Source organism: Cervus elaphus, chromosome 21, assembly GCF_910594005.1.
Source record: "Cervus elaphus chromosome 21, mCerEla1.1, whole genome shotgun sequence".
Classification (NCBI taxonomy): Eukaryota; Metazoa; Chordata; class Mammalia; order Artiodactyla; family Cervidae; genus Cervus; species Cervus elaphus.
In genome coordinates this window covers 22824642-22896730 of record NC_057835.1, presented here as the reverse complement: position 1 = coordinate 22896730, position 72089 = coordinate 22824642, and the positions used below count along the sequence as shown (strand labels likewise).

The 72089-nt window shown below is 41.6% G+C and overlaps 1 protein-coding gene across 1 annotated transcript; it reads right to left on the bottom strand.

Moving 5' to 3' along the window:
• Window positions 1-16203: 16203 nt before the first annotated feature.
• Window positions 16204-26897, bottom strand: LOC122679082 (serine protease 40-like). Its single transcript, XM_043879341.1, has 5 exons — window positions 26690-26897; window positions 25747-25909; window positions 23238-23512; window positions 21514-21680; window positions 16204-16588 (listed from the first exon to the last, which is right to left on the bottom strand). The coding sequence occupies exons 1-5, from the start codon at window positions 26895-26897 to the stop codon at window positions 16283-16285; spliced, it is 1119 nt and encodes a 372-aa protein (XP_043735276.1). The 3' UTR covers window positions 16204-16282.
• Between the last annotated feature and the right edge of the window lie 45192 nt (window positions 26898-72089).

The following is a 72089-nucleotide window of genomic DNA, read 5'->3' as shown; positions in this document are numbered from 1 at the left end:
CTGTCTTAAAACTCAACTTTCAAAAATCTAAGATCATGGCATCTGGGTCCATCACTTCACGGCAAATAGATGGGAAAAAGGTGTAAACACTGATAGATTTTATTTTCTTGGACTCCAAAATCATTGTGGGCAGTGACTACAGCATGAAATTAAAAGACACTTGCTCCTTGAAAGAAAAGCCAAGACAAACCTAGACAGCATATTAAAAGACAGAGACATCACTTTGCCGACAAAGGTCTGTATACTCAAAGCTATAGTTTTTCCAGTAGTCACCTACAGATGTGCGAATTGGTCCATAAAGTAGGCTGAGCCCCAATGCTTTTGAATTGTGGCATTGGAGGAGACTCTCGAGAGTCCCTTGGGCAGCAAGGAGATCAAACCAGCCAAACCTAAAGGAAATCAACCCTGGATATTCATTGGAAGGACTGATGCTGAAGCTCCAATACTTTGGCCACTGGATGGGAAAGGCTGACTCATTGGAAAAGGTCCTGATGCTGGGCAAGATTGAGGGTAGGAGGCGAAGGGGATGGCAGAGGATGAGACGGTTGGATGGTATCACCAACTCAATGGACATGAGTGTGAGTAAATTCTGGGAGACAGTGGAGGACAGGGGAAGCCTGGCGTGCTGCAGTCCATGGGTCACAAAGAGTTGGACACGATTTAGTGACTTAACAACAACAGTGAATACTTTAGTACTTTAGAGCTCTACAAAGCAAGCAGGCATGCGTGCATGTGCGCACGTGCACACACACACACACATACACACAGCAAAATATCTTCTTAGGCCCACTATAAGTTGGGGTTGGTGATCCCACCCTTCAGGCTTGAGTAGGAGACAGAAGTGAAACAGTGCCAAAGTCAGTGACTATGAAAGTCTCCCAGGATTCTTCAGAACACAAAGGAGCCAGGCAGACTGAGAAAGGCCCCATGCGCATGAAACTGCACACTTTAGAATGTTCAATTTGAAAGCTCACAAGTAGGTGATACTTCCATTGAATTTTTCAGCTTTTTAAATACTCCTTAGTTCCTAAGCCTATGAAACGCAGTTGTTTTAAAAATGTATGTTACAAATTAGTTTCTGGGCATTTTCAAATTTTTCCACCACTGGCTATGGAAATATGAATTTGATGTAATATTCAAATGAGAGTTAAAGAAAAAAGTTGAGTTCAGCCAGTTTTGACTGAGACTATGGTTTGGGAAAAAATAATTATTAAACTTTTGAGACATAAATATTTCTGGGTAATAATGTCTTCTGATAGCAATACTGTCTTTACATAATTTCAAGTATGTTCTGAATAGTACTATCTGTTGTAGCTTAATTTTCTAGAAATAAACAAGTGATGAACTTTGCAAATTTATCCTAAGAACCTGATGAGTGTGTTTATATTATGTGTAAAATGTTTACAAAATGCATATCTTCTACACTTTTATACCAATATGAAGTTTGCTAAAAAACAAAACAAAAAAAAGACAAAAAGATACATTGTCTCGTTGTCAATAGCTCCACTTAAGGAAATTGAACTAAGAGGCTGTTCCACACTTGAGAGGTTATAATTGTAAAAAAAAGAAAAAGCAAGACATGTTCATTTTTAGTAAGAATATGCAGGATATAAATGCTCATCTACATTTTAAATAGAAAATTAGGAATCCAGACTATGGATTCTCTTAAGAGAATAATTCATGATTTTAAGCAAGAAAACCAACTTAACCATTTTCTCTATCCATCCATTTATACATCCACTTAACTAACCAATTGAGAAACCTTGATTTACCTAGCTCTGAAAAGAACAGAAATTGTGAAAAGTAAGCTGCCAGCTTTTTCTATAGTGCATGAAGAATTTGAGTGTAAAAGGTATTTGCCCTGTAAATGGTTCCCCAGATATTCAGAAAGATCATTAAAAAGTAGAAACTTCCCAGGAGACAAATGACAATCCTGGACTCCTGGTTGGAAGCTTCATTCACATAAATGTGTCGTGGATCTTACCTATCTCCTGCTGTTGAAGAATGTAGATAAAGACAGTCTTCCTGGACCGTTATCTCAGAGCTGCCCCCACCACAGGAAAGAGCTTTTTCACACCCTGGTTTTTCTCACTCTGACAGAGGGTGAGGAGTCCTCCCTTTGGAGAAAGCAATAACAAGCTCTCTCCAATTCTGGATCGTTTATAGAAGCCCACTCTTTCCTTTGCAGCTTTTGTTCTCACTCAGTCTACCCTTGCATAGCCTAGAAAACTAGGATCTGCCACAATGTCATGTGTCTTCTCACTAAGGACACACAGAGACACTGAAAGAAGGAACAGAAAAAGCCACAGGAATTTATACTAGTCACATGATTTCAATTCCCTGGCTGTTCAAACCTTTCAACCCATCCCTGTGTTAGAGTTTACTTCAGAGCCAAAGCAAGAGTCTGGTGGGGAGGTGCCCTCTTGTACTTCTCCGCCACATCACAGTTACCCCTTTCTAGCATGAGAACAACTGACTCTAATCTTGGCTGAGAGCATTGAAAACCAGCTTCTGAATGTATTAATTTCTGCTGTCTTCAAAAACCCACTCTGGCACATGTAGCTTTATATCACACCAGTCATAGGTCCTGTGACAGATCCATTAAATTTAGCTTTGAATAGCTAAAAGTAAGCTTCATAAGCACAGCCTTTTCCATTTCACCTGGACTGTCTGCTCTTGGGAAAGGAAAATGAGGGGCTGTGTTTCTTCTACTTAGAACTGTTGGCTGACTGCTGACCTGACCAGCAACTGGATCCCTGCAGGACCCCAACTAGGTACAGTGGAAATCTGTAGTCACAGAGATGGCTGAATGCCCAGCAGTTGAACACTGCCAAGCTGAGTGAAGGTGCTGTGCTTGGAAATGTCTGCACACTTCCAATGGAGTTTGTAGAATGATGAGCAAGTAAATGTTTAATAACTAGCTCTCCAGAAAAAATTACATATATATCAGTTTATTACAAGTAAAGTGGTTTATTACACATAGAGTATAAAACAAGAGGGAAGCGGGCAGGGCACAATTTTTGAAAGAATGACATAGCTCAAGGACATAAAATAAACTGATTAGAATCAAATGGGCCCAAGATGGTAGACAAGTCAACTTCAACTAGACCTTGATCCTCAATCAGCAAGCTAAATGACACACCCAGAGGTGCCATGACAATTTCAAGGCACTGTCTAAAGACAAAAAGTGAGTGGTGGCCCAATTCCTGGAAATCTCCACCCCTTCCCCCAAAATAGTTGGAATAATCCTCCCAGTCATTAGCCTATGAAATTACCCAGTCCATAAAAACTCACCACACCACACTTTGCGGCCACCACACTCACTGTCTGCAATGGCCCACACTCTGTCTGTGGAATGTATTTCTGAATAAATTCACTACTTACCTATCACTTTGTCTTTTACTAAATTCTTTCTGTGATGAGACATCAAGAATCTGAGCTTCATTAGGTCCTGAAACCAGGTTTTGTGGGTTTTGGCCGGGTTCAAGTCCCAGCACATGCGTTCAAGTCCCATCTGAGGTAAATGGTTTCATATACAGCACAGAATTTGCAAATAGTAATAAACATTTATAATGTTCTATGTTGTCAATTCCAATGTAGTGGTAAACTTTTGTAGATTTTTACCAAAATCTACAACGTATGTCCAACCTATAGTTGTGATTCAACCATAATTTGACAAATGGTACCACGTCCTATCAAAGGAAATAATCACTAAATAATCTATAACAGGAATAGACAAAAGTTTTATCTGAGTCAAACTGAAGACTATAGCCTAGGAGACAGCCTCTCAAATAACTCTGAGGTACTGCTCCAGAGAAGCACAGTTTTCCACACAGTTTTATATCTTTTCAGAACTAAGAACATCAAACAAGTCAGGGATAGATTTCTTCAAGGTTTTAAAAAAAAGTAGATCAACATGTACACAGCAAGTCAGTGTAGACTTGGCACCTGGGAAGGGAGTCTTTATCATCAAATAAGTGCCATCATTGGCACAAGGGAAGCTAATCTTTATTTTTGATTTTTAATCTTTATTTTTTAATTTAATCTTTATTTTTAACATGGACAGTCTTCATTTCTGGTCAATGTCTCCTTTTCTTTAATAATTAGGCAGATGTACAATGTATGTTTGACAGGCCACAAACAGGCTGTTTTAGTTAGCAAAACATTCAGTTTAACTCATGTATTAGCCAGAATGACTTCCCTTGATATGTGAAAATTGCTTTGCACCAATCTTAATTCACTGACTCTTCTCTTAATAAATGTACTGTCATTAAATCTGGCAGGGACCTAATATGAAACTATTTCTAATCCTCATTTTGTTAATTAACCAAACTCTCTGAATTTTGGCATTTCAGTATTTTTGCCAACATGAATAACTTCTTTGCTGTGTTAAAATTAGGCTTGGTAAAACACACAGACCCAGAAATGAGTGTCATGAAGGAAGTTCTCTTTCTCATTTCCTTTTTGGAAAAAAGCACATTATAATACCTGAAGTATGTCAAGAAGATGCACTTTAATTTTCTGCAGTGATGTTATTCTGATGTTACGCCGTTTTGCCCCCTGCAACTGCTGCCTGGAATTCAACATCCATAGTTTATGTCACTAAACTTTATATGAAATTTGTTTTCTTGACTTTGTAGAAAGCCGCATAATTTAAATAGCTTTTCTCTCCTGTTGTTATGAAATGCTAGCAAATATACGGTATCTTGCTTCTGGAGTGTTCTCAGCTCTGTTCTTCTGCTTCTCCTCCATGGGTGCCTGTCTGTTCTCTTATTTCTGTCACCACAGCTGCCCTTCTCTGTTCCAGTTTTGCTCTTTGATATAGGGAGCAGCTTGTATAGTTTATGAGAGAACAATGGCAAAATCTTCCCCAAAGCTCAAGCTATTCCTTTTAACTGGTTTTCAGAGTCAGCTTTAAAGTTATTTTCAACTACACACATATTTTAAAATGATTTAATGTCTGAGTTATTTTACCTTATTTTTAATACATATTTCATTTGTATAATTATGAATTTTTGGTTTCTTATTTGTTTTAATCATGGGTTTAAAATAATTTTTAAAGTTTATGTTAGTCATTTGATTTTAGAGTTGTTCATTTTAGTTTTATTTATTTAATGAAAAATTATAATAGATTTATTTATTTAGCAAGCACAATCTTCCCTGTGCTAGGTTTTGGGGAAAAAAATTGGTAAGATTAGGATCCCAGCGCAAAGAAGCTTACAGTCTTAGACTACCTCAAACACATTGCAATGTCATAAGTGCTGTTAAAAAGTATACAAATGAAGATGTATGTAAAATGAAAATATACACAAAATGAAAAAAAATATATACAGAAGAATAAAAATTTTAAACAAATTGTATTTCTGATAGCCTTTAGGTAATGCTACCGAACTAAGTGACTAAATCCAAACTCTAATGAGAAAATCTGATTATTTTATGTGGATCAACAGGAATCAACTACATGGGATCGAATGAACTCATAAATATGATTTATAACTTTGACTTTGAAAAATATTCTAGCTTGAATCTGTTTCCCTCTTAACCTTTTTTTCTCTTTTGCTGGGAACTACAACTGGTTAATGAAGTATATGTCTTTGTAAATGGAGATGGGACATTTGTCTTTTTCTCTCTACCTGGCCCTATCAGGATTTGGCTTCTCCAGCTGCCTACCCTGTGGACTTGATAGTTTATTGCAACTAGAGTACAACTTAGTTATACTAATCATTGTTTTAATGTGTTCTTTGTTTCCAAACAGTTTATACTTGTATCTCTGCTACACTATGACCTTGTCAAGGTTACTAGCTACATTCAGTCAGTTCAGTTCGGTTTCTCAGTCATGTCTGGCTCTTTGCGACCCTATGGACTGCAGCATGCCAGGCTTCCCTGTCCATCATCAACTCCCGGAGCTTACTCAAACTCATGTCCATTGAGTCGATGATGCCATCCAACCATCTCATCCTCTGTCGTTCCATTCTCCTCTGCCTTCAGTCTTTCCCAGCATCAGGGTCTTCTATTTTATAATACTGTTGTCTCTTATAATGTGTAAACAGGCCTCCAACAAATGTAGTGGTGAGTAGGTGACTTGAAGCAATTTATGAAAAATATAGTTCTGCATCCCACCAAAAATTGTAATAGCGTAATTCTTGGCATGGGAAGAAGCAACAGGGAAATATCTCCTGAATCTTAATAGATTAGAAGATAGAGGATCCAGAGAACATTTTACTATCTGTCAATGGGCCTAAGCCAGAATTAATGTCTGAAGTGACATATTGATGAGAACTTCCACCTGATCTGAGTTTTCCAGCACCGTGGGACAAAAATTGTCATGAAATGTCTCCCAAATATTGGTCGAATTTTCAACCACAGGGAGGGACTGTGAAATGGAGTATTTCCTGCCATATCAGTAAACAAGAATGTCACAGTCATTAGCAATTTGGGACCTCCAAATGTGAATTTCTGAGCTCAGAGGGCACCCAAAAGGGAGAATAAGCCTGCAAAACAGCAGCTGTTGGCTGCTGCCACATGCTACAATGAGCAAGGAACTAAGGTTGTGAAAAATCAGGAAGCAGGATGCTAGCCCCAGGTAGCTGAGATGCATATGAAAGGAATGATTTCAGTGAGCCCAAATGCTTGTATCTTTCCATACATAGAAGAGTGCTAAATTCCTTGACTTGAGAAATCTGGTTTTCCTTACTTAAGAACAATCTTTTGATGTTCAGACTACACATCCCTTGTTGCAAACTCATATATAACCAAACTCCTCAACCCACATTCTGGGAGCAATTTCAGAGTCTGTCTCCTGAACTTGAAGTCCTAACAATTCCCACCAAATAAAACATATGTGTGTGTGTGTGCATGCACTTAGTTGCTCAGTCATGTCCAAATCTTTGCAGCCCCACTGACTGTAGCTCACCAGGCTCCTCTGTCTGTGGAGATTCTCCAGGCAAGAATACTGAAGTGAGTTGCTATGCCCTCATCCAGGAGATCCTCCCAGCCCCAGGATCAAACCCAGGTTTTCTGTATTGCAAGTGAATTCTTTACCATCTGAGTCACCACTTTTAGGCTGTGACTACCTTTTTTTAGTTGACACAGGTCAACTTGCCTAAAGTCACAGTGACCAGATATTTGGTTAAACATTATTCTGGATTTTTCTATGAAGGTGTTTTGTTGAGATTAATGTTTAAATCAATGGACTTTGAGGAAAGGAGATTGCCTTCCATAATGCGGGTGGGCCTCATCCAATCAGCTGAAGATCTGAATAGAAGAAAAGAGAAACTGTCCTGGAGTAAGAAGGCATTTTGCAAGCAGACTGCCATCAAACTTGAGCTGCAACATTGTCGCTTCCTAGGTGGTCAACATGGCAGCCTTTTTGGATTTTCTATTAAAATGTACCTGTGGGATTTTAGCTTACGGGGTGTTAAAGAAAGTAAATGGAAGTAGTCGTGTTCAAGCTTCAGAGGGAAGAAAGCAGAGCAGGCCTCTGACCTTGCTTCTGACCGCTCTGGACACTGCCCTGACTCCGTGCCTGCTGTGAGTGCAGGACTAGCAGCACGACAGATAAGACAGGGTGCGGATCTTGGAGTTGTTGAGCCCTTGGAGGCGGTCTGGCCAACCGTGGCTAAGGGTTTACTAACGTTCCAAGATTTGCAAAACAAAACAAACAGCATTGTAAAAAAGATTAACATAATTCAGTGCTGCAATTTACTGGCAAACTGATGGTGGTATCAGTTTGTGGCCTGGGATTATAAGTGGGAGCACCCAGACTGCAATTTTGAAATCTTCCCCATGGAGCAAACATGCTGCCCTGGACCTTTCCCCAACTGAGACACCAGATTGCTATTACACAGGACTTCCCAGCACTGTTTGAGTCTGGATATTGATCAGTGCAATTTGTTGACCTATGTACTGTTACTCTCCTTTTGTGGTTGTTGTTTAATCACAGAGTAGTATCCAACTCTTTTGCGACCCCACGGACTGTAGCCCATCAGGCTCCCCTGTTCATGGGCTCTCCTAGGCAAAAACACTAGAGTTTGTTGCCATTTTCTCCTTTAGGGGAACTTCCTGATCCAGAGTTGACCTCAATTTCCCTACATTGGCAAGTGGATTCTTTACCAGTGATCTACAAGGAAAGCCCCCATCCGAAGGATATCCATACAAATTCCAGGGGCAAGATTCCATCAATTTCCAAATAATTTATAGCCTGTTTCAACCAGTGTTTCTCCACCTTTTTTCATTAGTACTCCACTAAGGAGCTGTTTTTAGTCTTTTTAATCCTAGTCAACACTCAATTAAATTAAATATTACAGATATAATGTATATCTGTTTACATATTATGTATATCCATACCTTATACATAGAAAGAATAAGATTTTTGCCACCAAGGACAAATTTTCACCAAAAACACAGCCTAAGCAATGAATGGTTTATAATATTAAAACTTTTTAAAAATGAATAAATATGGAGAAGAAATGATGTATTTCAGCACTTAGTTATGTAGATTATTTCCAAAATAATTCAACTAGTCAGTTGTATCAAAATTAATTTTTCCTGAAGTGGGTACTATTCTCAACTATAGGTAGTTTTTGCCTTGCCTGGGTGTTAGGGAGGGACCATAAAAATGGCAATGAAAGCAATTTTAATAAGGAATAAGGAAAATTATTATTGTTCTGTGACCTGGAAAAAAATTTGTCAAAATATTTTAAAAAATGTCGGCTATAAACATAAAAGAAAATGAAAAAAATTTAAAAATAAAAAAAGGGAAAATTTTGCTTTTTCTTTTACTCTACTGTTTCTATTTCCTTTTGTATATTGAAAGTAAGATAATTCTTCATTAAATATGGAAATTCTTTACTTGTGTATAACAAGTGGTTTCTTTTATGAAGGAACCCTTCGAACCTAGAACAAAAGTTAAAACTTTCACCAAAGCCAGGTGATGGCACAGAGACAAATTGCCACTGAGAGAAGACTTTGTTTACTTACACTCCCCAAAAGGAGGGGCCCTCTGCCCCCTCGAAGGGCCACATGATGAAGCAGCAGTCTGGTCAAGAGACAGAAGCAAGGGTGAGAGGAAAGCATGGCCCAGAGCCTTTATTGTGTTTTCCATGGAAAAAGCAAGGCAGGCAGGAAAATAGCTTAGGAATGGCAAATGTGAATAAAGTTAGTGGGCTCTAGGCTACATTGGTGTTCTCCAGTTTTCTGCAGTGGTTTAGGGCAGGGGATATATTGGCTTGAAGTGTGAGAGTTGGATAAATTTAGCTGTTGTGGGTATGTACTTGGGATTGGTTGTTTGCATATAAAAGATATGTTCACAGTTGATTATTATTTCTCCCTGGCCAGGAAGGGCTCCCAGCATGTGAAACCATAATGAAATGTAGGACATTTAAAATATGATTCATATGGACTTGAGCTGCTGTATCAGTTCTTTTTGAGTCTCCAGACTGCTGGCACATCCTGCAGATTTTGGATTTTCAGTCTCTATAATGAGTCAATTCCTTAAAACTAATCTCTCTATGTATATAGATAGATATATAGATATAGATATATAAACATGCAGCTGGTTCTCTGGAGAGCCCTGACTTCCTGTTGCAGATGTTTGCTGAGGCCCAGTTTTGACCTGCATATTAGAATACTCTTGCAGCAAAAACAACTTTGGATCTCACATATTCTGATTATTTTCTGATTGTAAGCTTTCTTCCAGAATTTTGTCTGGAAGATCCCAACTTTTTTTCTACCTCTTTCAGTTCAGTTCAGTTCAGTCGCTCAGTTGTATCCGACTCTTTGCGACCCCATGAACCGCAGCACACCAGGCCTCCCTGTCCATCACCAACTCCCGGAGTCCAACCAAACCCATGTCCATTGAGTTGATGATGCCATCCAACCATCTCATCCTCTGTGGTCCCCTTCTCCTCCTGCCTTCAATCTTTCCCAGCATCAGGGCCTTTTCCAATGAGTTAGCTCTTCGCATCAGGTGGCCAAAGTATTGGAGTTTCAGCTTCAACATCAGTCCTTCCAATGAACACCCAGAACTGATCTACCTCTTTATAAAGATTTTATTTTAAATAAATTGATTCAAACTTTTAATTTCTTCCTTTTATTTTTTGGCAGAAGAGGCAATCCAAATACCGTAGACCATCTGTGGCAGTTGTTTCTCCAGAGGCCCTCTCACCCCTCCCACTGATCTTGGGGTGGGGCGTCCCTCCAGTTGAACTCTTATACCGTCTTTCTTGTCTGTGGGGTGGGCTGGGAAGGTGTAAACAGGCTCCTGTTTCCTCTGGCTGCACTTGGGGTCAGCTAATTGGAAGCCTTAGCTGAAGATTTGAGGAAGGAAATAAAATGGTCAGGGCATTTACTCTACGAAAACCCCGCTTGTGTGGTTTCCTAGGCTTGCTATGTCCCTCAACTGCAGGTCTTCCCTTCTCTCAAGGCAGCTTCTCTGTGACCTTCCCATCAAGACCCATAGGGCCTTGAGGTGGCAAAGTCTCTATTGCTGCTGCTTAGGGCAGGATCCTGAACTAGGCTTCACTTTTCCTTGTACCCCAACCATACTATGGTAATTAGTTCTTTTGTAAATAAACACTCTACAGTTTACCCTCCCTTAGTGTGTGCCAGCTCCAAAGCCCATACTTTGTAATGTCCATTCAAGGTAATGATCACATTTTTCTCTCATCTGTGTTTATCCTTTTATTCACTCAATCTAGTGTGCTCTTTAATTCAACTATTATATTATTCCTTGCTTTTTTGCTTGCTTCCGGGAAGAAAAGCAATGACAAACCTAGAGAATGTATTAAAGCAGAGACATCATTTTGCCAAAAAAGATCTCTCTAGTCAAAGCTATGGTTTTTCCAGTAGTCATGTACAGATGTGAGGATCATAAAGAGCTGGACCATAAAGAAGGTTGAGAGTTAAAGAATTGATGCTTTTGATTTGTGGTACTGGAGAAGACTCTTGAGAGTCCCTTGGGCAGCAAGGAGATCAAACCAGCAAATCCTTAAAGAAATTAACCCTGAATATCTATTGGAAGGACTGATGCTGAAGCTGAAGCTCCGATACTTTGGTCACATATAGGAAGAGTTGACTTACTGGAAAAGACCTTGATGCTGGGAAAGATTGAGGGCAGGAGGATAAGGGGGCAACAGAGAATGAGGTGGTTGGATGGCATCACCAACTCAATGGATATGAGCTTGAGCAAATTCTGGGTGACAGTGAAGGACAGGGAAGCCTGGTGTTCAGAAGTCCATGGGGTCACAAAGATTCGGACATGACTTAGCAACTGAACAACAATAAAAGTTATTCCTATGAATTATTTTGACTTTGTTCTTTTCTGTGTTTCCTTTGTCTTGGGTCTTATTGTTAATAGTATTTTCCTATATCCATAAGGATATTCATTATGCCTATTAAACATTTTTTATATGTCTTTTCCAACAAGTCTATTTCAAATACAGTAAGGCCCCTATGTATGAATGAGCTACATTCTGAGAGCATGTTCATAAGTCCAATTTGTTTGTAAGTACAACAAAGCCTAGGTACCCAACTGACACAATCAGCTATATATAACTGTACCAGGTTTATAATGTGCCTAGTTGCTCAGCTGTGTCCAACTCTTTGTGACTCCACAAACTGTAACCTGCCAGGCTCCTCTGTCCATGGGGATTCTCCAGGCAAGAATACTGGAGTGGGTTGCCATTTCCTCCTCCAGGAGATCTTCCCAGCCCAGGGATAGAACCAAGGTCTCCCACATTGCAGGTGGATTCTTTGCTGTCTCAGCCACTAACGAAACCAGGTTTATAATACTTTTCACAAAAATAGTACATTAAAAACCACAAAAATAAAGAAAATATTTTTAAATCTTACAGTACAGTACCTTGAAAAGTACAGTGGTATACAGTACAACAGCTGGCAGACAGGGGCTGGCATCTAGTGAACAGGCAAGACGTGTTACTGACTGGAGGAGGGATGGCCGATGGTAGAGGTGATCGTCAGCAACAGGAGACAGAGGGCAAGCTGCAACTTCACTCCTGCCTGACATTGATGGCACAGATTCTGGTTCCTTGTTGGATTCAATTCTATCTACCCTTTTGAAAAAAACGATCCAGTGATATCTAGGCAGTAGCTCCTTTTTTCTTGTCAGAGATGACACGGAAGTACTGGGTTGCATTCTGAAGAGCTGCTGCAAGTTTCTTGTAGCATTCTACATTCAGGCCATGCACCTCTCACACTAATGGTGCCTCCTCAAATAAATAACATCCCCCTGCCATTTCCTGCATCATGAATCCCTTCAGTTCTTCAGTTACCTCCTCTTTTTGTGTCTTTCATCCTTTCTTTGGTAATGTACACAAAAGCACAACCACTTGTAGAGAAGGCACACACCAGACACATGAGCTAACTTATGTGATTGGGCACGTAAACATACATCCACAACACTGAACGTTCATGACTTGAAGCTTCGTATGTGGTGGACTTACTGTAACCTATGACATGCAGTCTGTTGTATTTCTCATGTGGCAGTCACACTCAGCGTGTAGCTGTGTGAACACGTGAGCTATTCCCCATGGTTAACAGCTCCTCTGTCACTCTGGAACAGTGCACCGGAGAAGGACTGAGGTCCTAATGAGTTTAAAGAGAAGGGAGGGTGGCCCCAGGCATCAAAGGGTCACTCTTATGCTTTCTTCAGTACTGGCTCTACCAATCAGCTCCTATAGTCAGGGCTTCAACTGTTAGCCTTAGAATAAATCGCTATGGAAGGATCAAGTCTCCCTCATAGCAATGCCCATGTCTTTGGGGGTAGAAGTAAGGGGATGGAGGGCAAAAGCTCAAAGGTGGATGGTGGGACCTACATACCTGTTGACATGGCCACCCTGAAGCGCAGTGGCAACAGAGGAGGATCATGCAGCATTTATCATGAGGATGTGTGTGTGGGGTGTGGGAGCAGAGCATGTGAAGAGATGGACTCTTCAAGTCAATCCTCTCACCTCCTTGCTTTCTCCCTGCCGGCTACAGATCACTCCAATTTCTCTGGTTTTTCTCTTGATTTTGGTTTCTGAAATCTACATTTTCTTGTCACCTCCCCAGTTCATCCAGGGTTGTTTCTGGGGTGAGAGCCAGAAGCCTATGGGAAGCTCCTGCTGGCATATCTGGAGAAACCCACCTCAGGGGCCTCTCCCAGCCTGTCTCCCAGACCCAGAGTCAATTATCCTTACAGATCTGCCTTCCACTCTGCCCTCAGTTTTATTTGGGATCTTTCTTTGCCACTGACCAGAGGGAATTCTGAGCCACATTTGGGACAGTCAGTCCTGAGAGAGTCAGGGCCTGAGGAGTCTGTGAGGGGCCTTCATTGAGAAGGGAACAGAGGTTTCCAAGCACTCTCAAGATGTCAGGGCTGGAATTCCTGTTCCACTATTGACCACTCAGGGCCACAGACACTGTCACTTACCCAGACTAAGCCTTGTGTCCCTAACTATAAAAAGTTGAAAGGTTGTTGCTGAGCCATGAAAGACGCTGGGATTCTTGGCCTCCAGAGGAGAGGAATTCAATCCGGGGCCAGTGATGAGGCTTGATCATGCAGAGCTTTTGTGTGATAAAGTTTTTTTAAAGTATAAAAGAGATAGAGAAAGCTTCTGACATAGACATCAGAAGGGGGCAGAAAGAGTGCCCCCCTGCTAGTCTTTAGTAGGAAGTTATATACCTACTAGCGGGCTGCTAATTAGAGAAAGGAAATGTCTCAAAACTCAGAGAGTGAGACCAGGCCCCTCACCTACAACACGCATTTTGAGATAATATTGGCACAAGGTGAGTCATCCCAGGCCATAAAATGATTGACATGAATCTTGAAAGGCAGGTTTCTAAGCAAATACACAGTCTCATTAACATAGCTTAAGAGAACGTTTGCTTGAGTAAAACATATTGGTTTGTCAAGGCAGTTCTGAGTCTCAGGCAGAACCAACTTGAAGAAAGACAGAGTCTAAGGTAAATACATAGTTCATTAACATAGCTTAAGAAAAACATTTCCATAAGAAAAATGCATTGGTTAGCTCAAGGCTTGAGAAAAGTTAAGTTCAGGTGGAACCAGGTGTCTTCACAACAACAAAGAATTTTGAAAGAAACCTCCTTTTAATTTTGTATAGAGAAGGGAAAAAAGCCTGACTTGCAGTTTGTTTCCTCCTGCTGTGTAAGAGAGAGAGAGAGAAAAAAAAAAAATCTGACACCTGCAGCCTATTTCCTCCCTTTGGAGACCCCAAGCCTTCCTGCCTGTTACCCTCTCAAAGTGACCAAACCTAGATAAATAATACTATTGACTAAAAAGATGCACAGTATGAGAGTTGCAAGTTAAATTTTATTTGGTGGCAAAATGAGGACTGCAGCCTGGGAGACAGTACCTCAGATAGCTCTGAGAGACTGCTCCAAAGAGGCAAAGGAGGAAGGTAAATATATAAGATTTTGGTGAAGGGGGCATTCAATGCAATCAAGCACTTACTGTGCAAAAGGTTTTCTGCTAGTCAAGAGGAGCTGATGTCACTATGAAGGGATTTAGTGCTTTTCTAGATATGAAGAGATGCAAGGATTAAGGATTGTGAAATCAGTTCCTGAAAATATCCATCTGAAGACCTGTTCCAGTAGTTTCCCTGGAGCACAGAGTGCCTCACTCTCCGTCCTGAATTCCCCTCAGTAGGTGTTCAGCAGCAGTAGCAGCACAGGTTTCAATCTCCTCAGAGGCAGATGGCAAATGCTGTTGTTGTTGTTTAGTTGTTGACAAAGGCTCTTGGCAAGTGCCAACTTTTGGTTAACAATACTGAGCATTGAACCTGATTCCAAGTAATAGGGAGGTGGGCTGGGATTGGAGTTGTGACTTTCCAGGTCTCCAGAGTGTCCAGATAATGTTTTTGTATCCCCTGAATTGGGGACTCAGGGAGCTTCATAGAGAAGCAGCCACATCTCTCCATGCTCCAAACAGAAACATGCTGTTGGACAGAACAGAAGTTTCCATATTTGAGAAATCCAGCACAGCCAGCATGAGGCCTCTGTGCATTGAAAGAAAGCGATGTTTCCCAGGACTGTGGGTGGGACTGTGGGTGGTTGAGACGGCAGATCTCACCTGACCAAGTCCTCACTTGCATCTCAGGCCCAGCAGCCCTGCTCTGCTATCTATAACTTAGCACACTGTCAGGGGAGGTCTTTCTCACTTCCAGACACTTCTGAACTGGGAACAAAATCTCTGTGTGAGTGGAAACAAGATTCTGGTGACCATATGTGTGTGACTTCACCTGCTGTCACATGCTGGCAAGGGGGCAGGGCTATTTGGGTGACAACAGGTTTGGAAAGAATTTTCACAGACCACCTGAGGGCTCTTTGGACACAGTGGACTTGCAATGAATAGGGCTCTTCCCAGATCAACAAGGGTCCAGGCCGGGGGCTGTGGTTGTTCCTCTGAGAGCTCTGCTAACTGACTAAAATTCTGTGACCCAGATGTGCTTGCCAGGCACAGTTCAGGACATGGCTTATGGGCTTGGGGCTGGGCCAGCAAGTCCTGCGTCAGCCCAACCTCAACCACTGCAGGGAATGGAAAGTGCACGGGGCGGTTGGAGGTTGGGCCTCTGGAGACCATCAGAGGACAGGGCTGTGGGTACAGGAAGAAAAGGCTGGAGTTGGGCCATGGAAGAGAGCTCTGACTGCTGACATGAGCCTGGCGGCCAAGGTCTCTTGCTCTTCACTTCAAATCAAGCCTTTCAAACACAGCCTCAGTGGCCTATCGGCTCAGGGAAGATCTTACACCTCTAGAGTGACTGCTCTGCTGACTCAGTGCCCTGCAGGCCCTGGGGTGTAACGCTTTGTCCCTGAGCCATGCCAGCTCTTCTGGAAGACTCCCCTAGGAGGATTCAACTCCAAATGAAGATCATCCACCTCTAGAGTGACTGCTATGCTGACTCTCAGTGCCCTGCAGGCCCTGGGGCATAATGCTTTGTCCCTGAGCCCTGCCAGCTCTACTGGTAGACTCCCCAAGAAGTATTCAGCACACTGCCCACCAGTCACTCAGTGTCCCTGTCTTTTCCCATCTCTTCGCAAAGAGGAGCTCCAAGCACATTTGGGGTGAGGGTATGAGGTGGTTCTGATGACTCAGAAAAAACAACAGAGGCTTCTTCCATTACTTTTATTTTATCAGGCTTGGAGCAGAGTCAGATTTAGGGAGGACTCAGAGTTGAACACATTTAAGTACAGCCAGTTGGCAAAAATGCAGTGGGCTTCCGAGAAGAGAGCCAGGGGGCCCCATGTGTCTGTCAGAGCCCCATTGTCAGAGGAAAATCAGCAGCAGGAGGAAGGTTTGTGAAGCCACAAGGACTAGGAAGCTCCTGGGCTTGTGGACATTGCCAAGAGAATTAAAGTTGAACAGAGCAGGAGGTTTCTCCTCAGCAGGAGCAGTTGAAGGGTCAGGATTGGGCGAGCTTTTCTGCTTCTCAGTGATCCACTGGTTGTAGTAGGAGACTTTGGTGAAAATGCTGGGGCCTATGGGCTTCTCACAGGGCGTGCTAAAGCTGGACAGCCCCATCAGATACCAGGTGTCATTTAATTTGCAGACGAGGGGTCCCCCAGAATCTCCCTGAGGAAAGACAAGGCATGAGTCATGCGGACCAACTTGGAGATGGATGGGCATTGTTCAGAAAATGTGAGGAGGACACAGTGGAGTTTAGAATGCTTCATGGCTAGATGGGAATATGAGTGAGTTGTTATCAGAATTACATGGGCAGTTTAAAAAGTCCAGACACAGGGGTTCCACTGCAAACCTTCTGGATCAAAATCTCAAGGGTGAGGCCTTAGAGCTCATTTCATATCTATAAGAAGAAACAGGCTCAGGATGTGAGTTCTCTTCCCTCCCAACCCCATGTGAGAGAAGGTACCCTCTAATGTCCTGAAGAATGGCTGTGGCAGGCCTAGAAGCTGCCAACTACCTGCTCAGCCTAGCACTGCTTCCCAACCATCATTTTTGTTGTTCAGTCACTAACTCATGTCCCACTCTTTGTGAGCCCCACAGACTGCAGCCTGCCAGGCTTCCCTGTCCTTCACTATCTCCTGGAGCTTACTCAAACTCATGTCTTTTGAGTTGGTGATGCCTTCCAACCATCTCAAGCTCAGTCATACCCTTCTCCTCCTGTCCTCAATCTTTTTCACTTTCAGGGTCTTTTCCAGTGAGTCAGCTCTTTGCATCACGTGACCAAAGTATTGAACCTTCAACTTTCGCATTAGTCCTTCCAATGAATATTCAGGGATGATTTTCTTAAGAATTGACTTGCTCTCCAAGGGACCCTCAAGTGTCTTTTCCAGCACTACTTTCAAAAGCATTAATTCTTTGGCCCTCAGCCTTTTTTATGGTTCAAATCTCATATCTGTACATGACTAATGGAGAAACCAAAGCCAGCTTGTTCACTGTCCTCTTTTACCCTCATCAAGTGGTTCTTTAGTTCATCCTCATTTTTTGCCTTTACAGCAATATCATTTGCTTATCTGAGGTTGTTAATATTTCTCCTGGCAATCTTGACTCCAGCTTGTGATTCATCCAGCCCAGCATTTCACATGATGTATTCTGCATACAAGTTAAACAAGCAGGGTGACAATTTACAGCCTTGATGTACTCCTTTCGTAATTTTGAACCAGTCCGTTGTTCCATGTTCTCTTCTAACTATTGCTTCTTGACCTGCATGTAGGTTTCTCAGGAGATAGGTAAGGTGATCTGGTAGTCCAATCTATTTAAGAATTTCCCAGTTTGTTGTGATCCACACTGTCAAAGGCTTTACTGTAGTCAGTAAAGTATGTTTTTCTGGAATTCCCTTGTGTTTTCTATGACCCAACGGATGTTGGCAATTTGATCTCTGGTTCCTCTGCCTTCTCTAAGTCCAGCTTGAACATCTGGAAGTTCATAGTTCATGTACTGTTGAAGCCTGGCTTGGAGAATTTTGAGCATTACTTTGTTAGTGTGTGAGATGAGTGCAATTGTGCGGTAGTTTGGCATAGCCTTTCTTTGGGACTGGAATGAAAACTGACCTTTTCCAGTCCTGTGGTCACTTCTGAGTCTTCCAGATTTGCTGGCATATTGAGTGCAGCACTTAAACAGCATCATCTTGAAGTTCTTTGTTCATGTACTACTGAAGCCTAGCTTGAAGGATTTTGAGCATTGCTTGCTAGCCTGTGAAATGAGCACGTTTGAACATTCTTTGGCATTGCCTTTCTTTGGGATTGGAATGAAAACTGACCTTTTTGAGTCCTGTGGTCACTGCTGAGTTTTCCAAATTTACTGGCATATTGAGTACCAGCAAACAGCATCATTTTTTAGAGTTTGAAATATCTCAGCTGGAATTCCATCACATCTACATCTAACTGTGTTCACAGTGATGCTTCCTAAGGCCCACTTGACTTCACACTCCAGGATGTCTGACTCTAGGTGAGTAGTCACACCATTGTGGTTATCCAGGTCATTAAGACCTTTCTTGTACAGTTCTTCTGCATATTCTTTCACCTCTTCTTAATCTCTACTGCTTCTGTTAGGTCCTCACCATTTCTGTCCTTTATTGTGCACATCTTTGCAGGATATGTTCCCTTTGTATCTCCAATTTTCTTAAAGAGATCTCTAGTCTTTCTCATTCTGTTGCTTTCCTCTATTTCTTTGCATTATTCACATAAGAAGGCTTTCTTTTTTCTCCTAGATATTATTTGGAACTCTACATTCAATTGGGTATATCTTTCCCTTTCTGCTTTGCCTTTCTTTTCTCTTTCCTCAGCTAATTTTGAGGCCTCCTCAGACAACCATTTTGCCTTCTTGCATTTCTTTTTCCCCTGAGGCAAGTCTACACATAGATATCACCAGATGGTCAATACTGAAATCATATTGATTATATTCTCTGCAGCCACAGATGGAGAAGCTCTGTACAGTCAGCAAAAGCAAAACCTGGAGCTGATGCTGGCCCACATCATTAGCTCCTTATTGCAAAATTGAGGCTTAAATTGAAGAAAGTAGGGAAAACCACTAGGCCATTCAGGTATGACTTAAATCAAATACCTTATGATTATACAATCGAGGGGAATAATAGATTCAAGGGATTGGATCTGATAGACAAAGTGCCAGAAGAACTATGGACTGAGGTTCATGATACTGTACAGGAGGTGGTGCTCAAAACCATTCCACCTGAGCTTTTGCGTTTGATTTACTATGGTTTCTAGTTTTTCCTCAGTTTCTTGGTTAAACTTCTTTAGAAAATGCCAAGCTGCTAGATGTGCTCAGAGGAAAAGAGGTGAGGCCTATGCTGAGGCTGGCAGGATGGCTGGAACTGAAGGGAATCCCAAGGGACTTCCAGGAGAATGTGAGGAGCTTTGAGTGTGGGACGCCAAGACAGGAAGTCACCTGCCACTATGGGGCATAATGTTTCCATCTCACAGGGCAAAAAGTGGAGCCAAGGAAACACAGTACCCCTTGACCCTTCTGTATTCAGCATGGGTGTTCATTTAGAACATGACTGAGCACATTCTGCATGTGGGAGACAAGGTGATGATGCACAACACAACACAGACAATACATTCTCCACATCTGCAGACTCAGAGGTGAAACAGAAATGCCCAGAGGAGGATCTTCAGAGAGCTTCTCTAAGCTAAAGCTGGAGAGATGAGCAAGGCCAGACTCTGGGAGATGCCGGCAGAAGTGGCCTAGAGTGACAAGCTCTGCCCCCAGTCCTCATCAGCCAGGAGCTGGAGGTGAATTGAGCACTTAAGGACATCCAGCAGGGAGGTAATGTGACCTAAATTGGATTTTAAATGGATGGTAGGTTGGTTCTGGGGCTGGACAGAACATAGTCAAGCGGGAGGTCACGAAACTGCAGGGACAACAATGAGGACATGACCGTGACAGCAAGGGTAACAAAGACAGGCAAGAAATGGTTGAGACACAGAATCTGCCATACCTGACCCTTCCTGTCTATCTAAGGAAAGAATGGAGCAAGGCAAGAAGAGCAGGATGAGGATGAGTACTAAGGGATGGGTCTTTGGAGGGCTGGTGTCAGGAGGAGAAAGGGAGCAGGAGACACCAGAGGGACCACCCTTAGAATCTGATGAAAAATGCTGCAGGCTGCGCTGCTGAGTGGGTGTGGGAGGAAGTCTGATATCTACTAGCAGCCCCAGAGAGGCTGAGGCCTTTGGTTATCTTGATAAAAGCAGTGTGGGGGAATGGCAGGTGCTGACGTTTGATGAAGTGAGCTGAGGTGAGAAAGAGAAGTGAGCAAGCAAGAGAAGGCAAGTGCAGACATCCTGGGACGAGCTCTGCTGGGAAGGCAGGCAGAGAATTAGGGCAGTGGGAAGAGGAGAGAAGGGTTATGTGGCATGTTTGAAGATGGCAGGATGCTTCTGAGACAGAGAAAGCACTAGAAAGAAGGTGCGGGAGGAGAGGAGAACGTGTGAGGAAGCTGGTGGGGGCACAGCCTCAGAGAAGGACATGGTTCTTCTAAGGCCGACTTTGATTATCCTCTGTCCTCTTCCCTTTCTGGACCTCGGCTCCCCCACCATAAACTAGAAGCACTGCTCTGAGTGGCAGAAGAAACTGACATTGCACACAAGCACTACTGGACTTGCAGCCCACAATTCAGTTTGAAATAAGGGCAAAATACTTGGATAGATACTACAAAAAGGCAATACACATATGGAAAAAACCTTGCCTTCATTATTCATCAGAGAAACACAAACTAAAAATCCTCGCAATGGTTAAAACCAAAATGTGGACAGTGTGAAGTCCTGGCGGCCACGTGGAGCAGCCATTGTTGGTGGGAGTGCAAATGTGTCCAAGCAGGGTGGAAGGCTGGTCTCTAGTATCTAGGAGAGATGAACACGTGCACATTTTATGGTATGGTAATTCTACTCCTAGCATTATACCCAACTAAAATATGAACCCATGAACATTAAAACACATGCACAAGGATGCTATTTGAGAGGGTCTCAAGCAGAAACTACCCAAATGCCATCAACACTAGAATGGAAAAAGAAAATGACGGTATATTCACACAACACTAAGCAGGTAATGCTCTACAGCAATATGACACATAACAGAAAATCCACGCAAGACAAACAGAGCTCACACACACAATGGTGCCTGAAGGGGACTGAAAGTGCGTCCTGTGAGATTCCATTATGTCCTGACAAGCAGTTATGTTCATTTATGTCAAGGCTACTCTGGGGTAAAAGGAAGGGGTATGAGGAAGCCCATTTGGATGCTGGTTACTTGAATGTGTCCATTTCTAAAAGACACATCCAATGATACACTTGTAAAGTACGCCGTTTTCTATGTATTCTATCCTTCAACAAAGCTTCTAAAAGTTATAAAGAAAATGGAAGGAATGGACCAGCACCCTTTGAGGGCTTCTGTGCTTCAGCTCTGATGCATCGTTCTGGGGTGGGCCTGGGAAGAGGAAGTCAGGGACTGGGGAAGGGCTCAGAGAAGACAGGAGAGGGGACAGAAGCTGCAGGAGAGGAGAAGCAGCCTGTGTCACTTACTCGGCAGACAGACTTTCCTGTCAGGGAGTCTGCAGCGCACAACATGCTGTCCTTTATAGCAATAGTTTGGTTGCTTGTTTCTGGCGGTTTCAAAATTGATTCACAAAATGAATTATCCAAAAAGCCGACCTCTGCTTCCTGCAGTGTTTTGGGAGTAGGTAGGAACTCTGCAGGTGAAGGGAGAGGGGTTCAGATGTGGAGTGGACCCTGAGAGAGAGAGACCAGCTCGCTCCCTAACCTTCCTGCTAATAGAGATGCTGCCAGTTCTAGTTGCCAGGATTGGGGAAGCCTTCAGTGGATGTGCAACAATGAGGGGGAAAGATACCTTGCAGATGAAAGAGCAAATGTGAGGGGCCCATGGTGGCGAGGATGAGGAGGGAAGTCATTGTGGCTGCAGTGGGTACAGTAGGGGGTGAAAAAGATAAGGCAATATCATAGCGGAGTCCAGAGCAAGCAGGGCCTCCTTACCAGGAGGTGGAGCTTGGATTTCATTCTAAGCACACGAGGAAACCATTGAAGGATCTGCTTATCTTTAAAAAACAACTAATCTGGCTGCCCTGTGGAAGCAGAAGCAGAGGCATAGAGGGTGGAAGCTGGGTCCTGGCTTGGCCAAGGCATTGCAGTGCCTCGTGGTGCTTAGGCGGCTTGAAAAACGAGGCATGGCTCTGCCTCCTAGAGGAGCACACGTCTAGGGACACTGTCCATGCGGGTGCTAGTTCTAGATCTTGTTCACAGGTCGGAGGCACCCTCCTGTGGCAGCACAGTGTGCTGGTGATGGCTGGCTCCTATGCAGTGCTTGCCCTGTGTGCCTCACAAGTCACAGGGCTGGCACAGGCCCAGCATCTGTGATCAGCAGAGGGTATGGAGAGGCAAGGACAGTTGCCAGCTGGGAATCTCTTTAGTGTCAGCTGCTCCCTGCCCTGGTGGCTGCTCCAGCCTGTGACTTCCCTTCATGTTCCAACACCTACCGTCTCACCTGTCTTGGAGAATCTTTCTTGCTTTGCCAGTGGTTCTTAACAAGTGACAGCCCATCCCAGGAGATGTCTTTGGAAACGTTGGAGAGTTGGCTGTTCTCATGATGAGGCATTGTGACTGACATTTGTGGCCAGGAGCAGGGATGCTGGCACTGGCCTGCTCAGCAAACAAAGTCCTGCCCCAAATGACTCCACTGAAATATGGTCTGCCAAATCATGACCCTACAAATCATGTCAAATTTACATTCCACATTTTTTCACTCAATGTTATTATTTTTCTGAATCAAAGGCATTCACCCTAGTGCAAAATTCTCTGTCTAAAAATAAGCATGCCCAGCACGCTGGCAGAATGGGTAAACTTCACTTGAGTTAAGGGATGAGGGACAAGAGATTCATTGATGTAAATGTTCTTAAGCCTTAAATGCTCCAACTTAACCTCCCTGGCCAGACAGCAGGCCTACCTTCATTCCCTTACTGCTGCCCAAATACCTCTACCTGCAGTGGAAGCTCAAGAGGTATCCTGAAGGGGCTTGCCCAAACAGGACCAGGGAATCATGTTGGATCCTGAGTAGCTGAGTCAAAGAGCTCAAGATCCTGGTTTTGAAAGTTAGAGATACTCAGGCTGTTTCGAACCATGGGCTGAAGGAAACTGGAAGCATGAGAAGAGCTGGAAGGGCCCCGCAGCAGTTACTGCGTCCCCTCTCCCCCTCCTCAGCCCTGGCTGTTTGTGCCTGCCCTGCCCCCACTCACCTTGCTCTGTGACCATCCCCCAGCCGGTTATCCAGCAGAAGATAAGATCGAGCGACTGGATATTAGCTTCAGGGAGGCAGACGGTGCGGATGGAGTCAGAAAACTTTGCAGGATGATACAGCTGCAAGAGAGTTATGTCACTCTCCTGGAAGTAGCGTTTGTTATAGTCAGTGTGGATGAAGAGTCGGTACACTGCTGCCAACTGACTGTATGAAGTAGGTTTTTCTAGTTGGTAGTATCCCAGCAAGATTTTGTAGTCAGATGGCTTATGGGACCTGTTGTGGGAGGCTTAATTACTACCCATATCCTCTGTTTGCTGGACCATCATCCTTACCCTGGCTGCCTACCTCCCATCCCCTCCTCCTGGTACACACCACCATTATTCCAAAGGATTCTTCCTCCTTCTTCCCTAATATTGAGGTAGGTTCGATTGCTGTTCATAGTCTCAGGACATTTGTACTTTGAAAGTTTCTGATGGCTTACCCAGCATGTAATAGAATCAAAGGAGCAGAGCGTCTTTGTGCTGGAAAGAAACTTTGGATACACATCAAATGGTAACCCTTTAGTTTAGATGAGCAGTCCCTTAGACAGCAAGAAGGTCAAACCAGTCAATCCAAACGGAAATCAACCCTGAATATTCACTGGAAGGACTGATGTTAACGCTGAAGCTCCAATACTTTGGCCACAGGGTGCAAAGAGCTGAGTCATTGGAAAAGACCCTGATGCTGGGAAAGACTGAAGGTAGAAGCAGAAGGGAGTAACAGAGGGTGAGATGTTTGGATGGCATCACCAACTCAATGGACATGAGTTTGAGCAAGCTCCAGGAGATAGTGAAGGATAGGGAAGACTGGCATGCTGCAGTCCATGGGTCCCAAAGAGTTGGACATGACTTAGCGACTGAACAATAACAAACTGCACCCCTACAGTTTAGGTCAGCAGATACTTGGCTCATTCCCAGGTCTGACCAGAACACTTGGAAGTTCCCAGGACCAGAAGTGATTCTCAGATTTCTCAGCCCAGAATGATGCACCCCTCTCCTGCCCGGACCTTACACACTGTTTTCTCTATAAGCTGGTCCTCCTCTTTTGACAGGCACTCAACAAGTCTTTGTGGAACAAATAGAGGAGTTCATGGAACTGACTTCTCCTTGCTGCTGGAACATGAGCAACTTTCTACCTATATGTTCTGCTTAGGCTATCTCTCTAGCCAGACTCCTCCTACAAGGCCCCTCCAACTTCAAGCCCCTCATCTGACAGCACCCACAAACTTCCTTTAATAGTGGCTCAAGATCTACTTTCTTGCATATTCTGGCCTCCCAACCTGTATCACAGGAGTTGGGCTTGTGTCTCACTTTCCTGGTAGCATCAGAAACTTCAAGATGGGTTCTACATCTCCAGTTCCCCCACAGTGGACCTCACGTGGGGCCTGGCACCTAGGGGCGCTGAATGAATAAACAGAACCAAAGTAGGATCTCAGAGCCAGCTGATGCCAGCAGCTCTAGACTCCTGACTTGGAGGGTGACACTTTCTACCCACTCCAGGTACAGAGCAAGCCCAGGATGCACCTGAGGAGCAGCTCACTCTCTTGACTGCCCTGTCCCATTTCTCTGGACAGAGGCCATCTGCTTTATGCATCACTTTGGCCTGTGGGGATGGTGGTGACCACAGCTCCTCTTAGGCACATGCTTCAACAAAAGTGACAAGAAGAGCTGGATTCCAAAATGCCTCCAGAAAGAAACTTGCTAGTCTGTGGAAGTGGTCAGGACCCAGGGAAGCCTCTAGCAATTGCGCTGAAGATGGTCTGTGGATTGCCTGGTTGAAAGAGGGCAAAATGTTTGTCCACACTAGGACTTGATGGATGCCCCCAGCTCTGGCAAGCCTTGGGACTATGGTTCCAATACTGAGCCTGAAGCTTGTGCCTGGCATGTGACCAGAGACACTACACATCCACTGCTATTTTCACAAAAGGAAGCTAAAGCTGAGATCTCGTGCACTCTCTAGACATGGGCAAGATGTAGAAATCAGAGTCCATGTTGAGTGGGAATAATATCTAACTCCTAAGTTTAGGGAAGATGAAGAGTAGATTGGAAGCACTTAAAATGGAAGTAAAGTCCACTTCCTAGTATTTACTGATCATCACAATTAGAATTAATTTCCATTTAGCTATTTACATGCATTACATGTAATGTAATGTAATTACAACAACAGCATCTTGACAAGTATTACTGGAGTATGAAGGGATATCCCCAGAGGGAGAATGAGGCAAATAGCCCCTGTCCTGGGATTCAGACAGGAAACTGGAGTCTAGTGAGGATCAGGGATGGCCTTCCAGGGAGAGGGGACTTCGGAGTCAAAGGCAGGGGCAACTGCACACACAGAGATCCTTGGTGGCAGCAAAACATGGTCAAAGCCTAAGAAAGAAAGACTAGGACAGCCTTCATCCCCTTCTGTCCTGCCCATCTGTGCTCCCTCCCCATCCCACCCAGCAGCAGGCTGTGGGAAAGACGTACATTTGGAAGCAGTGGGCAGCTGAGATCACCCAGTAGTCACTGATGAGGGAAGCTCCACAGATAAACGTACCCTGGTAGAGAAGACCAGCTTGCCAAGGCCAGCGTTTGTCAACTGTGTCCTTGCCACCAGTGATCCTCCCAGTTACGGCAGTCTTCCCACATGCTGTAGAGACAGTCCCAGCCATGAGATCTCTGTGTTATGGATGCCAACTTTGGTGCCTCCAAATGTCAGTATCCATAGCACCCAGGCCACCACAGCCCATCCTGCCACTTCAAGCTGGAAAATCCAAGAGCCAGGGTGAAATGATTTGGCTCACATGACAAAAGGCCACCTAACTTCGCTGGTGATGGTGGTGCTACAGAAGCAGCCTGTGGATCTGGAGGGGGCAGGAAGGGAGGCAGTTGCAGAGGGGCTTATCAGCACAGTAGCCAGGGCAGAGGTCCAGGTTGGGCAGTGATCCAGACACTTTCCCAGACCTAGTTCACTTAACTAGCACACTGCTTTTGAAGTGCCAGGAACTGAAGCCTTCCAGAGTGATGCCACTGAGACGAAGTAGAGGCACCTCTTCTCACCCGTCCTCATATATTCTAGAAAGACTGAGCCCAAATAGAACATTCTCTGCTTGACAGCTCTCCCTCTGAAGCGATACTTCCTCATTCTCCAAATGAAGAGAGTATGGGGGCCAACAAGGACAGGAAGTGCAGGCAGCTGGTCCTTGGACAGAGGACAACTGAAATCTAGTAGGAAGACCTTGCAGGGAAGTGGGCTATCACTTCCTCCACCTCTCATGCCCCACAGAGACTCAGGGACTCCAGAAACCACCGGGCAGGTACAGATCCTACCCGTCTACTGTCAGGGCGGAGACGGGAACAGCGGGGAGCAGAGGGAGGGGACACATGAGGGCAAGCGACCTTGACCCCCCTCACCCTCCTGCTTACTCACATGACGCGGCAGACACTGGTGGTCCATCTGTGGTCCCAGCCACCTTGGTGTGCGGCAGGAGTGAGTGCAGGCAGAGCAGGACAACAGCCAGGGTGCAGGCTACCTTCCAGCCTGGCCCTGAGCCCTCGGCCGCCGTGATCTCCATCCGGCCGGTCCTGCATCTGCGATCTGACTGAGCTGACCGCGGCTCGCGTGGGCCCCGGGGCATGCTGGGAAACCGTCTCCTTGTGCGGGCCACACCCGTGACCTGGCCCGGAAGGCCGGCATGCAGTTGGAGAAGCAGCCTGCCGTGGGTGTCTGGAGCTCGTAGCCCCTGGTCCCTGGACGGTAGTCATCGCTGGGAGTCCCCAGGTTGATGGGGGGCAGCAGAGGGCACATAGGATCCTTCTCCAAGTGACCCCATTTAGCTGGGGAGTCATCAGGACAGCTGTGGCAGTATGCCAAGGAATATATACTAATGCTCTAAGGAATATGTACTAGGAATATGTACAAGGAATAGATACTAATGCTCAGAGGAATATATACAAGGAATATATACCAATGCTCAGAGGTCAGGTGCTTCTGTAAGTGTCTTCAAATGTGACCAACTTGCTTTCAAGATCCAGTGCACTTTGCACTTATCTGTTCCTCCATCCCCCACTCCCCATGTGATCAGGTCAGGGCCACTGAAGGTAATATCCCTTTCTTAAACTCACTTGGTATTATACAACATGACATGATCATGGGATGGATAATCACAGGTCTTTCCCACACCCAGCAAGAGACAATTATACAAGAGTATGGGTCTTTTATACAAGAGTATGGGAGTCTTTTGACTTCCCTGGTGGCTCAGACGGTAAAGCGTCTGTCTACAATGTGGGAGACCTGGGTTTGATCCCTGGGTGGGGAAGATCTCCTGGAGAAGGAATGGCAACCCACTCCAGTATTCTTGCCTGGAAAATCCCGTGGACAGAGGAGCCTGGTAGGCTACAGTCCATGGGGTCGCAAAGAGTTGGACATGATTGAGTGACTTCACTTTACTTTTTCTATGGGTCTTTAGGGGGTCCAGCTGCTGACGTCTAATGACTAATGTCCTCAAACGCCAAATCATTCACTATGCCTTAAGGTTCCCAAGAGTCTCATCCCATTAAACTTGAAATTTGAAGTCTCATCTGTTGGAGGATGTCATCAAGAGGATATAATCACAAATTGACCCTGGAGCTGACCCTGGGCAAATGGAAGCTCCTCACCCCTTCCCTGTTCTTGGAATGTAGGTTCTGCCCACAATGGGTCTGCTCCAAGGATGCAGCCCTGAGGGAGTAAGGTGTTAGTGAGACCATCTGGACAGTTTATATGACTGAACCCAGTTAAGATCTCCATATAATCTTTAAGATTCTGGGTGGGGGGGTGGGGTGGGGCGTGGGTGGTTGCAGAGATCTGCTTGTCTTGGGACCTCCAAGTTTGTTAAAGCTTAAAAATTGTATTCTAAATTCACTTGAAATAATGGAGACTTGGCTGTAAAAAATATGAAGAAAATGATCATTGTGGATGCTTATCATGGCTTTTTTTTTTTTACAGAAAGTAACATGTGTTTGCGCTGAAATAGTTCTATATGGTTGCTTCCTGTAGTAGAAATCTGGGGTCCAACTTTCATTTTGTACCTTCTTTGTCCCTTTCAGTAAAGATGGTAGTGTTTCTACTGTCATAAACTTCTCAAGAAATTTGTGGTCCTTGCTGTGGCTCTCACTAGGTTTAACCCCATTAGACAGAGTCACAAAACAGATTGTTGAGATTATTGCTTTCTACCTTGGCCTTTTGTTGAGATATTATGTATATGTCACTGCAATAAAAAGCTGGAAAAATGTAATATGACTGTCCCAAATATATCCAGAGACATAGAGGAAAAGATTGGAAATTTTGAAGAGAAGTTGGAACAAGTGAACAGAGTGGGAACAGAAAGGTGGTAAAGCATGGTGACTGAGATCAAAGGTGGCATCAGGTGTGGGAGAGTAGAGTATTGCGATGCTAAGTGGGACAAGGGGTGGGACACAGGACACTCCAGGCAGGTGGGTCTGAGGACAAAGGTGGCCTCCCATTAAGTGGCTGCAGAAAAACAGTTTTCAGCGAACATTGGGAGATGAAATGGACTTTGGTGAAGATGGGGTCCAGGAGATTTGCTGCTAACCATCTAGGCTGTATCTGATTTTGTTAAGAGGAAAGAAGGGCATGAATGTCACTGGAACAGATGCCTTCCATGCACTCCACATGTCATCTTCACAACTATAAGCATTTCCAGTTTGCAGGTAAGGAAACTGAATCCAAGGATAAACCAACATTATACAGGGCTTGCAGGGTTAGGACTCAAGCTCAGCTCTGCTGGTGGCTTGCCCTTCTGTGTCCTGCTCCTGGTCAATCAGAACCCTAACATTACACTGCCTGCCCAACCCCAATTTGTTTTCAAGGAAGTACAGAAGATAGTCTTCAGCCTGTGCCTATGACAGGGCTGCCACCACTTTGAACTGGTTAAGTCTGGAGAGGAGAAGAGTGCTGTGAGCAGTGGCAAGGTACTGGGAAGGCTGTGGACACCCGGAAAGGAGGCTTCATAGCCACCTGGGGGGATAGATTGTCCAGACCCCCTTCATAGATAAGGAAGAAACAGCATTGAGAGGGAAAGTGACCTGCAGGCAGGTTCAGTATCAGGACTGGGCAAAGCTAGCAGGCTCTAGAATCCATGACAGTAACCACTGCCCCACACAGCCTCTCTATACAGGCCTGAAAAAAGCTGGGACAGGTGCAGACTTCCCCTCTGGCTTTTTCTAAAACTAGAAGTATATTTGATTTACAATGTGATATTAGTTTCAGGTGCACAGCATAGTGATTTGATATAGTTATGATTGTTGTTGTTGTTCTTTGGTACCTAAGTTGTGTCTGACCCTTTGTGACCCCACGGACTGCAGAGCACCAGATTTCCCTGTTTTTCACTATCTCCTGGAGTTTGCTCAGATTCATGTCCATTGAGTCAGTGATGCTATCTAACCATCTCATCCTCTGCTACCCCCTTCTCCTTTTGCCTTCGATCTTTCCGAGCATCAGGGTATTTTCCAATGAGTCAGCTCTTCTCATCAGGTGGCCAAGTATTGGAGCTTCAGCTTCAGCATCAGTCCTTCCAATGCATATTCAGGGTTGATTTTCTTTAGGATTGACTGGTTTGATCTCCTTACAGTCCTAGGGACTCTGAAGAGTTTTCTCCAGCACCACAATTTGAAAGTATCTATTCTTCAGTTCTCAGCGTTCTTTATGGTCCAGTTCTCACATCTGTACATGACTACTGGAAAAACCATTGCTTTGACTATGTGGACCTTTGTCAGGAAAGTGATGTCTCTGTTTTTAATATTCTGTCTAGGTTTGTCATAGATTTTCTTCCAAGGAGCAAGCATCCTTTGTTAATAATTTTATAACTGAAGTCACTATCCACAGTAAATTTGGAGTCCAAGAAAATAAAATCTGTCACTTCTTCCACTTTTTCCCCTTCTATTTGTCATGAAGTGATGAGATCAGATGCCATGATTTTAGTGTTTTGAATGCTAAAGTTAAAGCTAGCTTTTTCACTCACCTCTTTTACCCTCATTAAGAGGCTTTTTAGTTATTCTTCACTTTCTGCCATTAGAGTGGTATCTGCATATCTGAGGTTGTTGTATTTCTTCCAGCAGTCTTGATTCCAGCTTGTGGTTCATTCAGGCAGATATTTCACATGATGTACTCTGCATATAGGTTACATAAGCAGGATGACAATATACAGCATTATCATACTCATTTTCCAATTTTGAACTAGTCAATTGTTCCATGTGCAGTTCTAACTGTTGCGTCTTGACCTGCATACAGATTTCTCAGGAGACAGGTAAGGAGGTCTGGTATTCCCATCCATTTAAAGTTACTATAAAATATTGGTTGTATTTTTATGTCTTTTATAATACATTTTTGCATTTCATTTATTTTATATCGAATACTCTGTACCTTTTAAGCCCCTATCCCTGCCTTGCCTTTCCTTTCAATCCTCCCCTCACTGGTAACCACTAATTTGTTTCCTGTATCTATGACGCTGTTTCTGTTTTGTTATTTTCATTAGTTTGTTTCCCTTTTTAGATTCCACATATAACTGAAAACATAAAATATTCATCTTTGTCTGGGTTACTTCAAAAGCACATAATACCCTCCAGGTCAATCGCATTTTTTCATGACTTATAATATTCCATTGTATGTATATATACCACATCTTCTTTATCCATTCATTTGTCAAGTTACACTTAGGTTGCTTCCATATTTTGGCTAGTGTAAGTACTGCTGCTATGAACATTGGAGTGCATGTATTTTTCCAAATTAGTATTTTAGTTTTCTTTAGATATCTACCCCTGAGTGGAATTGCTTAAACCATATGGCAATTTTAATTTTTTTTAGGAACCTTCATACTGTTTTCCATAGTGGTTGTACCAATTTACATTCTTCCAACCATGAACTAAGATTCCCTTTTCTCTACATCCTCACCAATATTTATTACTTGTTATATCCTTGCCAATATTTGCTATTTGTAGATTTTGTTCTTGGTAGCCATGCTGACAGGTGTCAAGTGATATCTCATGGTGGTTTTGATTTGCATTTCCCTGATAATTAGTTATGTGCATTTCTTCACGTGTCTGTTGGCTATTTGCATGTCTTCTTTGGGAAACTGTCTCTTCAGGCCCTCTGCCCAGTTTTTAATTGAATTGCTTAGTTTTGATGATTTGGTTTTGAGTTGTATAAACTGTTTATATATTTTGCATACTATTAATCTCTTATCAGACATATCATTTGCAAATATCTTCTCCTATGCTATAGGCTGCCTTTTGGTTCTTTTTGAGGGTATTTTTAGTTGTGCAAAAACTAAGGTTTAATTATGTCCCACTTGTTTATTGTGGCTTTTGTTTCCCTTTGGAAGCCTGAGGAGACAGATCCAAAAATATATTACTAAGACTGTATGTTTTCTTCTAGGAGTTTAATGAGCCTATTTTGCCCTTAGGTCTTTAAATCATTTTATTTGTTTATGTAGTATAAGAAAATGTTTAAATTTCATTTGTTTACATGTAGCTGTCCAATTTTCACAGCACCACTTATTGAAAAAACTTTTTCTCCATTGTATATGCTTGACTCCTTTGTTGTAGATTAATGGACCATAGCTGAGTGGGTTTATATTTGGGCTGTTTATTCTATTTCATTGATTTATGCATCTGTTTTTGTGCCAGTACCATATTGTTTTGATTACTGTAGCTTTGAATTATACTCTGAAGTCAAGGGGATTGATACCTCTAGCTTTGTTTGTTTGCTTTTTCTCAAGATTGCTTTGACTATTCAGAATAAAATTGACCCATAAATTAGGATCATTTGTTACAGGTCTGTGAAAAATGCTTTGGGTAATTGGGTAAGTATTGCACTAAATCTATAGGCTGCTTTGGGTAGAGTGCATGTTTTAGCAATATTAATTCTTCCAATTATGAATGCAAAATATCTACCTATTTATTGTATCACCTTCAATTTTCTTTATCAGTGTCTTATAGTTTTCAAACTATAGGTCTCTTACCTCCTTGGTTAAGTTTATGCCTAGGTATTTTATTCTTTTTGACAGGAGTGTAAAATGGGATTGTTTCTTTGCTTTCTCTTTCTGATAGTTCATTAGTACATATACAAAACAACCAATTTCTGTATATTTACCTAATATCCTGTAGCTTTACTGAATTCATTCATTAGTTCTAATAGGTTTTTAGTAGACTTAAGGTTTTCTATACGTAGTGTCATGTCATCTGCAAATAGTGACAGTTTTATTTCTTCCCTTCCAATTTGAATGCTTTTAAATTTCTTTTGTCTGAGTCCTGTGGCTAGGACTTCCAATACTAGGTAAAATAGAAATGGTGACAGTGGACATTCTTGTTCTGTTCCTAATTTTAGAGGTAAAGGTTTCAGTTTTTAACCTTTTGATTATGATGCTTGCTCTGGGTTTGTCATAAATGGCCTTTATTTTGTTGAGTTATGTTCTATCTATATCATGTAACTTTTGGTCATTTCTTTTCTTAATGTGCTGTATCACATTGATCAATGTAGGTATTGAACCATCCTTATATTCCTGAATAAGTCTCACTTGATCATGATGTATGATTTTTTTATATATTGCTTGATTTTGTTTGCTAATATTTTGTTGAGAATTTTTACATCAATATTCATCAGGAATATTGGACTTTAATTTCCTTTCTTCTAGTGTTTTGTAACAGGCTTCCCTGGTAACTCAGCTGGTAAAGAATTCACCTACAATGCAGAAGACTCTGTTTCAGTTCCTGGGTTGGGAAGATCTGCTGGAGAAGGTATAGGCTACCCACTCCAGTACGTTTTGAGTTTCCCTGGTGGCTCAGTGTTTTGTATGTTTTGGGTACCAGGGTAATGGTAGCTTTGTAGAATGATCTTGGTAGTATTTTCTCCTCTTCATTTTCTAAAATAGTTTGAGAAGGATAGATGTTAACTCTTCTTTATACATTTGGTAGAATTCCCCTGTGAAACCATGCAGTCTTGAACTTTTGTTTGTTGGGAGTTTTTTGATTACTGATTCAATTTCACTACTTATCCACTTAGATTATCTATTCTTTCTGATTCGGTTTTGGAAGATTGTATGCTTCTGGGAATTTATCCATTTTTTCTACTTTGTCTAGTTTGTTGGCAATTTGTTGTTCTATTATTCTGTTATATTTTATTTTTTGTATTTCTGTGATATTGGTTATGATTTTTCCTCTCCCCCCCCCTCATTTTGTGTATTTATGTATCTCTTTTTTCTTTGAGTCTGCTAAAGATTTAACAATTTTGTCCATCTTTTAAAAAAATACAATTCTTTTTTTCATTAATGTTTTTGGTCTATTTTATTTACTTCCTCTCTGATCTTTATTATTTCTTTCTTTCTGCTGACTTTGGGCTTTTTTCTTCTTTTTCTAATTTCTTTAGATGATAGGGTAGTTTATTTGATATTTTTTTTATTTCTTAAAGTATGCCTATGCTGCTATAAACTTCCCTCTTAGAACTGCTTTTGCTGAGTCCCATAGATTTTGGAAAACAGTGTTTTCATTTGGCTTAAAGTATTTTTTGATTTCCTCTTTTATCTCTTTGTTGCCCTATTGAGATTTTAGTAGTATGTTTTTTAGTCTCCACATGTTTGGTTGTTTTCCAATTTTTCTTCCTGTAGTTGATTCCTAGTTTCATATTGTGTGTTTGGAAATGAAACCTGAAATAATTTTTATTCTTTTATATTTGTTGAAGTTTGTTGTGGTCTAGCATTTATAATTTATATTCCTTTATATTTGTTGAATCTTATTGTGGTCTATGATTTATCTTGGGGAACATTCCATGTACATGTGAAAAGAATGTGCATTCTGTTATTTTTTAATGGAATGTCCTGGAGATAGCTTTTAAGTCTGACTGATTGACTGTCATTTATGGCAAATGTTTGCTTATTGATTTTTTATCTGGATATCTGTCCATTGATGTAAAAGGGATATTAAAATCTTCTATTGTTATTTTATTGTCAGTTTCTCCCTTTGTTTCTGTTTATTTAGGTGCTTCTGTATTGGGTGAATGTGTTTAGAGATATTATATCCTCTTCTTCTATTGATTTCTTTACCATAATATAATGCCTTTCTTTGTGTTTTTTTCTTTTTAACTTATTTTTTATTGAAGGATAAATTGCTTTATAGAATTTTATTGTTTACTGTCAAACCTCAACATGAATCAGCCATAGGTAAACATATATCCCCTCTCTCTTGAACCTCCTTCCCCATCCCACCCTCCTAGATTGATACAGAGCCCCTGTTTGAGTTTCCTGAGCCATACAGCAAATTCCTGTTGGCTATCTATTTTATATATGGTAATGTAAGTTTCCATGTTACTCTTTCCATACATCTCACCCTCTTCTCCCCTCTCCCCATGTCCATGAGTCTATTTTCTGTGTCTTTGTGTTTTATTTTAAACTTTGTTTTAAATTCATTTTTGAATGATATGATATTGCTATTCCATTGTCCCTTTGTTTGCATTTGCATTTTTCATCTCCTCAACTTCAGTCTGTGTGTTTTACCTCTGAAGTTAGTCTCTTGTAGGCAGCATATAGATGAATCTTGTTTCTCTCTTTTTTCAATTCCAATCACCCACCCTATGTCTTTTGCTTGGAGCATTTTGTTCATTGGCATTTAAAAATGATTATTGATAGTATGTATTTAATGCCACTTCCTTGTTTTCTGGTTGCCTTTTTGTAGTTATCCTCTGTTCTTTTCCTCTTTTAGTTTCTTCACTTGTAATTTGATGATTTCTTTAGTGTTTACATTTGTGGTCCTTTCTGATTTTTACTGAAGGTTTTAATTTGTGGTTACCATGTAGTTCATATATGCTGACTATAACTAATTCTACTTATTTTAAACTGATAGTCATTCAGGTTCAAGCATATTCTAAAAGCTCTACAGTTTCTACTCCCTTCTTCATGTTTTGTGTTTTCAATGCCATATTTTACACTATCACTCTATCCTATAACTGTTTATTGCACTTACAATTGGCTTTTACAATTTCGGTATTTTAATCTTTGTTAAACTTATTCAAGTGGTTAATCCACAGCCTTTACTATATATTTGCCTTTACTGGTGGAAAGTTCTGCCACCTACATTTTCTTTCTTGTTGTAGTCTTTTTTTCACATAAAGAAGACCCTTTAACATTTCTTATAAGGTGGGTTTAATATTGATGAACTCTTAGATTTTGCTTGTCTGAGAAGCTCTTAATCAGTCAAATATGAAAGATAATTTTACTGGATAGAGGCACCCTAGGTTGTATTTTCTTTCCTTTCAGCACTCTAAATACATCAGATAACTCCTGTTCTGCCTAGTCGGCACAGTTTTTGCAAAAAATCAACCAATAACATTATTGGGCTCCTTTATTTATGACTCTTTATCTCTTATTGCCTTTAAAATGATCTCTTTAATTTTAACTTTTGCTATTTTAATTATATGTCCTCATGTGGGTCTCTTTGAGTTCATCTTGTTTGGGATCCTCTCTGCTTCCTGTACCTATATGTCTGTTTCCTTCTTCAGTGTCAGCAAGTTTTGAGCCATAACTTCATCAAATACAGTTTCTATTTGTTTCTATCTTCTCCTTCTGACACCCCTATAATGCAAATATCAGAACACTTGATGTTGTCCCAGAGGTCCCTTAAACTAGCCTCATTTTTTCAAATTTGTTTTCTTTTTCTTGTTTCAAATGTGTGATTTCCACTATTGTATCTTCCAGTTTGCTTATGTGTTCTTCTGTATTACCTAATTGGCTTTTGATTCCCTCTAGTGTGTTTTTCATTTCAGTTATTGTGTTCTTCATCTCTGAATTATTCTCCTTTATACTTTCTAGTTCTCTGTTAAAATCCTCACCATGTTCATCTAATCTTTTACCCAATTTAGTTGGCATCCTTATTGCTATCTCTTTGAGCTCTTACCCAGGTAAATTTTTAATATTTATATATTTTCATTTGCATATTTTTTCAGGTTTTTTTCTTTCCTTTTCTTTTTTAACATATTCCTCTGTCTTCTCATTTTAACTTTCCATGTCTGTATGAAATTAGGTAAAACAGTTACTTTCCTGGTCTTGAAGGTGTGTTCTTATGTGGGAGTGTCCCTGTGCAGTCTGTGTGTGCCCAGTGGCTTTGGTGGGACAGCTAGATCCGAAGTGAACATCTTCCCACCTTGGGTGGGAGGTCGGGCTGGAGCACAAGTGGCTAGAACCAGAGCTAGGTAGGAATGGGAGCTGTCACTGCCCTCTTGGAGGTAGAGTCAATGGTTGAGGAGCTGGAGCAGAAGCCTGGGGGATCTTAATTTCTCCCAGTTATGACAGTAGTTTGCATCTTGGTTTGGGACATGGCCAGGGCCTGAGAGCTTGGGCCTGCACTTGGGCTGGTTTCACCTTAGCCCCCAGGGTTTGCGTCTTGCTTGGTGACTTGTTCAGGGCCAGAGAGATTGGTGCCACAACGCTGAGCTGGCCTCACCCCCATCAGATTTTCACAGCGCCGGGAGCTCAGGTGTTGGTGTTCTCTACCCTGGAGCTAGCTTTACCCCCTCTGGAGTCTATGCAGGGATTCCCCCCTCCCACTTCACAAATCCCAAGATGTCACTGGCTGCCTCTGCCCTGTTCAGAGGCAGGGCAAGGGTTAGAACTAGATATGTTCTTCACAAGTATATGCATTCTCACTGGCAACAGTAGCCTCTGCTTTAGTGGAGAGCAGTGCCAGAACAAGAGGAGATGTAGAGGAACCCTGGCACTAGATGGAAGCTTCACTGGGGTGGCTCTGGCAGACCACCAGGCAATTTTCAATATGTTGCCTTAGCACTGTGATGAGGAAAAAGCAATTCTGTGTGTGCACTCTTGAGAAGTGGAATCTTAGTTTCTAACAGCCCTCAGGTTAGCCCCAGTGGTTTTAAAATCAGCTAAGGCGGCGGGGGGGGGGCGGTTATTTTCTAGGTGTTAGATGCCAGGGCTGAAGTAACTTGAATACCTCACTCCCCAAGGAGGATCCCCAAGCCCCTGATATCCTTGCATCTTCTGTGTCCCCCATTGTGTCCCAACCAGGTCACTTTCCCCCCCTTCCTATTAGACTTCATGTGGATCTGTCTTTTTTTGGTTGTAGAAGAGCTGCTCTTCTAATGCCTAGATCAGTTTCAGCAAGAGTCACTCTACGTGTAATTGTAGTTTTGATGTGTTTTTGATAGGAGATGACCCCAGAGTACTTTATTCTGCCTCTTGATCTTCTCTCTTCTCCTGTTTTGTGTTTTCATGCCCAGTTGGGTTTTTCCCTTCTCTTTCCCCCAGGAATATGTTGCTCTGAGCCTTGCCATGAGGTGGCAGGATTAAAGTAGTCATTCCTTTAGGAAGCTTGTGTGTTCAGACCTAGTACCTAAAATCATGGTGTGCACGCTCTTGGGTGTGCAGGTTTCCTTGTACCTGCTCTTTTCACCGTTGCTAGCTGTCGTCCCTCAACATTTATGCCATCCACACTGTCCCAGGCTCCCTAGTGCCTCCCCTTTTACCCTTACCTATCAAGTGGAAACTTGCTCTCCCATTTTTTTCTTTTGTCTAAATCCACTGGCCTTAAGGACAAGCCATTTAACCCCCAGCTTCACATTTACATGAGCCCTCTGCATGACCGACCCTAGGAGTATACTGGAGAGCAGGACAAACTGAACTCTTACTTCCTTGGAGCTGATTCTGACAGCAAAGTTAGACATGAGTCATGCAAGGAAACAGACAAATGGTGGTAAATCATATAAAAGAAATAAGGAGCAATATATGAGTATAAAACAGAGAGCTGTGTTCCATTCTAGGTGTCAAGAGATATTTGCCTGAAGAGTCTTTCAAGCTGACATTGGCTTATCTGCAAAGTGGGCAATAATATTCCCAGGTGGCAAGGTTCTTGTGTCATTTAAGGAGTCAACAGGAAGCAAGTGAGCTGGAGTTTAGAGACTGAAGAGGGAGGGAGGGACAAGGGATGGGCTGTACCTGGTCTCAGGTATTAGGTTAAAGATCTTAGTCTTTATCTTAGAACATTACAGCATACTAACACATATATATGAAATTTAGAAAGATGGTAATGATAACCCTATATGCAAAACAGAAAAAGAGACACAGATGTACAGAGCAGACTTTTGGGCTCTGTGGGAGAAGGCGAGGGTGGGACGTTTTGAGAGAACAGCATGAACATTATCTATAGTGAAACAGATCACCAGCCCAGGTGGGATGCATGAGACAAGTGCCCGGGCCTGGTGCACTGGGAAGACCCAGAGGGATCGGGTGGAGAGGGAGGTGGGAGGGGGGATCGGGATGGGGAATACATGTAACTCCATGGCTGATTCATGTCAATGTATGACAAAACCCACTGCAATGTTGTGAAATAGTTGGCCTCCAACTAATAAAAATAAATGAAAAAAAAAAAAAAAGATCTTAGTCTTTATCTTAAGAGCAATGAGAAACCAGTTGAGAGTTTTATTTAATGGAAGTAACATGCTGATGGTGTGTTGGTGATCATGGTGATGGTGAAGATGGTAAAGAAGAGAAGGAAGATTGATGGTGATAGTGATGATGGTAGATGACTCTGGTGATGGTGAGGATAATGATAGTAATGATGTTGTTTACATAAGGATGAGAGTGACTCCGACAGTAAGAATGATAATGACATAGTGATAACAATGAGGATGCTGAGATGCTGATGAGGATGGTGCAGATAATGAAGGGTCCAGCACCACTACCTGCTAAGAAGGCAGGAATGAGAACAGAAACAACACATTATTTCAAGGGAGACACATCTGGTACTCTGCCACTTACTTCGCTGGCTGGAATGAGAAAATACTTTGACCTCATATGTGCTTCAATTTATTTATCCTCAGAAGGGTTCCTGAAGATGAAGTGAGGTGTACAAGGGTGCTTGGTACCCAGCAGTTGCAAAGTTAGCTCCCTGGTGTCTCCGTGATGCACAGGCACGCAGCCAGGCATGTGACAATGAGAGCCTATGGGTGGAGAGTCCCTCTACTGCTTCATTTCTGCAGCCTGGGCAGGTGACATGCTCAGAGACTGAGGGGCATTATACTGCTGTCAAAAAACTAAAAGCCTCTGTTTAGATCATCTCCTCCAAATTGGCTGTCCTGCTGTCTGTAGGAATAGTTGTGTGGTGGGAGCTCTGCTGGGAGTATCTTGGTACCTCATCCACTGCCTGCTGCCGTCACCCTCTGGCAACTCAGGGGGACACAGCAATGGGGACTCTGCATGTCTAAGGAAAAATCCTAAGTCTCCTCAAAATGTGACACTTGGCAAGACACTTGGCAAGACCTCGCTGGGTCTGTTTCTCATCTGAAGCCAGTTTGGCAGCTTGAGGTGGCTTCCTGGAAGATTGTGCACAAGTGGATGCTCCACAGTGAGGTGCCTACAGTCACTCTTAGCTTACCTCTCCCTTGGGGGCAGGATCGAGGGCTCCATTTATTGTCAGTTTGAATCTGTTTGCATTGAGCCTTCCACAGTTTCAGTTTGGCTCCAGTTTCCTGGAGGTTACCTTCTGGCCAGTCCCAGGACAGGGACAGTCCCAGCATCCCAAGGCCCTTGCTGCTGCTGCTGCTAAGTCGCCCAAGGCCCTTGAAATGACACAAATGTGAAGACTTTATTTCCAAAGTGACATGTAGATCACTAACTTGTTCTGCACATCTGTCCTGTGTCAGCACACGTGTGGTGGTGAGTGGCCCCCACAAGGCGGACAGGTCAGGCTGTTCTGACCTGTAATGAATGCAGAAAGTGGAAGGGATAGAGCATTTTAAGGCTCTGGGGTCACTAGCCAGGAACAGGTAGTGCTAGGCCATCTCCTTGGTGGTCAGTGCAATTTGAGTTGGTCCAACAATAAGGCAGATTCTTTAACACCTAGCAGTTCACGCATCGTGGAGATTATTCCCTTTCTGTTTCCCTGGAACTGTTGACTACCACTGGCTATCAGAAGGCTTGAGTTCCCGGTCACATTTTTACTGAAGGATTGTCATGCAACAGGCTTTCCTCTCCCAGGGAATTTGCATTATAACACAGGGATCTTTGAGAGACAACCCAGACAGCCAGGGTCTGGGAGGGGCTTTCTGCTGGGCTCACAGCAGAGAGCACCCTAACCTCTGCCCAGCTGTATGACGTGCAGATACACATCAGGCAGGGCTCTGCTCTGTCTCTAGGCCTGGGGTCAGTGGAAGTGTGGGGGAGACACCCCAATGAGAGGCGCAGGCCCTGGCAGAGGGGACAGGGAGTTGAGGTCAGCCTTCTGGCAATTGCAATTTCTCCAGAGGACAGAAATGTGTTTTCTTAGAATAACTTGCCTCAGAGCTCAGGTACCGTTGCTCTTCCTGTGAATGCTGTAATAGATCCTCAGGGAGGGCATGGCCTTTGAGCTAGGGGCTCTCTGGGAGTACGGCCTTTGGCTGGCTCTGAAGGATGGAATGATCCTCATCCTCCAGAAAAGGCCTCCTGGGTGAGAAGAACTTCTCTGGGATCCCACTTCGCAGAGTAACACAACAGCTGTCCAACCTCAGGGTGATAGCCCCAGGAGTACCCTCCTTCTCTGCTCATCTCACCTGGACCCCACAGTGTAAAGTGGAACCAGTGTAATCCACGTCTCTCCTCCAGGTTGGAATAGTTGTGGGTCCGTTGTCACAGTGGACCCCAGGTGGGGCCATGAAGGGGCTAAGTTATTCAGCCAAGACCACACTGCTAAGGACAAGAGGCAGAGCTGCTGAGAAAAAAAAGGGAGGTAGGACGTGGGGACCCAGTGTAGTCACAGGGTCCATGACTGAGAGATGAGGCAGGGTTCTGGGTGTCACCTGGTGGTTCTGGCCCAGGTGACATTATATCAGGCTGGGACACTCATGGCTCTGTGTCCTGCCTCCCCCAGATCCCAATGCTCAGGGAGGCTCTAGCTCCAGGCTGCTCTCTCAACCCCACCCGAACCCCCTGACTGTTGGGGGCAGGGGTTGCAGGGGCACAGAGCAGCTCATGCAGCTCCCTCTGTGGTTAGGTCTGTGGAGCAGAGAGCACCTGCCGCCTCTGTGAGCTCGGTGCAAGGTGAGAGTGGACATGGATGCACATTTACCTCGGGCTCCCATTGCACTACTAAGTATTCAACCTCTGGATTCTCCTGACATTTCTACAAGGTCCACGAGGTCCTTGTGCACAGCATCCACATTTCACAGATAAACAAACAATGTAGAGAGGTTAACAAAGTTTCTCAAGGCCATTACAGCCAGGACCTCCAGAGCATGCGGGCTGCTCACCTGAGCCAGAGCCCCCCAGTGGTGAGTGCACTATGAGTGCACAAACTTGCGACACCCTCAGACAACCCTTCACGTTCCAGCTGCCCAGTAGCCTCCCACTCCTGTCTCCCCCCACCTTTCGGTCCTCCCACCTCTGTTCCACGTGCCTCTGTCAGACCAGGACAGGAACTTCCCAGGGCTCAGGGACCCCACACAGGGCTCCCTTCCAGTGGCTTCCATACACACCACAGCTACTGATGAAGCATTATTGCCGAAAAGCGCAGAGAGGCTAAGCCTTTACTGAAAGCTGCAACCTGGAAAGAAAGCAAGCAGAGCTGTGGAATCTGGGACTGCAAACCTCCATTTTACACCAGCTCAGGATCTGGGAGGGACAAAGCTAAGGTAGGACATGCCTCTAGTGCGGAGTGTCACGGAGACATCTATAAAGCTGGAGCCCCGAAGGATTACAATCTCAGAATAAGGATACATGACAAGTATGAGACCATTAAGAGAGCTGGCCTGCAGTGATATCAGTACCATGAGGAAAACGAAGAAAATTCCTTGAATATTCCTGCGTAGAAGCCATTCTTCTGACAGGATTAGAACTAGGTTTCAAACCATTTTAATGATTAAAACTCTTATCCTGTGGTTGGTGTGGTGCTTCTGGAGGATCTTAGCTTCTGCTCAGGGCTCAAAGCAGTGAAACCACCTAAATAAAATGAGTTGCATTTGTCAAAACTCACAAAGTTACACAGGGGAATAAGACTCCAGGAATGAGAATGAGAGGAAATAAGAAGATAGCCGCATTGTGTCTAGCACCTTGGATTATTAGATACTTGGTTAATACAAAAATGTTTAATATATTTTAAGGCATTAAAATGACTTGAAAGCAAGCAGTTAGGAACAGCAAACTTTTAAAACAACCAAGTAAATTAAGAATTAAATAGAACTTCTAGGAAAGAAAATGAAATAATGAGAATTGCAAATGGAGCAGAACCTAGGTGGCAGAGAGGGAGGATGAAGAGTCCATGTCTCCCCACAACTAGGGCATCTGCTAGACACTGGTGGAGAACCTCGACACCCGGGTAGATGGGGGGAACCCCCAGAGACATGGTACAAAGTGGAGGGGAGTGAGCAGGGAGAAGAAGCAGAGGATGGTGGAGACCAGCCCACCCGAAGGTGACTGGGAGAGGAGAAGGGTTGCCATGCCGGGAGAGGGACAATTACATTGAGAGGATCAAGGGAATGGGGAAGAGGGTACCTTCAGGGGTGTGGAGGATCAGAGGAGAATATGCTGGGCATTCCCCTCACCCACTTGCCACCTAGGTGTCTGCTGGGACCCTGGGCCTGGTCATCCTTCTGCCAAGGCAACCTTCGCTCACATGGGTCTTGGGGGTGTGAGAGGGAGTGGGGAAGAGGAAGTGCTGAGTCTGATAGGGAGGGGTCCTTGGGGGTTAGAGAATCGGGGCAACATCCCCCCATCACTCAGCCTGGGGAGTCAACTGAGTGCCCTGGCCTGATCCTCTGCACTTGGAGGCTGGAGGCACTCCGGGGCCCTCTCCATCTTCATCAAGCCTAGGCCCTGCCAACACCCCAAACCCTAGGCCATTACCAGCTGCATGCATCCTGTGTATAGGCCTAGTTCCCACCTAAGCCCCACCCCTGACTAAGCCCTGCATAAGCCCCACCTCCCCACCCCCAGTCAAGGCTTTTTCTCTGTTTTTTTTTTTTTTTTTTGCTACTGTGGTTCTGGTTTACCTTCTGGTAGTTGTTTCATTTATAGGTTTATTTTTTCTAGTATACCTATTAGTTCTCTATATTTATTTTTTATTATTTGTTATTATTCTCTTTTAGTATCTTTTTGTTATTAGGATTCTATTTTACCTTCCAGTGGTTGCCTTTATTTATTTATTTTAAAGACTTTATTTTTTAAAAATATACTTGTTTTTATTTTTTTTACATATATCAGTTAGTTTTCTAAATTGAATTTATTTTTTTCCCTGGGTCAGAAAGTTTCCCTGAAGTAGGAATGGTAGCCCTCTCCATTATTCTTGCCTGGAAAATTCAATGGACAGAGGAACCTTGAGAGACAGTCCTTTGAGTCACAGATAGTCAGACACGACTGAGCGCGCACACACACACACACACACACACACACACACCATTAGGAACAACACTACCTAAAGATCAAGGGATGATTTCAAGGGGAAAATAAAACAATTATAAATATTTTTGCACACAACATAAGAGTACTTCAATATTTTAACAAATACTAACAGCCATAAGTGATGGAATTCCAGTTGAGCTGTTTCAAATCCTAAAAGACGATGCTGTGAAAGTGCTGCACTCAATGCCAGCAAATTTGGAAAACTCAGCAGTGGCCACAGGACTGGAAAAGGTGAGTTTTCATTCCAGTCCCAAAGAAAGGCAATGCCAAAAATGTTCAGACTACTGCACAATTGCACTCATCTCACACACTAGCAAAGTAATGCTCAAAATTCTCCATTCATCTGTTGATGGACATCTAGGTATCTTCCATGTCCTGGTTATTATAAATAGTGAGGAATGAACATAGGGATATGTCTTCTTGAATTATAGTTTTCTCAGGGTATATGCCCAGTTGTGGGATTGCTGGGTCTTATGGTACTAATAGTCAACCAAATTCTGTAGAGCAATTATCCTTCAATTAAAAAATAAATAAAATAAAATAATAATTTCAGATACAAAAATAAATAAATAAATACATTTCATCACTATCATCCCATGAAATTTAACCAAGGTTTAGCCTCATATTGGGTTAGTAACCATGATCAATGAAATGAAAAACCATCACTGTGTTTCTAATATATTATTGACCCATATCCAAACATCCCATCCACTACTTATTGACAGCAAAATAATTTGCTTATTTACCAGTCTTATCAAATGTTTCATCATGATAAAATTTTGACTCTCTGTTAATCCCTTGTGGCTCAGCTGGTAAAGAATCTGCCTGCAATGTGGGAGACCTGGTTTCGATCCCTGGGTTGGGAATATCCCCTGGAGAAGGGAAAGGCTACCCGCTCCAGTATCCTGGCAGAGAATTCCATGGACTGCGTAGTCCATGGGATTGCAAAGAGTTGGACACGACTGAGTGACTTTCACACTCGACTATGAAACTTAATCTTACAAATTCTAACAAGACTATTTCAAGTCATACACTACATATCAGACGCAATAATTCCTTTCCTTCTGTAACCTACATTTACTATGACATTAAGATGGACTATTTGGTATTTACACATCAAAGGAACATCTATATTTTTTTCCTGTCTTTTTATTCACATAGGACCAGGCCTGTCCAATGAATCTTCTTTTTTTCTAGAAACGTGAAACATCAGAATCATTATGTTATTCAAAGTGATAACCACAGCATTCATATGCCCTAACATGAAGTAAAGAGCCTTTCGATCAGGGTGAAAGAAGTGAGTGAAAAAATTGGCTTAAAACTCGACATTAATAAATGAAGCTCATGGCGTCCAGTGCTATCATTTCATGGCAAATAGATGGGGAAAATGAGACAGTGTTAAATTTTCTTTTCTTGGGGTCCAAAATCACTGCAGATGGTGATTGCATCCATGAAATTAATAGGAACTTGCCCTTGGAAGAAAAGCTATGATAAACCTAGACAACATATTAAAATACAGAGGCATCACTTTGCCAATAAAGGTCCATCTTGTCAAAGATATCATTTTTCCAGTAGCCATGTATGAATGTGAGAGTTGGACCATATAGAAGACTGAGTGCCAAAGAACTGATGCTTTTGAATTGTCTTGAATTGTACTGTTGGAGAAGACTCTTGAGAGTCCTTTGAACTTCAAGGAGATTTAGCCAGTCAAGCCTAAAGGAAATCAACCCTGAATATTGATTGGAAGGACTGACACTGAAGCTGAAGCTCTAGTCCTTTGGCTACCAGATGCAAAGAGCCAACTCATTGGAAAAGACTCTGATTCTGTGAAAGATTGAGGGCAGGAGGAGAAGGAGGTAGCAGAGGATGAAATGGTTGAATGGCCTCACTGACTCGATGGACACCGAATTTGAGCAAACTCTGGGTGATAGTGAAGGACAGGGATGGCTAGGGTGCTGCAGTCCATGGGGTGGCAAAGTGTTGGACATAACTTAGTGACTGAATAACATCAACAACCATGAGGTCAAATATTTTTCTGAGAAATAGCGGTCTTAAAAATATGTATACCCATGGCTGATTGATGCTGAGGTTTGACAGAAAACAACAAAATCCTGCACAGCAGTTATCCTTAAATTGAAAAATAAATTAATCAAAAAAGAATCCCCTTCCTGCCGTTCGTTATATTGATACACCCAATCAAATGAATCTGAAAAGGATTCTTAGTAAATTCCTACTGTATTCTTTGCTTTTGCCTTCATCTTGTCTTTCAGTAGTTAAGCCCCAGTAATTATTTATTATTTTTTTCATGAAACAGGATGTAATAACACAATAGGAATCTCATCTGATGTGAAGAAAGTTCCATTTCATCATACTACACAATAAACAATATCTTAGGATTTTATTTTTAATTTGAACACTATCCATATTAGTGCTGTTTCTCCCAACTTTATAGGAGATCCAGAGAATACTACTCCTGCCAACCCCCTGGTCACTTGTCCAGACATCAAACCGTAATGATATTACATATTCACTTACGCAATTGCACAGCCTGTTCCTAAATAGTAAATCAGGTGATGTACTTGCTCTAATTTTCTCAATTCTGATTCTAGCAATCATCTCAGCACTTTATACATCATCATAATAAAGTATAACATTTCAACCCCTTAATCATTGTTTGTTCTGATTATTAATATCAGATATTACCAACGTTAGCACAAATCAGAGGACAACCAGCTGAGCACTTATTTATAATCACCAGACAACTAGCATAGATTTTACATTTATTTTTCTCATTCTCATGCTTGTATCACTCACAAGCATTATTGAGAATAATCTAAAATAAAGAGTCTTCGTAGTATATTTGTTACTCTGGTCTTCAAATCAGAAAAGGAGAATAACACTTCTCTCTAAGACTCAAGGTAGAAGCTCCAGCTCCACCACCAGCACCCAAAACTGAAATTCTAATTAAATTACTCCTTGAAAAATTATACATGAACAGTGAAACTTTATTACCTTGTGCTATGCTAGTATTAGGAATATATTCTAGACAAAGAACTTTACACCTTTCACAAAAGTTAATTCAAAATCATAGATCTAAATGTAGAATGCAAAGCTATAAGACAGAAGAATATGTATGACAATACAGATAACTTTGAGTTTTTTGATGACTTTTTAGATATAACACCAAAGGCACAGACAATGAAAGAAATAATTGATAAGCAGGACTTCACTAAAACAATGTGGATAGAGTGAAAAGGCAGAATGTAGTCGGGGGCTCCAGAATGTAGTCTGGGAGAAATATATGCAAAAGACAAATATTTGGACAAAAGACAAAAAAAGACAGTTATCAAAAATACACAAAAAACTCTCCAAAAAGAAAACCAACAACTTGACTTAAAAATGGGCCAAAGACTTCAAGAGATATCTAACTAAAGAAGAGAGACAGATGGCAAGTAAGCATATTAAAAGATGCTCCGCACCCTGTCTTAAGACAGCGATTCCCAGCCTTTTAGGCATCAGGGACCAGTTTCGTGGAAGACAATTTCTCCCACTGATCGGCAGTGGGGGATGGTTTGGGGATGATTCAAGCACATTACAGTTATTGTGCACTTTATTTCTATTATTATTGCATTGTGATATATAATGAAATACACAATGTACCAAAATGCAGAATCATTGTGAGCCCTGGGCTTGTCTTCCTGCAACTAGAGAGTGCCATCTAGGGGTGATGGGAGACAATGACACCCGAAGTGTGTGGCTTATTTCCAGAATACTCGGTAAACCTTGTTCTGGTTGCCATCATGGCAGTAAATTCTACCTCACAAAAACAGGATGTTGCAAATGGAAGCAGGATTTCCACTGCTTTTGTGGCAGTCGCAGGATATTCAACCTCGACTTTAATCCAGAATATATGGCGGTTTGAAGTTGTCTTAAACGTACTTTTAAGGCCACCACCATTTGCGATCTCAAGCAGTGGATCTTCTAGCATGAACAAAGTTGATTCACCTGACTTATTCACAAATGGGTCACAGATCCATTCCTCCCCAGTTTGGGGATTTTTTGTGATTTGGAAATAATGCTCAAACTCTTGAAAGCTGAGATAGATTCATATACCAGCTGGGAGAAAGAAGGCCCTGGCTCGGTCTCCTTCAAAATCTCTGCTAATGTTTGAATCCCACTTCTCACCCCCTACAGTTGCAGTTTGACTTTGGATGCAGTCACTTTATCTGTTGACTTGAATATGGTTGATGTTCAGTCCTGAAGTGACAGATTGAATTCACTGAGCAGGTTGAATATGTCACACAAGTAAGCACATTTTGTGACCCATCCTGTGTAATTGGAATACTCATTCAGTGGTGACAGTTTTTCTCAAAGAAATCTCTGGAGTTGCTCTCATAACTTGAAAATTCTGTCCAGTGATCTACCTTTAGGAAGCTATCTTAACTTCTGTGGAAGGACTGATGTTGAAGCTGAAACTCCAATATTTTGGCCACCTGATGTGAAGAGCTGACTCATTTGAAAAGACCCTGATGCTGGGAAGGATTGAGGGCAGGAGGAGAAGGGGACGACAGAGGATGAGATGATTGGGTGGCATCACCGACTCAATGGACGTGGGTTTGGGTAAACTCCGGGAAGTTGGTGATGGACAGGGAGGCCTGGTGTGCTGCAGTCCATGGGGTCGCAAAGAGTTGGACATGACTGAGCGACTGAACTGAACTAACTTCTGTGTATAAAAGAAGACACGTATGCTCTGTGTCCATCTCTTCACAGAGCTGCACAAACAGATCTGATTTAAGGACATGTACTTTAATGTGGTTGATAATTTTAATCACATCATGCAAAACATTAAGTTCAGGTGACATTTTTCAGTTGTGCAGCATTTCTCCATGCGTGACACAGTGCACAGACTCACGTTCAGAAGCAGACTCTTTGACTTGAGTAGTGAAACCAGAAAACCATCCAGTCATGGTAGCTACTCTGTCCATGTATATACCAACACAAAATGACCAATTCAGTTTCCTGAAAGGCTTGAATAGTTCTGCAGCTGTACTGTTGGTTGGCAACAAAAGTGCACAAAACATGCTCATGCACATCTTCCTGAAAAAGACAAATCACACGGAAGCAAGCACTGTGACCTTGTTGCCAACATTGGTGGACTCATCAACCTGGTCGTGTACCACAGTGACTCATTAATCCTCTCTAAAAATCATACCTCAGTATCCTCTGCTACTTCATCAGTTATGGTGCCAGCTGAAAGAGGAATATGTGCCACATTTTGAACTGCAGCTGTTATAGCCACGCTTTCTGGGAAACAAACTCACTCAGAAGGACAATGCAGATAGTGGAGTGCAGTTTATTACACCGGCGGGCCCAAGGCAGTCTTCTCTTAGCCAAGGACCCCGACCAGCATTTGTGAAAATCTTTTATACCCCATGTGTACATGTCCAACCGCCACCCTAATTTCCTTGAGACTTACATAAACAAAGGAAGGGTAAATACAACTACAATAACCCCATCATTCACATGTAATGTGTTCAAACAGTTAATAATCAATAAGCCCACAGTTACATTCCAAACAGTTAATAATCAATAAGCCTGTGGTCACATTCAAACCAGTTAATAATCGATAAGCCTGTGATTACATCCTGATAGATATGGGAAAAAATTTATGACCTGTCTGGAGACAGGGTGATTACGGTATGTTTCCTCTTAGGCAATGAGTAACCTGGATGTGATCTTCAAGATTCCCCTGCCCAGAGGGGGTCTTATCCTTCCATTGTCATTCCCATAGGCGCTAAGCACAGAGTTCAGAGTCCACTGGAGAGGTGGCCTTGCACGACCAGCACAGACAGGCCTGAGATGGAGTCCAGGCCTTATGAATTCCTTCTTCACAGCCTCTCCTAAAATTTCATGACAAATGTCCTAACCAGCAGTCAGGATCAATTCTTCTATAATAGTAAATGGCTACTTAGCTTTAATGATGCAGTGAGCCACTAAGAATGATTCTGTCAGTGCAGGTGCATTTGATGAAGTGGTGGCCTTCTGTAATTGCTTCTATTCTTCATGTTCATGTTTTTTTTTTTTTTTTTTCTTTTGAAAAACTCCAGAGGCTTGTCTTTTAACACAGGATGGATGGGCTCCATGTAGTGAAGCAGTTTTGAAGGTTTCATTGTTTTATTAAATAGCTCATGGCCACCTATTATATTATACAAAGCGGGCTTGAGAATGTGAATCACCTGTTGCAATGAACCCATAATTTAAGTAGGACTCTGGTATTTTCTTTAAATGCAGCTTACTTTTTGTTGGCAGTCTTAGAATCTTCTGCTGTCTCATCGTTTGGTCTTTGCCCCTTTACAAAGAAGCTCTCCAGAAGCATTTTTTTTTTTAAACTAATTTTGGGTAGGGTTAGCTTGTGGCCTTACAAAAATTGTTACCAAGGCAAGTGCAGTGCGGGAAAGAGGCACAGACAGAAGTGGTACATAAAATAGTGGGCAGGTTCCATGCAGACTAAAATAATTGTCAGAATCTGCCTGCCACCAAGTGCAGCTTAGTTGTCACTTGCCTCTCACAGATAGGGTTTTGATATAAATTTGAAAGTAATTAATTTATTATGGTTTCTGTGGGGTCAGACTTCTCTGCTAATGATACTCTGTATTTGCAGCTACTCTCCAGTGCTAGCATCATCACTTAAGCTCAGTTCATCAGGCATTAGATTCTCATAAGGAGGATGCAACCGAGAGCCCTCACATGGCACAGTTCACAGTAGGGTTCATGCTCCTATGAGAATCTAATGCCACTGCTGCAACCGACAGAAGGTGGAGCTCAGACAGTAGCATGAACAATAGGGGACAGTTGTAAAGATAGATGCTTCATTCTTGCATCTGCTGCTCACCTTATGCTGTGCAGACCTGTTCCTAACAGGTCACGGACTGGAACTGGTCAATGGCCCAGGAGCTGGGGACCCCTGCCTTAAGAGAATTGCAAATCAAAACAACAAATATCACTACATATCTATTAAAATCCTGGGCTCTTTATTTTCCTGGGCTCCAAAATTGCCACACACGTGACTGCAGCCATGAAATTAAAAGATGCTTACTCTTTGGAAGAAAAGTTATGACAAACCTAGACAGCGTATTAAAAAGCAGAAACATCACTTCGTGGACAAAGGTCCATACAGTCAAAGCTATGGTTTTTCCAGTAGTCAAGTATGGATGTGAGAGCTGGACCATAAAGAAGGCTGAGCACTGAAGAATTGATGCTTTCAAATTGTGGTGCTGGAGAAGATTCACACAAGTCCCTTGGACTGCAAGGAGATCAAACCAGTCAATCCTAAAGGAAATCAACCCTGAATATTCATTGGAAGGACTGATGCTGAAGGTGAAGCTCCAGTACTTTGGCGACCTGATGTGAAGACCCGACTCTTTGGAAAAGACCCTGATGCTGGGAAAGATGGAAGGCAGAACGAGGAGGAGACGACAGAAGATGAGATGGTTGGATGGCATTATCGATCAATGGATATGAGTTTGAGCAAACTCTGAGAGTTAGTGATGGACAGGGAAGCCCGGCATTGAAAACAGTCAGACACTCTGAACAACTGAACAATGGCAACCTATTAGAATGACCAAAATTACAAAAATAATACTGAATACACCAAATGCTGATGAGGATGTGGAGCAACAGGAATTCTCACTCATTACTAATGAAAATGTACAATTGTACAGTCTCTTTGGAAGACAGTTTATCAATTTCTTACTAAATTAAGCATACTCTTAACATAAGGTTCAGCAATCATACTACTTGGCATTTACCCAAATGAGTTGACAACTATGCTGACCCCAAAACCTGCACACAGATATTTTTAGCAGCTTTATTCATAATTGCTAAAATTTGGAAGAAATTAATGAATGTACCAGTTCCAGATAATGGAATACTATTTAGCGCCAAAAAATTGAATAATCTATACAAAAAGACATAGAGAAGGGATGAACCACTGTTCAGAGGAGAGGAGACACGGTGTCTGCCTGCCTTTAGCCCAGGTCCCTGTTTGGGGTCCTCCAGCATCCATGTGGGAACTCTCCTGAGACTGTGTTACAAGCCCCTTGGCTCTGGCCTGCTGGTCCTCCTGCATCCAGACCTTCTCTGGGAGGGCACTGAAGATAAAGCCCTGAGCCTTTGGAGTGGGAGCACTGACCCCAAAACCATAGACTACCAGAGAACTAACCCTAGGGAGGATCAAATAGTGAGAACTCACACAAAGGAAACCACCTGAATACAAGACCCAGCATCACCCAACCACCAGTAGCACCCTGTACAGGACGCCTCATCTAAACAACAAACAAAACAAAATTACAAACTAAATCATCAGCAGATAGGATTACCACCTCACTCAGCCTTGCCCATCAGAGGAAAAACAAACAAACAAACAAAAACACAAACCACTGGGCCAACCTTAGGAGGGCAGAAACCCAAAGGAAGAAAGAATTCAACCTTGAAGCCTGGGAAAAAGACACCTCAAACACATAAGTTAAAATAAAATAATGAAAAGGCAGAAAACACTGCACAAATGAAGGAACAAATTAGAAACACAGAAGTCCAAATAAATGAAGAGGAAGGAAATAGGCAAACTACCTGAAAAAGAATTCAGAATAATGATAGTAAAGGTGATCAAAAACCTCAAAAACAAAATGGAGAAAATGCAAGAATCAATTAACAAAGACCTAGAAGAATTAAAGAATAAGCCTGCAGAGACAAACAACACAATTACTGAAATTAAAAATACTCTGGAAGGAATCAATAGCAGAATATCTGAAGCAGAAAAATGAATTAATGAGCTGGAAGATAAAATGGTGAAAATTACTTCCGAATAGCAGAATAAAGTGAAAGTAATGAAAAGAACTGAGGATAGTCTCAGAGACCACTGGGACAGTAGCAAATGCACCAACATTCGAATTATAGGGGTCCCAGAAGGAGAAGAAGAAAAGAAAGGGTGTGAGAAAATTTTTGAAGAGATTATAGTTGAAAATTTCCCCAACATGGAAAAGGTAATAGTCAATCAAGTCCACGAGGTGCGAAGAGTCCCATACAGGATAAACCCAAGGAGAAACATGCCAAGACACATACTAATCAAACTAACAGAGACTAAACACAAAGAAAGAATATTAAAAGCAGCGAGGGAGAAGCAACAAGTAACATACAAGGGAAACCCCATACGTTTAACAGCGATCTTTCAGCAGAAACTCTGTAGGCCAGAAGGGAATGGAAGGATATATTTAAAGTACTGAAAGGGAAAAAGCTACAACCAAGATTACTGTGCCCAGCAAGGATCTCATTCAAAATTGATGGGGAAATAAAAAGTTTTACAGACAAGCAAAAGTTAAGAGAATTCAGTACCGCCAAACCAGCTTTACAACAAATGTTGAAGGGACTTATATAGTCAAGAAATACAAAAGAAGGAAAAAGATCCACAAAATCAACCCCAAACAATTAAAAAAATGTCAATAGGAACATATATAGCAATACTTACTTTAAATGTAAATGGATTAAATGCTCCAACCGAAAGACACAGACTGGCTGAATGGGTACAATAACAAGACCCATATATATGCTGTCTACAAGAAACCCACTTCAGACCTAAAGACACATATAGGCTGAAAGTGAAAGGATGGAAAAATATATGCCATGCAAGCGGGAAGCAAAAGAAAGCTGGAGTAGCAATCCTCATATCAGACAAAGTAGACCTTAAAATAAAGAAGATTACAAGAGATATGGCTTCCCTTGTGGCTCAGCTGGTAAAGAATCCGCCTAAGGAAGGATACTACATAATGATCAAGGGATCAATCCAAGAGGAAGACATAAAACTGTAAATATCTATGTACCCAACATAGGAGCACCTCAGTACATAAGACAAACACTAACAGACATAAAAGGAGAAATTGACAGTAACACAATAATAGTAGGAGACTTTAACACCCCACTCATACCAATGGATAGATTATCAAAACAGAAAATTAAAAAGGAAACACAAGTCTTAAATGATACATTAGGTGAGATGGATCTCATTGATATATTCAGGACATTCCATCCAAATGCAGAAGAATACACCTTCTTCTCAAGTGCACATGGAACATTCTCCAGAATAGACCACATCTTGGGTCACAAATCAAACCTCAGTAAATTTAAGAAAATTCAAATCATATCAAGCATCTTCTCTGACCACAATGCTATGAGATTAGATATCAATCACAAGAAAAAACCTGTAAGAAATACAAATACTTGGAGATTAAACAACACCTTTCTAAATAACCAACAGGTTTTTGAAGAAATCAAAGGGAAATAAAAAAAATTTCTAGAAACAATGACAATGAAAACATGATGGCTCAAAACCTATGGGATGCAGCAAAAGCAGTCCTAAGAGGGAAGTTTATAGCAATACAATCCTACCTTAAGAAACAAGAAAAGCATCAAATAGACAGTCTAACTTTATACCTAAAACAACTGGAAAAAGGAAGAGCCAAAAAACCCCCCAAAATTAGTAGAAGAAAGGAAATAATAAAGATCTGAGCAAAATAAATGAAAAAGAAATGAAAGAAACAACAGTAAATATTAATAAACTAAAAGCTGGTTCTTTGAGAAGATAAACAAAATTGACAAACCTTTGGCCAGATTCATCAAGAAAAAAAAGAGAGAAGAATCAAATCAACAAAAATAGAAATGAAAAAGGATAGGTTACAACAGACAGTGCATAAATACAAAGGATTATAAGAGACTATTATGAACAACTATTTGATAATAAAATGGATAACCTGGAAGAAATGGACAGATTCTTAGAAAAGTTCAATCTTCCAAGACTGAACCAGAAAGAGATAAAAATTATGAACAACCCAATTGCAAGCACTGAAATGGAAGCTGTAATAAAAAATCTCCTCCCAAACAAAAGCCCAGGACCAGATGGCTTTACAGGAGAATTCTATCAAACATTTAGAGAAGAGCTAATGCTTATCCTTCTAAAACTCTTTCAAAAAATTGCAGAGAAAGGAACACTTCCAAACTCATTCTAAGAGGCAAGCATCACCCTGATACCAAGACCAGACAAGCACAACACACAAAAAGAAAACTACAGGCCAATATCACTGATAGATGCAAAAATTCTCAACAAAATTTTAGCAAACAGAATTCAGCAATACATCAAAAAGCTCATACACCATGATCTAGTTGGGTTTATTTCAGGGATGCAAGGATTCTTCCATATATGCAAATCAATCAATGTGATACACCATATTAAAAAATTGAAAGATAAAAACCATATGATCATTTCAATAGATGCAGAAGAAGCCTTTGACAAAATTCAGCACCCATTTATGATTAAAACTCTTAAAAAAATGGGCATTGAAGGAACCTACCTCAACATAGTAAAGGCCATATATGATAAGCCTACAGCAAACATTATTCTCAATGATGAGAAACTGAAAGCATTCTCCCCTAAGGTCAGGAACAGGACAAGGGTGTCCACTTTCCCCATTATTTTTCAACATAGTTCTGGAAGTCCTAGCTACAGCAATCAGAGAAGAAAAAGAAATAAAAGGAATCCAGATCAGAAAAGGAGTAAAACTCACTGCAGATGACATGATACTTTACATAGAAAACCCTAAAGATAGTATTAGAAAATTACTAGAGCTAATCAGTGAATTTAGCGAAGTTGCAGGATACAAAACCAATACACAGAAATCACTTGCATTTCTATATAGTAACAATGAAAAATCAGAAAGAGAAATTAAGGAATCAATCCCATTCACCACTGCAACAAAAAGAAAAAAATATCTAGGAATAAACCTATCTAAGGAGACAAAATAAAACACAGATGAAAGAAATCGAAGCCAACATAAACAGATGGAGAGATATTCCATGTTCCTGGGTAGGAAGAATCAATATTGTGAAAATGACTATACTATCAAATGCAGATTCAATGCGATCCCTATCAAATTACCAATGACATTTTCCACAGAACTAGAACAAAAAATTTCACAATTCATATGGAAACACAAAAGACCCTGAATAGCCAAAGCAGTCTTGATAAAGAAGAATGGAGCTGGAGGAATCAACCTTCCTGACTTCATATTATGCTATGAAGCTACAGTCATCAAGACAGTATGGTACTGACACAAAAACAGAAATATAGACCAATGGAACAAGATAGAAAGCCCAGAAATAAACCCATGCACCCATGGGTACCTTATTTTTGACAAAGGAGGCAAAAAATATACAATGGGGTATAGACAGCCGGTTCAATAAATGGTGCTGGGAAACCTGGACAGCTACATGTAAAAGAATGAAATTAGAACACTTCCTAACACCATACAAAGATAAACTCAAAATGGATTAAAGACCTAAATGTAAGATCAGAAACTATAAAACTCTTAGATGAAAACATAGGCAGGACACTCAATGACATAAATCAAGGCAAGATGCTCTATGACCCACCTCCTAGAGTAATGGAAATAAAAACAAAAGTAAACAAGTGGGACCTGATTAAGCTTAAAAGCTTTTGCACAGCAAAAGAAACTATAAACTAGGTGAAAAGACAACCCTCAGAATGGGAGAAAATAATAGCAATGAAACAACTGACAAAAGATTGATTTCCAAAATATACAGGCACCTCAATACCAGAAAAATAAACAACCCAATCAAAAAGTGGGAAAAAGATCTAAACAGACATTTCTCCAAAGAAGACCTACAGATGGCTAACAAACACATGAAAAGATGCTCAACATCACTCATTATTAGAGAAATGCAAATCAAAACTACAATGAGATATCACCTCACACTGGTTAGAATGGCCATCCTCAAAAAGTCTACAAACAAATGCTGGAGAAGGTGTAGGAAAAAGGGAACACTCTTGCACTGTTGGTGGGAATGTGAATTGATACAGCCATTATGGAAGACGGTATGGAGATTCTTTAAAAAACTAGGAATTAAACCACCATGCTACCCAGCAATCCCACTCCCAGGCATATATACTGAGGAAACCAAAATTGGGAAAGACATGTGTATCCCATTGTTCATTTCAGCACTATTTGCAATAGCTAGAACATGGAAGCAACCTAGATGTCCATCAACAGATGATGGATAAAGAAGTTGTTGTATATATACACAATGGAATTATTACTCAGCCATAAAAAGGAACACATCTGAGTCAGTTCTGATGTGGTGGATGAAACTAGAACCTATTATACAGAGTCGTAAAGAGAAAAAGTAAAGAAAAAGTAAGTCAGAAAGAGAAAGATAAATATGGTATTCTAATGCATGTATACGGAGTCTAGAAAAATGGTACTGAAGAATTTACTTACAGAGCAGCAATGAAGAAACAGACAGAGAATATACTTCTGAACACTGGGAAAAGGGAGGAGAGGGTGAAATATATGGAAAGAGAAACATGGAAACTTACATATTACCATATGTAAAATAGATAGCCAGTGGGAACTTGCTGTATGGCTAAGGAAACTCAAACAGGGACTCTGTATCAACGTTGAGGGGTGGGATGGGGAGGGAGATGGGAGGGAAGTTCAAAAGGGGGAGCATATATGTGTATCTATGGCTGATTCATATTGAGGTTTGACAGAAAACAACAAAATTCCATAAAGCAATTATCCTTTAAAAATTAATTAAAAATAAGAAAAAGGCAAAAAAAAAAAAAAAAGAGGAAACTTAAATGCACTTTACTAAGTCAAAATCCATTGAATGTACAGCTAAAAGTGAACTGTAGGGTAAATTATGTACTCTGGGTGATAAAGACTTATCAGTATAGGTTCATTAATTGTAACAAATATAGGTCTCTGATGGAAAATGTTGACAATGGGGGAGGCTATATACATATGTGGGGGAGTGGGAGTATACGGAAAATTTCTGAACCAACATACCAATATTTCTGTGAACATAAAACTGCTCTAAAATAGTACTTTGGCCACCTTATGCGAAGATCTGACTCATTGGAAAAGATCCTGATGCTGAGAAAGATTGAAGGTGGGAGGAGAAGGGGACGACAGAGGATGAGATGGTTGGATGACATCACCAATTCTATGGACATGAATTTGATCAAGCTCCGGATGTTGGTGATGGACAGGGCTGGCGTGCTGTAGTCCATGGGGTCACAGAGAGTCAGACATGACTGAGAGACTGAACTGAGCTGAACTGAATGTACACACACACATGCTTTATTGTACATGATACATAATCACACATTATTTACCAGATGCATATAAGCACATCCATGAAACTATTAATTTGCACAATATAGAAAATAATTCACCATACATACCATTCTTTACCACATAGATATCCATTGTACAGCATATATGCTTAATATTGCACAAGACAGAATAATAATTGCACACGCCCTCTTAAGTCAGATCATTTCCAGTCAACATTCTCCAGTTCAGTCCAGTTCAGTCACTCAGTCGTGTCCAACTCTGCAATGCCATGGACTGCAGCACGCCAGGCCTCCCTGTCCATCACCACCTCCAGGAGTTTTCCCAAACTCATGTCCATTGAGTCAGTGATGCCATCCAACCATCTCATCCTCTGTCATGCCCTTCTCCTCCCGCTTTCAATCTTTCCCAGCATCAGGGTCTTTTCCAGTGAGTCAGTTCTTTGCATCAGGTGGCCAAAGTATTAGTACAACACATAATCATTTCTTAATTACCAAGCTTTATGAAACCAACATTGAGGAATTCCCTGGTTGTCCAGTGGTTAGGACTCTGTGCTGTCACTTCAAAGGGCTCAGGTTCAGTCACTGGTCAGGGAAATAAGATCCCACAGCTGGCTGGCACTTCTCACTCTGATACCATAGCACACAAGGGTTTCTAAAAATGAACTCTATGGGGCATCTTCTTCTTGTTCAGGACACTCTCTCCTAAGATTGCTCACTCTTTTTTTTTATAATTAAATTTACTTTTAATTGAAGGATAATTGTTCTATAATATTGTGTTGGTTTCTGCCAAACTTCTACATGAATCAGCCTTTGGTATACCTATGTCCCCTCCTTCTTGAACCTCCCCCCCCCCAATCCATCCCCATCCCACCCCTCTAGGTTGTTAATAAGCCCTGGTTTGATTTCCCTGAGTTACACAGCAAATTCCCACTGGCTATCTATTTTACATGTAGTAATGTATCTATTTCCATGTTACTCTCTCCATACATCCCACTCTGTCCTTCCTCCCCCCTCCACATGTCCATAAATATGTTCTCTATGTCTGTGTTTCCATTTTGCTGTTCAGTCACCCAGTCGTGTCCAACTCTTTGTGATCCCATGGACTGCAGCACACCAGGCCTTCATGTCCCTCACTCACCATCTCCCAGTGTTTGCCCAAGTTCATGTCCATGGCATCAGTGATGCCATCCAGCCTTCTCATCTTGTGATGCCCTCTTCTCCTTCTGCCCTCAATCTTTCCCAGCATCATTGCTGCCTTACAAATAGGTTCTTCAGTACTATTTTTCTAGATTCCACATATATATATATATATTTATATATATATATATAAATATAAATACACACTATTTGTTTTTCTCTTTCTGACTTACTTCACTGTATATAATAAGCTCTACATTCATCCACTTCATTAGAACTGACTCAAATGCATTCCTTTGTATGGCTGAGTAATACTCCATTGTATGTATGTACCACAGCTTCTTTATCCCTTCATCTGTCGAAGGACATGTAGGTTGCTTCCATGTCCTAGCTATTGTAAAAACTGCTGCAATGAACATTGGGGTACATGTCTTTTTGGGGTACATACATTTTTCAATTTTAGTTTTCTCAGGGTATATACCTAGCAGTGGGATTATTGGGTCATATGGTGTCTTTATTCCTAATTTTTAAAGGAATCTTCATACTGTCTTGCATAGTGGCTGTATCAATTTACATTCCCACCAACAGTTCAAGAGGGTTCACTTTTCCTCCCACTTTCTCCAGCACTTTTTGTTAGTAAATTTTTTGATGGTGGCCATTCTGATTGGTGTGGAGTAATGCCTCATTGTAGTTTTGATGTGCATTTCTCTAATAATGAGTGTTGTTGAGCATCTTTTCATGTGTTTGTAAGTCATCTTTATGTCTTCTTGGGCGAAAAGTCTGTTTAGGTCTTCTGCCTACTTTTTGGCTGGTTTGTCTGTTTTTCTAATATTTAGCTGTATGAGTAACATATATTTTGAATATATAGTTTGTCAGTTTGTCAGTTGTTTCATTTGCAATTATTTTCTCCCAATCTGAGGGTTGTCTTTTCATCTTGCTTACAGTTTACTTTGCTGTGCATAAGCTAAGTTTAATTACTTCTCATTTATTTTTGCTTTTATTTTCATTAATCTAGGAAGTGGGTCAGAGAGAATCTTGCTGTGAGTTATATGAATGAGGGTACTGCCTGTGTTTTCCTCTGAGAGCTTTATAGTTTCTGGCTTTGCATTTAGATCTTTAATTCATTTTGAGGGTTTTTTTTTTTTTTTTGGTTTGTGTGTTTATTGTGTTAGACAGTGTTCTAATCTCATTCTTTTATACCTAGCTGTCCAGTTTTCCCAGAACCACTTGCTGAAGAGGTTGTCTTTTCTCCATTGTATATTCCTGCATCCTTTGTTAAAAATAAGGTGCCCAGAGATATGTGGGCCTATCTCTGGGCTTTATATCTTGTTACATTGGTCTTTATTTCTGTTTTTATGCCTGTACCTTGTTGTCTTGATGACTGTAGCTTTGTAGGATAGCCTGAAGTCAGGGAGGCTGATTCCTCTAGCTCCATTTTTATTTCTCAAGATTGTTTTTCTATTCAGGGTCTTTTAGTTTTTCATAAAAGTGTCAATTTTTTTGTTCTAGTTCTGTGAAAAATGCCACTGGACATTTAGTAGGGATTGCATTGAGTCTGTAGATTGCTTTGGGCTGTATAGTCATTTTCACAATATTGATTCTTCCAGTCCAAGAACATGGTATATCTCTCTATCTGTTTGTGACATCTTTGATTTCTTTCATCAGTTTCTTATAGTTTTCTGTCTACCAGTGTTTTGTTGTTTTAGGTAGATTTATTTCTAGGTATGTTATTCTTTTTATTGCGATGGTGAATGGGTTTCCTTAATTTCACTTTCTGATTTTTCATTATTAGTGTATAGGAATGCAACTGATTTCTGCATACTAATTTTATACTCTGAATTTTACTAAATTCATGGACTAGCTCTAGAAGGTTTTTGGTGTCATATTTATGACTTTCTATGTGTAGTATCATATCATCTGCAAGCAGTGAGAGTTTTACTTCTTCTTTTCCAATCTGGATTCTTTTTCTTCTCTGATTGCCATGACTAGGACTTCCAAAACTATATTGAAATGGTGGTGAGAGTGGGTACCCTTGTCTTATTCCTGGTCTTAGAGGAAATAGTATTTCTAATATTAATGGCATGGCCTGAAATTGACATCTGGTTAACAGCTGTGGTATCCTGACCATGCAAAGGCAGCATGAAAAGGACTTGTTTGAATGGCCTCCTGAGGTTTTACTGTCTCTCACTTTTAATCAGTGACATTGACCTGCCTGTGAATAGGCAGGAACAACCAATATGATGAGAAGACTCTGTGGGGTTTTAGTTAATTAGTCCAAAAATAACAAACAGCAACCAAATCAAGGGATAGCAAAACTTTAAATGGGCTAATAATTTTGATTGGAGTGACTGAAGAATAAAATAATCTCTAAGTGTTTAAAATCTACACCAGTTAGTCACATATTGATCCAAAATAATGATCAGTGGAACAAGCTGCCCTAGAGATTACAGTTCAATCCCCCCTAGAGTTTATATAAATAAAATAGTTTATGACCGTGAAGTTAGATCAGGACATCTGAATGCTACAGGCACTGTTAATGGTTTGTTTGTACAATGATAAGAGTTCTGCATGATTTGAGTTTAGACCAAAGCAATCCAGATCAATTTCTATTGATTCTACATTTCCACCAGTAGGGAAAGGCAAGAGAAATATGACCTCATTTACAAAAGTGCCTTCAACCTAACAGATGATACAATCTTAATCTAACTAACTTTTATGTTGTCCTGCCAAAGAACAGGAATTGTTAGGGTGGCAGAGACCAGTAATTGCATGAAACTTAAATCTTTATTACCAGAAGGTCAATTCTTCTCCTTAACAGAATGTTCATAACCAATTTTCTTCCATTAATTGTCTGTATTGTCATGCTACAGCATTCCTTAGACTAATTGACCCAAAGCTTTAAGTTATATCCAACTCTTTAAGGGACCTCATGTTAAACATATCCCTGAAGTCAAACTATTCAATGAAAACCTCTACAACCACTATCATCCAGGTCTGTATTCATTATTGAACCAACTCTCACTTTCACTCTAGCCCTAACAAAATGACTCAATACTATATCCCATACCACAGGCATTTATTAACATAAACATAGGCATAGTATTTATATTAGATATATTGAGTTGGCTGAGCTTCAAATTTAAGATACATAAAAATATTTCAAAATGTATTCAATTTTTTAAGTTGGGAATATCAAGTAATTTGTAATGAAAATGAATGTAACAAAAATAATTCTTGTGTTCCAGATATAAATTCCACCCACTACTGGTATATGATCCTTTTAAAGAGATGTTGAATTTAGTTTGCATGTATTTTGTTGAAGATTCTTGCAATGATGTTCATCAAGAATATGCACATGTAGTTTTCTTTTCTTCTAGTGCCTTTGTATGACTCTAGCATTAGTATAATGATGGTGTCATAAAGTGATTTTAGAAATGTCTCTGCCATTTCAAAGTTTGGAAGAGTTTGAGAATGACTGCCATTTATTCTAAACAAAATGAGCACATGGACCACAGCTTTGCATAACTTAATGAAACTATGAGCCATGCTGTGTGTGCCACCCGAGATGAATGAGTCATGGTGGAGAGTTCTGACAAAAATGTTGTCCATTGGAGAAGGGAATGGCAAACCACTTCAGCATTCTTGTCTCGAGAACCCCATGAACAGTGTGAAAAGGCAAAAGACATGACACTGAAAGCTGAACCACCCCTCCACCCAGGTCAGTAGGTCTCCAATATACTCCTGCCGAGCAGGAGTATTTATTCATTTGTGAATAAAGATGCTAACTGTGGAGCTCAGACTTAATTATGTGAGGAAATACCCATGAGAATTCCCTAGCTTTCTGCTGAGGGGTGAGTGCAAGATGGGGAGTGAAAGATGAGGAGCAGCGACTGGCAATTCCCCCAAACTGCCCAGTTGGATATCTTCTTGGTCAGAAAACTCCTACTGCAGCACTCTTGCAATGAAAGGAAACAATCTGCATGTAATATTTCAATTGTGCCATTGTTAACTTTGAATATAAATATTAAGTAATAAAAATTTCTTTCTAAGTGATCTATTTAAGAGCCTCTCAAAGAGGGGTTATCATATTTTAAAGGCAGAAAAGATGCTTTGACTTTTAACTGTTGGGAATTTAACTCTATAAGTATTGCTATTGCCAGCTAAAGTCCATGTTGATGAACTGAATATATTTTTACATTATAATGCAATATTTACACAAGGAATATTATGTATATTTTATATGTTATATATATATATAACACAATATTTACACAGAAGAATTTTATATATGTAATATATATGTCCTATAGGATTGATATATAATAGATATCAAAACTATCTTGAGAATTGTGGCTTAATGAAGATTCAAACTGAATAAAAGATTAGTCTCTAAAGTATATTACTTTCACTGTAAAAAGAGATAATCCAAGCATTCTGTAGATAGAGAAAGTCCCACATTTTTTTGGCATGTTCTAGGAATTCTAATACATTTAGATGAAAGAAGTTGACCATGAAGGACCTCACTGCTGTGCTCATCTAGACACATCTAGCTCATCTAGTGGTACTGGGAAAAAAGATACGAGTCTTTTTTTCTAAATACCTGTTTTTACTTTTCCTGGGTGAAGAATACCCGGGAGTGGCACTATTCAGTAAATATGTGCTAAATAAATATAAATACTGTTTGACGATGTAGGAGATTTCTTGAGGTATACTTTGCAAGCCATATTGTCACTCATTCAAATACGCAATTCTTTGCTTTTGTGTGAGTTAATTCACAGAGCTGTGTCTCCGTCAGAATTCCACTTTGGAGAAATTCTTTTGTGGTAAAAAATATTCTCAATTCTCGGCACTTTCTACTGGCTTCTTATGGCACTCAGTCTCCCTTTCTTTGAAATATCTCCTTCATTTTGATTCCAGTTCTGGTGGCTGAGACAGTAAAGAATCTGCCTACAATATGGGAGACCTGAGTTCAATTTCTGGTTCAGGAAGATCCCCCAGAGAAGGGAATGTCTACCCACTCCATTATTCTTGCCTGCAGAGTTCCAGAGACAGAGGAGTCTGGCAGGCTACAGTCCATGGAACTGCAGAGCATCAGACACGACTGAGCCACTAACACTACTTACACATTCTGCAGTTTTTGTCATTGTCTTTGTTGTTTGGTGCATTTTTCTAAACTCACCTGCCTTTCTTTATCTGGCTCCATGGATGTCCTCTATTTCTCTCCCTAACCTCTTTGCCTTAGTTTTGACCTGGCACGTATCTCTTGGACCAGTTTTCTTTCTCAGTATCATAGCCCCTTGCTGACCTCATCCAATCTTGAGTCATTAGTGATAGCTAATACTGTCACAACTTCCACATATATTTATCTTTTCCAAACCTTTCCATACAGTCCAGATTTACACCCACCCCGCTGCCTTCACATCTCTGTGTGGGCACTGAACAGACCAAAGCCAAACTAGATTTCTCCCCTTAACCTGCTCACCCTTTGTCTCCCATGTCCCATGACTAAATCCTTTCTGACATGTGTTTCAGAACCCAGACTTGTGATTGCTCTTGACTTCTTCCTGCTCTCTACCTCATCTCACTCCAGTCAGAAAAGGCTCCATCCACAGCTCCAAAAATGACCCATACTTGCCTCTCCCTATTTTACCTGGTCAAGGCTGCTAACACCTCTTGACAGGATAGCTGTGGCTGTTGCAGCTAACCACCCTCCTTCTCCTGCCCTAACCCTGCAGGCTGTTCTCTACCCAGCACAAGCGATCCAGTCAGGCCACTCCTCACCCCATTCTCTCAATAGATTTCTGCTCATCAAGCCAAAATGCACACGTCACCCACGAGTCCTAGGCATCTGACACCTGGTTACTTCTCCACAGTCTGGCCAGGCCTCACTCTGCTCCAGTCTCACAGGCCTGCTTGCTGCTCCTTGAGTGTGACAGGATGCTCCTGCCTCAGGGCCTGGCATTAGCTCTTACCTCTGCCTAGAATTCTCCCCACAGCACTCACATGAGGGTCTCCCTCCTTCCCTTCAGGTCTCTGATCAAATGATGGTGAGGAAGTTCTCCCCAGAAGATCCCACACAGTGAAGACCCAGGAGCTGTTCCCTCATGATGGTACCAAACAGGCTTGACTGCTCATTACCCAGGAAGTTAACACTGACAGGAGAGTGTTGGGCAAAGGAAAAGTAGCTTTATTTAAGGAAGCCAACAGCCTGGGGAGAAGGTGGACTGTCCAAATGAGCCAACTCCCAACTCCCCAAGTGTTAGCCAGAATTTGTTTAAGAGGTAAAGCAAAAATGCCTGCAAGCTTTGTGCTGGGGATACGCTGCTTCTCTATTTTTGAAGAACTTGTATAATCGTTGTGAGGTGCCTTCCTAGCATTGGAACCTGAGTATGGATGTTACATGGTCTAAATCAGCACATCTATTCTATGGGTCAATGGAACAAAGGAAGACAAAGACAAAAAACAGAGCAAAACAGGACAAACAAAACAGGAACCAGTCCATAAAACACTGGACTCTATTTAAGTATCAACAAGCCCTTGGTTGTTGTGGGGAAATTAACAAGATGGTGCTAGTCAGGTCCTCTTGCTTCACACTCTCATGCCCTCTCACCCCTTGTTCTATAAACAATGACTTTTCACAGTTGTATAACAGCTGAGATCACTTATGACACTGCACATGCACATCACAAGGTGCTTACTTGGCCACGGGCTACTTTTGTTCTGTATGTATATATAAGCTTTACCTGGCAACGCCCTGGAGGATTGTGCGTGGCTATGCTGTGTTATGTTATGGCTACTGCTATGGCTGCTGGGCCAGCCATGAGAGAATAAATGTGTCTGCAGTTCCTACAGCTCCTCGAGTCTACTTCCAACCTCTTAGCTCATGCATTGCTTACCCTGGGTTCAGTGAACAGTGTGAACAGCAAAACAATTGGTGTCATGAACAGGATCAGCAATACAGTTGTAAAGCAAGAGCAGTTGCAATGATACTCCTGTATATTACTACCCTTACCCCCTCTGTGTCTCATTTTCCCTCACCGCCCTCATTACAATTTCATGTGCACACAAGCACTGTCTTTTATGAAATGTCTAGTTTGTCATTAAACTGGAAGTTTTATAAGGACCGAAATTTCTTCACCAATTTATTATTGCTTTCTTTCCAATGCCCATTACATAATTGTTGCACTGTAGTACAGATTAAACATTGAACAAATTGCATGGGAATAAAAAATGTATTTCATTTTGTTTTAATAAATCTATGCTTCCCAGGTGGCAGCGTTAGTGGTAAAGAACCTGCCTACAAATGCAGGAGACATAAGAGATGCTTGTTCAATCCCTGGGTTGGGAGGATTCCTTGGAGGAGACAATGGCAACCCACTCCAGTATTCTTGCCTGCAGAATCATATGTACACAGAGGAGCCTGGAGAGCTATGGTTTGTGGGGTCACAAAGAGTTGGACATGACTGAAGCAACTTAGCATGCATGACTTTTTCCAAAGCTACCTAAGGAGATATATGCCAGCATATTTCAGTTACTCTTTAGTCTTCTGATGTAAAATTAATTTCTTTAATATCTTATTGGGAAGTAACTCTAGGTTTAGTAAGATTTCATAGTAAATAGTAGAGGAGAAAGTAAAAAATAATAACTTAGTAAATGTTTAAATGTGTCTACCAGTGTGCAACTCACCTAGTGGAAGCTTGAAGAAGGGTAGTTCCTGGGAAGGAACAGAATCTGCCCCTGGGTCTCCCCTCTCATTATGAAGAATGTTTGCATGTCCAAGGATGTGTGACCAGTGTGAGAAATCATGGAACTGAAAGTCTTCTCAGTATCTGCTTCTGCACCTCCAGGCCTGGCCTCCAGCAGATCAATAGTCAGGTTCAGTCCCTCAAAATTTTCTGGGGGAAAATTTCTTTTTTTGAAGTTAGACTTCAACAGAGCATGAACTGAGAACTTCCAGATGTACAAGCTGCCTTTAGAGAAGGCAGAGAAGCCAGAGATCAGATTGCCAACATCTGCTGGATTAGAGAAAAGGCAAGGGAATTCCAGAAGAATATCTACTTCTGCTTCATTGACTGTGCTAAAGCCTTTGACTGTCTGAATCACAACAAACTGTGGAAAATTCTTAAAGAGATGTGAATACTAGACCACCTTACCTGCCTGCTGAGAAACCTGTATGCGGGTCAAGAAGCAACAGTTAGAACCAGACATGGAACAATGGATTGATTCAAAATTGGGAAAGGAAGTATACAAAAAGGCTGTAATTTGTCACCATGCTTATTTAACTTATGCAGAGTACATCACGTGAAATGCAGGGCTGGATGAATAAGAAGCTGGAATCAAGATTGCCAGGGGAAATATCAACAACCTCAGATATGCAGATGATGCCACTCTACTGGCAGAAAGTGAGAATGAGCTAAAAAGCTTCTAGATGAGGGTGAAAGAAGAAAGTGAAAAAACTGGCTTAAAACTCAACATTCAAAAAACTAAGATCATGGCATCTGGTCCCATCACTTCATGGCAATTAAATGAGGAAAAAATAGGAAACACTGGCAGATTTTATTTTCTTGGGCTCCAAAATCACAGCAAAAAATGGCTGCAGCCATGAAATTAAAAGATGCTTGCTCCTTGGAAAGAAAACTATGACAAACCTAGGCAGTGTATTAAAAAGCAGAGGCATTACTTTGCTGAAAAAGTTCTGTCAAAGCTATGTTTTTTCCAGTAGTCATGTATGTACTTGAGAGGTGGACCATAAGAAGGCTGAAAGCCAAAGAATTGAGGCTTTTGAACTGTGGACCTGGAGAAGACTCTCTCAAGAGTCTCCCTTGGACAGCCGGGAGATTAAACCAGTCAGTCCTTCAGGAAATCAACCCTGAGTATTCATTGGGAAGACTGATGCTGAAACTAAGTTACAAGACTTTGGCCACCTGATGTGAAGAGCCAACTCATTGGAAAAGACCCAATGCTGGGAAAGATTGAAGGCAAAAGGAGGAGGGGACAAAAGTGGATGAGATAGTTAGCATTGGGCATCAACTTGAGCAAACTCAATGGACATCAATTTGAGCAAACTCCATGAGATAGCGGGGGGACAGAGGAACCTGAGGTGCTACAGTCTGTGGGGTCTCAGAGAGTCAGACACAACTTAGTGACTGAACAACAGCAAGTAACTATACTTTGTTAATAGTGTTACTAAAGAGTTTTCTTCTTCATCTCAAACATTGGTGCAAAAACATAGCTAGAAATAACAGGATAACTTTTAATTTTGATAGACAGACATGTTTGGTAAACATGGCCACTACCCCTCCCATTCTACCCCTCTAATTTGTCACAGAGTACAGTGCTGGGCTCCCTGTGTTAACAGCAACTTCCTACCAGCTATCTACTTTACACATGAAAGTGTGTATGTGTCAGGGCTACTCTCTCAACTCATCTTACTTTCTCCTTCTGCTGTGTCCACAAGTCCATTCTCCAAGTCTGCACCTCCCCCCCCCCCTTTTTTTTTCCTGCAAATGCATTCATTAGTACCATTTTTCTAGATTCCATATATATGCATTAATATATACTATTTATCTTTCTAACTTACTTCACTCCATATAAAAGGCTCTAGGTTCATCCACCTCAGCTCAACTGATTCACATTTGTTCCTTTTTATGACTGAGTAATATTCCATCATATATATGTACCACAACTTCTTTATCTATCCATCTGTCGATGGGCACCTAAGTTGATTCTATGTCCTGGCTATTGTAAATAATGGTGCAATGAATGTTGAGGTATATGAGTCTTTTTGAATTATAGTTTTCTCAGGGTATATGCCCAGTAGTGGGAATGCTGAGTCATATGGTAGTTTTATTCCTAGATTTCTAAGGAATCTCCATACTGTTCTCCACAGTGGCTGTATCGATTTACATCCTCACCAGCAGTACAAGAGGGTTCCCTTTTGTCCACATTGTTCCCTGAATTTATTGTTTGAAGATTTTTTTGGATGATGACCATTCTGACTGGTGTGAGGTTGATACCTCATTGTAGCTTTGATTTGCATTTCTCTAATAATGAGTGATGTTTATTGGGCCTCTGGATGTCTTCTTTGAAGAAATGTCTGTTTAGTGCTCTTGCTCAGTTTTTGATTGGGTTGTTTGTTTTTCTGATATTGAGCTGCATGAGCTGCTTATGTATTTTGAAGATTAATCCTTTCCTGGACCGCAACGTATGAAAAAATCAGATCAGAATATTTCCTAACACCAAACACAAAAATAAGCTCAAAAGGGGTTAAAGAGTTAAGTGAAAAGCCAGAAACTACAAAACTCTTAGAGGCAGAACACTTAGGCAGAACACTCTTTGACATAAATCACAGCAAGATTCTCTTTGACCTACCTCCTACATGTGGCACTAGTGGTAAAGAACCCATATGCCAATACAGGAGATGTAAGTGACAAAGGTTCAATCCTTGGGTCAGGAAAATCCCCTGGAGGAGGGCCTGGCAACTCACTCATTCTTGTGTGGAGAATCCATTGGACAGAGGAGCCTGGCAGGCTACAGTCCACAGGATTGCAAAGAGTCAGACATGACTTAAGTGACTTAGCATACACACACGCATACTAATGGAAATAACAAGAAAAATAAACAAATGGGACTTAATTAAACTCAAAAGCTTTTTTCACAACAAAGGAAACTATAAACATGATGAAAAGACAACCCTCAGATTTAGAGAAAATAATTACAAATGAAGCAACTCACAATGGATAGGGTGCATATTTAAAGCTGCCTCTTTGGCTGCACAACAGCAAGCTGATTTCTTTTAGCTTCTATAGTGTCAAATTTGGAATGCCCTGTTGTTTTAATAATTGCCAATTGCATTGACAGTTGCATAACAATGAATAATTCTGCAATCTGTTTTTAAAATTCTTTTGTAGTCTGTATTGAAGAGGTTAAAACCTCATTTCAATGTTGTGTGCCACTTCAAAAGCATAGCAACTGTTAGTATAAATATTCATTACTCCATCTTTGGCTAGTTGGCAAGTTAGAGTTCAGGCAATGAATTCAGCTTGTGCTGACTTTGTTTCTGGTAAATAAAAGTTTTCAATTATGTCTGCTGTGGACATCATTGCATAGCCAACTCAATAATGTCCTTGTTTGTCTTTTAAGTAGGACACATTTCTAAATTAAATTATATCAGTTTTATCAATAGGGGCTTCTTAGAAGTCATTGCTAGAAGCAAGAAGGTAATCTGTTAACAAAATGAAGTTGTGATTGTTTCCTTTCTGTAGTGCTGGAAGCAAAGTTGCAAGGCTAGGTTAATACATGGAACCAAAGAAGTATCCACAAGTGGATACTTTGAGCTTTCCTTGTGGCTCAGCTTATAAAGAATCTGCCTGCAATGCAGGAGACCTGGGTTCAATCCCTGGGAAGATCCTCTGGAGAAGGGAAAGGCTACCCACTCCAGTATTCTGGCCTGGAGAATTCCATGGACAGTCCATGGGGTCACAGAGAGTCGGACATGACTGAGCGACTGAACTGAACTGAACTGAACTCTAGATATGGGAAGAATCAATAAGAGGAAATATTTTTCTGGACCAAGAGGCTAGTAAGACAGGTATGGTCCAGAGACTTTTGCTACTTACAAGGCCTGGTCTAGTGACAACACATTGAGTGGCCTGTCAGTGGAATCTTTGTTAGACCTGGGAATGAGCCTTTTCAGCATCTTGAGACACTATGACCATGAAATGCCCCCAAAACATGGTCAAATATGTGGCTCTGAGGGGGCCCTGCTGACTGGAAGTTGGCCCTTGCCAGCTGCCTCTACAAAGATTAAATCATGACCACTACAAATGCTGACCTTCCTCACCCCCTTGAAAGGTGTTCAGGGTGGAGACAAAAAGTAAGGCACTCTGTGCTCTGGGAAAAACCCAGTAAAACAGGCCTTCAGACAGTCAGATGTTTTCAGGTAAAGATATTTATGAATCCAAATTCTTGCATCTTCTCATACCTAGAGAAACACTAATGTCATGAACCAATCTGGACCTGGTTCTCCTGGCTAGCCCCACCACAACTTTCCTACTTCTACTAATCTTTGGGCCACGTATCTTTAACTTTCTTGTTAAGTTTGTTTCTCCAAGTAGCAATACAACAAGAGCATCCCCTGGCCAACATCCAGACAATGCTGGAACAAGCTGCCTTATCATTTTGTGGACTCTCATCTCCCTCCGTAAATGCACCCCGAGGTCCTCAGGCTATTCTCCCTGTGAGATCTTATATGGGAGACCACCCCCAGTGATAGAAAAGCTCAAGGGAGACCACCAACAACTAGCTGACCTGGAGATGTCCCAACACCTCCAGGCCCTGGGAACAGTCTTCTGCCATATCATCCTAGAAATCTGAGAAAGGACACCCATTCCTTTGTGCAATTGGGTTCATCCCTATCAGCCAGGAGATGAGGTATGGGTTAAAGATTAGGGGAAAAAACCCACTTCAGCCAGTTTGGACAGGCTCTCACATGGCCAGCCTGGCAACCACTACTGCTGTTAGAGTTATAGGTGTCATCCCTTGGATCCAGCACACCAGAGTCAAGAAGGCAGCGACGTCCTGTAATGAGGACACCTGGAAAGCAGTGAGGACCCCAAAAACCTCCTCAAGGTCTGGTTCCAAAGACAACAGCCCAAAGGACGCTGAGCCCTCCTCTAGTCACTCTGGAGGCTGACCAGTCAATGCATGGCAGAAGCTTGAGGATCTGGCTATCAAAATACCAATGAATTTTCATTGTCAACCCTGGCCTCTACACCTAATCAGTATTATTGTTGTGCTCTTCATTACAGGACCAACTAGACTTCCTGGCTGAGGTGGTTTTGCAGAAAAGGAGAGTTCTAGACCTACTGACAGCTGAAAAGAGAGGAGTCTGCCTCTTCTTGAATGAAGAATGCTGTTTTTATATAAATCAATAAAAAATAATCAGGGACATGGCCAAACAGCTAAGGGAATGAATCATTAAGAGGAGAGAGAAACTAGCTAATTCCTGGGGTAATTGGAAAAATATCTGGAGCTGGGCATCGTGGCTTTTCCCTTTA

Bases quoted from the DNA above. Each gene is read 5' to 3' on its own strand.
- LOC122679082 (XM_043879341.1), bottom strand. From the start codon at position 26,897: ATGCCCCGGGGCCCACGCGAGCCGCGGTCAGCTCAGTCAGATCGCAGA. The intron at 21,681-23,237 runs GTGAGTGGGGGC...CTTCACCTGCAG, and splicing joins GGGGATGGTCACAGAGCAAG to AGTTCCTACCTACTCCCAAA. The intron at 16,589-21,513 runs GTAAGTGACACA...GTCTTTCCTCAG, and splicing joins CAGGAAAGTCTGTCTGCCGA to GGAGATTCTGGGGGACCCCT.